General features: G+C 44.8%; 2 protein-coding genes across 3 annotated transcripts in view; both read left to right on the top strand.

Moving 5' to 3' along the window:
- LOC111962215 (sodium- and chloride-dependent GABA transporter 2-like) overlaps positions 1–10,845 on the top strand; it is a 22,823-nt gene extending 11,978 nt beyond the window's left edge. The window contains 9 exon segments of the mRNA XM_023985131.2: positions 447–581; positions 2,217–2,320; positions 3,712–3,836; positions 4,269–4,381; positions 4,609–4,746; positions 5,537–5,639; positions 8,263–8,363; positions 8,654–8,824; positions 9,034–10,845. Coding sequence (XP_023840899.1) covers positions 447–581; positions 2,217–2,320; positions 3,712–3,836; positions 4,269–4,381; positions 4,609–4,746; positions 5,537–5,639; positions 8,263–8,363; positions 8,654–8,824; positions 9,034–9,198 — 1,155 coding nt within the window. The 3' untranslated portion in view covers positions 9,199–10,845.
- Positions 10,846–17,261: 6,416 nt separating this feature from the next.
- On the top strand, positions 17,262–67,923 carry mon2 (MON2 homolog, regulator of endosome-to-Golgi trafficking). Of its 2 annotated transcripts, none has more exons than XM_070442976.1 (33): positions 17,262–17,752; positions 32,520–32,583; positions 32,803–32,930; positions 34,633–34,764; positions 35,136–35,265; positions 35,763–35,860; positions 37,003–37,128; positions 40,173–40,367; positions 41,085–41,209; positions 41,361–41,500; positions 41,745–41,892; positions 42,779–42,969; positions 43,255–43,336; positions 45,057–45,238; positions 49,311–49,423; positions 49,551–49,655; positions 49,896–49,976; positions 50,144–50,308; positions 51,301–51,396; positions 52,913–53,032; positions 53,330–53,505; positions 53,743–53,905; positions 54,535–54,828; positions 55,092–55,290; positions 55,777–56,432; positions 56,948–57,091; positions 61,032–61,160; positions 62,225–62,415; positions 63,018–63,078; positions 63,182–63,305; positions 63,567–63,774; positions 66,419–66,501; positions 67,147–67,923. In XM_070442976.1, the coding sequence occupies exons 1-33, from the start codon at positions 17,645–17,647 to the stop codon at positions 67,308–67,310; spliced, it is 5,121 nt and encodes a 1,706-aa protein (XP_070299077.1). In that variant the 5' UTR covers positions 17,262–17,644; the 3' UTR covers positions 67,311–67,923. The 2 variants fall into 2 exon arrangements, with proteins under 2 accessions (XP_070299077.1, XP_023840898.1); XM_023985130.2 differs by having other exon boundaries at positions 51,301–51,402; positions 52,922–53,032.
- Positions 67,924–72,089: the final 4,166 nt, after the last annotated feature.

Genomic DNA, 72,089 nt, shown 5'->3' with positions numbered 1-72,089 from the left:
AATGTTGCTTCACACCTTTGGACAGCCAAGTACTCTGGATATGTGGTCCTTTTGAATTCTGGCAGTTAACGTGATAGCTGAGATGACTAGAGACCATTCATTGACTCTTTTGCTTTTTGTTATTAATAGACCCTTGGTTAACCCATATGTGACCCTTGGTGCTGTATTGTCCTGTACTGTACATACTGTAGCAGCATGTAACCGGAAGGTTGCTGGATCGAATCCCCGAGCTGACAAGGTACAAATCCGTCATTCTGCCCCTGAGCAAGGCAGTTAACCACTGTTCCCCGGGCGCCGATGACGTGGATGTCGATTAAGGCAGCCCCCTGCACCTCTCTGAGTCAGAGGGGTTGGGTTAAATGCGGAAGACACATTTCAGTTGAATTCATTCAGMTGGACAACTGACTAGGTATCCCCCTTTCCCTTTCCCATTCCATCCCCCTCAGGTGGTATATTTCACAGCTACCTTCCCCTACATCATGCTGTCTATCCTGCTCATCAGAGGGGTCACCCTGCCTGGAGCCTTCATAGGAATCAAGTTCTACCTCTACCCAGACCTGAGCCGCCTGTCAGATCCACAGGTACATGTACTGTCCACACACACGCACGTGCAACACCCCACCACACACCACACAATGACTCACACACACACACACACACACACACACACACACACACACACACACACACACACACACACACACACACACAACACACACACACACACACACACCACACAGCCACACACACACACACACACACACACACACACACCATCACTGTGGGAAGTGGAAAACCCAACAGCTTGACACAATAACCCTATAGACTGACTTACCCAGTGTTCCTCTGACCTCTGCCTGTCAGCAATAAAACCCCTCTCACAGTCACACCTCTTGTCCCTAGTTTATGATGACAATATGTGTGGCCACATACAGTAGAACTTGAACACTTAATTATTCATTTCATTAGTTGAGCTGTTGAAGTGATTGTTATGCTGTGCTTAGCATTTTCAGAGAACTAACTCAATATCACCAATACTGTTATCAAGATTATCGAGATTGATCATTAACAAATGAAAACATGTCTGATCGTGAGAAGAACATGACATTGGAAAAACCAGGAGGACGTTGTCTCTCAAACTAATGCTGAGCCAGAGAATTACTGAATCTGTAAAGTTGGCAGTCCCTATGAATATTTGAKGAGTGGACGGGTGATAAATGCCTCATGAACACCGGCATGAGGAATGTGGTCAGCAAGCACAGCTCCTAGGCTAGTTCTCATCTGGTTATGAGAGAGAGAGAGGGAGAGAGAGAGTTTTACTGACCGTGATTTTTTTGTATTTTTCGACTGTTTGTTTGGATGATGTTGCTTAACCTATTTGTGTGTTATATACGTGTTGCGCTCACTCCCTGACGTTATTGTAAATAAGAATTTGTTCTTAATTAACTTACCTAGAGAGAGAGAGAGCGAGAGATAGATAGAGAGACATTTCACAACCACTCCCATTAACCAAAGGAGTGACCTCTTCAATCCACAGGGGTCTTCTATGGATGAATATAACCCTGTGTTGAAGGAAGAGACAAGCTGTCTGTATGATGGGAACGTCTGRCTTAGTGGCTGGGGCCTACGCTTGTGTCTTTGCACTGGACTAGCTTAATCAAAGGCTGTGTCCCAATGGCAACKCACACTCTATAAAGTGCAATACTTTTGACCAGAGCCCTATAGGCCCTGGTCAAAAGTAGTGCATTGCATGGGCAATAGGGTGCCATTTGGGACACAGWCAGAAGTATTCCTGGCTGCTAGGCAGCTGACTGAAACGTGCCCTCAGTGCTTGAGCACGACTTTGGTGAATAGGGAGAACAAAGGGCACCCTAATTCAAATTGGAACTGTGTTGTGTTGGTTGTTCACAGAGTCTGTGGTGGAAAAGTAGCACACTTGGCGCTGGGGAGCCACAGCGATGGAGAGCCAGCATACTGGGGGGTGGCCATGGTGGGTGGTCACATAAGTGACGAGAAATGGGGTGACAGGTTTTACCACAGAATGAGGAAGGTGTAGGTCATATGTACACACCAAATGTCTCACCGGAAGGGGTTTATAGCTGTCTTTGACTAAAGTGACGTGCTTCAGAGAAATAAAGGTATTAGCCAGGAGCAAGGCCATGGTTTCTGCCAGCAAATGAAAAGGCATTGGTATGGTTTATCCCTCTTCTTTCTAGGTATGGATGGATGCAGGGACTCAGATCTTCTTCTCCTATGCCATCTGTCTGGGGTGTCTGACTGCTCTTGGAAGCTACAACAAGTACAATAACAACTGCTACAGGTCAGGGCTCACCTCAGAACACATGCTTACACCTACACCTACTTACCCTAGTCAGAAATGACTGACAGCCAACAATAAGCAGATGTATCTCTATCTTAAACCCCCTAGAGTTGATTGACGCACCCATGCGTGAATCTAATTAATATAATAAAAAAATCCCCATAAAAATCTGTTTATTTAAGCTAGCGATATCAGCTGCGTCTCAATCCACCTCATCCACCTATGTCGGCTTTCCGAATCTTTGCTGGAAATTGACAGAGCTACAATGCTGTTTGTCAGACCAGGAGACATCCCGAAAATTGGTCTTCTCACGAAAACGTCTGTAGCGTCCAAACGGACACGATGGTGTTCTCCGTTTTGCTCTATGACCCCCACAAGCCCCATGGGACTCATCTGAAGTTGGTACAGTACACTATGTGCCAACTTCTGTCTGTAGCATCCAAACCGTTTGGGCTACAAACTAACATGACCCCACTAGACTCTCAGGAAAACAAACGTGTTTTGTTCTTGTTGTTCTACTACCCCCACAAGTGTCATGTGACTCGCCTGAAGGTAACTTGGTACCGGTTTTTAAAAAAATATGGAAGTACACTACCGGTCACAAGTTTTATGACACCTACTCATTCAAGGGTTTTTCTTTATTTGTACTATTTATTACATTGTAGAATAATAGTGAAGACATCAACACTATGAAATAACACATTTGGAATCATGTAGTAACTAAAAAAGTGTTAAACAAATCAATATATACTTTATATTTGAGATTCTTCTTCATATAGCCACGCTTTGCCTTGATGACAGCTTTGACCACTCTTMGCATTCTCTCAACCAGCTTCACCTGGAATGCTTTTCCAACAGTCTTGAAGGAGTTCCTGAAATAGTAAAAATAAAGAAAAACCCTTGATAGAGTAGGTGTTCTAAAACCTTTGACCAGTAGTGTATGTAAGTATATTTTTGCGTCCCGCCCCCACTTCAAAACCTTATTCCTTGTGATTWATTTTTTTACTYTACATTTTGCCATTTATAAATGTGCTATTCAATGCATTTCAATTAAATAAAAAAGGGTATCAAATAATTTGTAAAWAMTTTTGGGGCATACCTACAGGGATTCTAATATTCTAAATCAAATAGCTAAATGATCCATGGCATAACCATCTAAGACTGATACGTGATTTGTTCTGTTTTACACCCTAATAATAACCTAGTAAGGTAATAACAGGTGGTCAGAAGCATTTGTTCTGTATCTTTATCTYTATTTTGTACAGTATCTGTTTCACAATATGGTATTGATTTATCTTTGAAGTTGTTCATTCTTACTGTGACATGCATACAGTATATCTGTTATGGCTGGTATCTATGCCTGGCTGATGACTGCTTCTCTGGGGTTACAGAGATTGCTTGGCGCTATGCTTCCTGAACAGTGGGACCAGCTTTGTGGCAGGCTTTGCCATCTTCTCCATCCTGGGCTTCATGTCTTACGAGCAGAACGTGCCCATCTCAGAGGTGGCAGAATCTGGTTGGTAGTCATTTTTAACAGACACACAGACCTTTCTTGACAGTTCATCATTGGGGAAATGGTCATCATTTTTCATAATTCAACGTGTATTTTATTTGACGTACTTACGTACATTTGAGCAATACATTTTGGTATGTGAATTAGTAGAAACGCTTCACACCACTTAAGAAGCTATTGACTGTACAGTACATTTCGCACACTGTTCAAGAGAAAAACACTTTATGAACCTGTGCTGTAATGGCTTTTCCATGATAATGACATGTTCATCTTTAAAGTTAACTTTCAATGTTCAGAGAATCCAAAGATAACCTAGTAGTTTCACAATACAATCGGGTGAAAGACATTGTTGCAATGTGGATCCAAAGTCCTGCTCCCTTGATGACAATTCTGTAATGACCTGTTGTAAACCTGTATTAACCCTTTCTGTACCAGGTCCTGGTCTGGCCTTCATAGCCTACCCCCGTGCAGTGTCTATGATGCCCTTCTCTCCTCTCTGGGCCTGTTTCTTCTTCATCATGATCGTCTTTTTGGGTCTGGACAGCCAGGTGAGGCTAGAGTAGCACTCTGTCTCCTCTCTCTCTCTCTTGCTCACTCTCGTTTTCTCTTTCTCTCGTTCACTCACTCTCTCTTACTCTCTCTCTCTCTCTTACTCACTAACTCTCTTTCTGACACACACACACAATATGCTTGTAAACACTGCTCTAACAATGTCCACGGTGGTGTTTTTTAAATCAGTGACACAGCATCCCTTCTGTTCTCTCCACTGCTGTAGTTTGTGTGTGTGGAGAGTCTTGTGACGGCCATGGTGGACATGTACCCTAAAACTTTTCGRCGTAAGAACCGCAGAGAGCTCTTCATTCTGGCGGTGGCCATCTTCTCCTTCCTCATGGGTCTCATCATGCTGACAGAGGTAGGTCACAGCCTAAAATGCCACCCAGGACCCCGATTGGTTCATGGACGCTGGTAAAATGGCTGACCCTGGCTCTGACCCCAACTCTCCACGGGTGTCTCAGGAGGAGTTGGAATATGCAGCAAGAATGAAATCCCAAAGGTTTTCATTTAGGGATTTGTTTCTTGTAACATACGCCATTTAGCAGAATATTTTATCCAAAGTGACAGTCATTTGTGCATACATTTTACAWWTGGGTGGACGATGGGAATCTAACCCACTGCCTTGGCATTCCAAGTGCCATGCACTACCAACTGAGCTACAGATGGAGAATGTCACATTGTCACGTGAACTGAAAGTTGCTAAGAAAAAGAGCCACATACTCAAATTGGGAACCTTTATTCTATGCATGATGTTTAGCCTCTCTAACGCCTCAATCACACCAACAGTGTTGTTGCGCAAAATGGTARGCAGCAATCATCTGGATATGTGTGCAGCAAAAGTTCAACATTCACCTTCTGCMACCGTTTCTGTCAAGCCGTCCGTCTGCGCACACAGTTTGACGAGTACGTTTGATAAATCACACCYCAACTGCCTCTGCAATGCAAGGCTGCAAGGCAAKCGCAGCGATCCATTGGAAATGAATGTACTTCTGGTGGACCAAAACGCAACGACGCTGTCGSCGTGATCGAGGCGTAACACATAGTCTACATGTTGTTCTACATGTGGCCTTGGAGGTGGCATGGGACGATGAAATAGAAAAACGTGTCCCTAGCTGCCCTGCCGTAACGCAACACATTTCTCTCTCCAGGGAGGCATGTACGTCTTCCAACTCTTTGACTACTATGCTGCCAGCGGGACGTGCCTGCTCTTTGTGGCTGTCTTTGAGACTGTTTGCATTGCTTGGATTTATGGTGAGTGTTTAGCCAAGTTATGTGGGAATGCATTGAGGGGCACATTAACATGACAAAGGGGGTATTTTCATTGAGCCATCCTCTGCCCTCCAGCAGTAGTCTGCTGTTAATGGAAGTGAAAGGGCCTCTGGGAGAGGAACAACTGGCTGAATGTGATATTATTAGACCGCTTTGAATTATATATTTTTTTTATGAGATTGATACTACTTTTAGCGAACAGTTAGCTGTTACAAATTAGTATTGTGTACCGAAACGGTGCCTGAGGAAGGCCCGCAGCATCATCAAGGACACCACACACCCCAACCACGAGCTGTTCTGTCCCTTACCATCAGGCAGACGATATCGGAGCATGAGGTCTGATACCAACAGGCTCAGAGACACTTTCTATCTACTGTCCATCAAACTGCWGAACACTTGAACTGGACTGACCACCTGCTTTGATTCTCTGCACCTTAGCGCACACACTGTAAACCTTAATGTGCTGTCGTTACTCAAAACCTTGGAGGAAACCTGTTGCACTCCATATATCTCGGTACAGTTACTTAACGTGATTTTGTAGCCGTTACTCAAACCGATAGTCACTGTGACCCTGTAGGGGGTCAAGATTTGAGTTGTGCCAGTTTGAAAATGTTGAGCAGCGCCCCACCTAAGCCATACCTCCAATATCATTTCCCAGGGTGCATTGCCTTTTCGAGTGAATTGTACAGTTATCACCCATAACTGCATTTGTTAGTGACAGAGATATGGTTGCAGAATTAGTTTATTTTCAGACCGGTGGCCTCCACCAAGTGAGTTCCTAGGCAAATATTATCATTATAATTAAACTCTTTATCACAATACACCCAAACATACTAAACATTAAGAACACCTGCTTTTTGCAACTCAATACTAGGAAGGTGCTCCTAATGTTTGGTATACTCAGTGTACATTACATACAGTGTCTCATAAGGCCTTATATTTAGGTCTAGCTTTACCCTAATACAGTGGCCTGAAACTCATGGTTTACAGGCCACATCAGGCCTGCAAGTGGGGTTGCAAAATTTCAGTAACTTTTCCCAAAATTCCCAGATTTTCAAAAAAATCCTGGTTGAAGGATTTCCAYGAATCTTCCAACTGTAATTTCTGGATAATGTACCAGAATTTTGCAATCCACATTATGCTGACTTGCAAAATGATGTATAATTCCTATTGGAATCCAGACAGATTTAGGATATCCAACAGTTTTTATTTTTTTGTCACCCGCAATCTGCATTCATAATGACTGCCAGTGTTAGGAACAGTGGACGGAGACTACCTAGGCCAAAACTGGAACAACCATTTCAGTAAAAGGTACAAGACAATCTAGCTAAATGATTGGGTTACTTTAGAATTATTAGTTTAGAATCATTCAATGCACAAGCAAAAACACAGATATAAAAAAAATATATGTTTTAATTACCTGCAGCAGAGCATGCTGGGAAAAAAAGTACATTTGTTATCATAACTTTAAATTGAGTTGATGTGACTTATTTAGTTTTGAGTCAGTACCACATAAGCATTTTAAGTAATAATGACTTTTCATTTACTTGTGGTTCAACTTACTAGAAGTATTTGAGTAAAAAATGCCTTGGGGTTTACAGTGCATGCACTCACTCACTCACTCACTCACGCACACACCCACACAGACATACACACATCCACAAACATGCACACACACACACAAACATGCACACACACGCACGCACACACACACATATATATATAAATTAATTCTACACACATCACAACTGTTGCTACCAGACTTCTATTGTGATTACTGCACAATATAAACCCTTGCACCCAAATTCCCACTTCCCTAAAWCACGTGTAAATATTMGACTATAAATTGTGCCTACCTGTATTATACCATTTTTTAAAATTCGATTCTACTGAACCATTTCCTTTATGTTCGTATTCTTATCTTATTTCTTATTGCGATGTCGAAGGAACCTGCAAGTAAGCATTTCGTTGGATGTGTACACTGAGTATACAGAACATTAGGAACGCCTGCTCTTTCCATGACAGACTGACTAGGMYAATCCAGGTGAAAGCTATGATCCCTTATTTATGTCACTTGTTAAATCCACTTCAATCAGTGTAGATTAAAGAAGGATTTTTAAGCCTTGAGACAATTGAAACATGGATTGTGTTTGTTGGCCACTCAGAGGGTGAATGGGCGCAGACAACATATTTAATAAGTGCCTTTGAACGGGGTATGGTAGTATGTGCCAGGCGTATCGGTTTGTGTCAAGAACTGGAACGCTGCTGGGTTTTTCATGCTCAGCAYTTTCCTGTGTGCATCAAGAATGGACCACCACCCAAAGAACATCCAGCCAACTTGACACAACTGAGTTAACATGGACCAGCATCCCTGTGGAACGCTTTCAACACCTTGTAGAGTCCATGCCCTGACGAATTGAGGCTGTTCTGAYGGCAAAAGTGCGGGGGGTGCAACTCAATATTAGTAAGGTGTAATGTTTGGTATACTCAGTGTATACCATGTGTATCCCGTACATAAGACTAATAAAACTTGAAACTTTAATGAMTATCTGTCCGCTGCGGACTCCTGCCTCATTCTTCTTCTCTTTCCCCGCTGTTCCTGTAGGTGCTGACCGTTTCTATGACAACATTGAGGACATGATTGGCTACCGTCCCGGACCTATTATCAAATACTGCTGGATGTTCTTCACTCCTGCTACCTGCTTAGTGAGTCATTTTTTTCTGAACTAAACCCTGTTATGTCTTTTGACTGAGGGGTGCCCACTGGTGGTTACTATTGAAAACGCATCTGACATTGCACAGCTAGYCTAATCAAATTCACAGAGATTTTGTAGAAAGTGGGAAAGGTTCAAAYGGAGGATAAGACCCAAATGAAAGCAAGTCAGTATTGTTGTTTTTAAATCAACGCAAAAAAAAATGTTTTTGACTCAACCTAGGACGTAGCAACCAGTGACTGTCAAGGAGACACAACTGATTGCATTTATTTGCCTCTGCAGGGTACCTTTGCCTTCTCCCTGATCAAGTACACCCCTCTGAAGTACAACAATGAGTATGTGTACCCTTGGTGGGGCTACTGCCTGGGCTGGCTCCTGGCCCTGTCCTCCATGCTCTGTGTTCCCCTCTGGGTGGTCATCAAAATGTGTTCTGTGGAAGGCACCCTGAAAGAGGTAAGTCACACACACCACCCACTGTTTCACCCCTTAACCCCACTGACTTTCCCCTCTGTTTGCTATTGTCTCATGTCATGGCTTAAGCTACTGTAACTTAGAAATCAATASAAACCAATATAACAAACCAATCATGTCCTGCACCTTTCCGGTGTGTGACAATAAAGCATCTATAATAGTTGTTGTCTATTTCCTCTGTTGTTCTGTAGCGCTTTACAATCCTGACCACACCGTCCACTGACTTACCTAAAACCAAGAAGGAGCAGGAGAAGCTGCTGGCCATCTTTCCTGGCGATGGGGACAGCCTCCGTCAGAGACACCCTCCCACCAAGGAAGGCTACTTCCCCGTCAACGAGAAGGAGTCCAACTGCTAGAGCTGGGAACGTGGACCCAGACCTTCTGAGGTCCCATGTCCATTCCTTTGACATGGCCTCTGTCTCGGCCCCGTCCCAGACCTCTCCTCAACGATACCTCATAACTGCACAACTGCGGCCAAATGAGCACGGATGCAGTGACACTGGTGCTGCTGTGCCTTAGCTCTTTCTCTCCTGCAAGGTCTCTCAGAGACAGTACAGACTARTGCTTCAGATGCTGTCCTGTTGTTAAATCGTGTACACTCTCATGTTTACACACTCAATGCTACTGGCTCTCCGCCATCTACACTTCCATCCATGGGAGAGTCGGTCTCTCCACTTCTCTCTCCCACTGTTGCCTTATCAACCAGGAACTTTAGCTGTGTTTTGCTGATTTCTTTCACCAATGGCTAAAGTTGAYCAGACATTGAAATGGTGTGATTCAGTGATTTGTTATATGTCCATTGTGGTTGAGACTTGAGAATGTTTGTCTGATGATTACACCTGCTTTCTAAGGAAGCATCTTTTATTTTCCTTTATTCATGGACATCTCTCGGCATATGTGTACACAATTTGCTATGATTAAGTATTATTTTTTAGTGCATTATGTCGAACTCGCTGCAGTCATATGAGTTGAATGTAATACATCATTCTAATCAATATGTTTGTTAATTTACCTGAATGTGCTAAACCTTAACTGACAACATTTTTACAGGACAAATGGAGGAATCAGATAGGCATATGCCAACTAAAAGCCTCATGTCATTGTGGTTACAATAAGTAATACATCATTTAAATGCCCAGTGCAGTGAAAAACTAGATTCTCTGTGTTTTATATACATTTCCACACTATGAGGTTGGAATAATACTGTGAAATTGTGAAAATGCTTATAATGCCTTTTMAGTGTAAGAGCTGTTTGAAAGACCACCTAGAATTTCAGCCTGTTTTGTTGACATCGCCAGTCTAGTTAATAGACCAATATGAAAGAGTTCCAAACCACTCTGCCAATAACAGCTAGTTTTCAGTTTTCCTCTCCCCGCTCAGACCACTCCCAGACAGTCCAAGAAAAAGTATTGCTTGAAAAATTGCTCTTTGCTAAGAAGCTATTTTTGTTTCTTTTTGACCATCTTAATTGAAAACAATCATTGTATGGTACTTCATTGTTWCCTTGAAAGGACTTGATATTGTTATAAAAAGGACCTTTAACAATTTCTCATACGAACACTGTGACTTCAGATTCAAATATGTTATGTGCATGTGCTGAAATGTACACAACCTGTACAGTTTAATATCCAGATTTATGTCACAAAACTTGTGTCAAAAAGATATCTGAAGCCCACCTGAAGTGCAAGTGTCTGTTTCTATTGTAGTAACCTGTAGGAGACTGAATAGTAGGCTATGCTAGCCTGGGGTTGTCAGACTTACTGTAAATGCATTGCATTTGATTCAAAAGCTTACTTGGAGATATAATCATTGTGTATTAGCATTTTAATCATAGTCTTATGTCAGTTTTTATTCTGAAATGTAATACATTGATATTTGCATTGCTCTCATCGTTGGCTTGATTCTTCAAAAAAAAAAAAGGTTTAGAATCATATATATATTTTTAAGCTGTATACCATGTCCAATATGTGATAAAGCACATGATAAACATGGTTTAAAAACTAGTGAAGTATGGATTGTGTTCCCCCAAAAAATGTGTACAACATTTTGCATTGGAAATCATTGTGCCGTACAACAGTATACCGCCATAGTGAGCAGTTTAGAGGTGACAGACCAGAACTTGAGTTTCATACTTGAGTTTCATACCTTTTATGTTCACCCACACAATGCTAGATAGTCTTTATTTGCTTGTATTGTCTATTCATTAATTTATTTCATCATCTGCTTTTCCTTAGCGAACAATAACAACTTTGAACAGTATAAGCTCTTACACCTCCAGTATGTGTTTGTCAGTGTTGCTAAGGCCATGTCTAGTCAAGTGCAAAYCTGAACARCGTTCACATGCATRATTACAACTGACATTGTAAAATACAAATATTTGTATTAAAAGTTTTAAAATAAATATGTCATATCAAGTCATTTTTTTCCCCCAACAAGAGATATTTGAAAACTGTTCCAGCCAAAACCCAGCAAGAGAGAGGGAGAGAGGGAATGCATTCATGCATTCTAATGGCCAGAAAATGGTAACAGTATCAACATCAGAGTACATCAATAACCAACAGAAATCAATCTATTGAGGTATGTGTGTGCTGTATGCCTTTATTTTTTCCTCCCAAAAATCTCTAATGTAACATATTTAGTATATGTGTGTGTTTACTATTGAGCAAATACAGGTAACTGACAAAAAAAAGCTTTATTGACAAACACTGAGTGTACAAAACATTAGGGAACACCTTCCTAATATTGAATTGCACCCCCTTTTGCCCTCAGATCAGCCTCAATTTGTCAGGGCATGGACTCTACAAGGTTTCGAAAGCGTTCCACAGGGATGCTGACCCATGTTGACTCCAATGCTTCCCACAGTTGTGTTAAGTTTGCTGGATGTCCTTTGGGTGGTGGACCATTCTTAATATGCACAGGAAACTGTTGAGTGTGAAAAACCCAGGACACTCGAACCATTCAAAGGCACTTAAATATTTTGTCTCGCCCATTCACCCTCTGAATGGCACACACAATCCATGTRTCAACTATCTCAAGGCTTAAAAATCCTTCTTTAACCTGGTCATAAATGACCAGCATGGTCAAATAATAATAATCACAGTAGTTGTCGAGGGTGCAACAAGTCAGCACCTCAGGAGTAAATGTCAGTTGACTTTTCATAGCCGATCATTAAGAGTATCTCTACCGCTCCTGCTGTCTCTAGAGAGTTGAAAACAGCAGGTCTGGGACAGGTAGCACGTCCGGTGAACAGGTCAGGGTTCCATAGCCGCAGGCAGAACAGTTGAAACTGGAGCAGCAGCACGGCCAGGTGGACTGGGGACAACAAGGAGTCATCATGCCAGGTAGTCCTGAGGCATGGTCCTAGGGCTCAGGTCCTCCGAGAGTGAGAAAGAAAGAAAGAGAGAAAGAGAGAATTAGAGAGAGCATACTTAAATTCKCACAGGACACCGGATAAGACAGGAGAAGTACTCCAGATATAACAGACTGACCCTAGCCCCCGACACAAACTACTGCAGTATAAATACTGGAGGCTGACACAGGAGGGGTCAGGAGACACTGTGGCCCCATCCGATGATACCCCCAGACAGGGCCAAACAGGCAGGCTATAACCCCACCCACTTTGCCAAAGCACAGCCCCCGCACCAATAGAGGGATATCTTCAACCATCAACTTACCATTCCTGAGACAAGGCCGAGTATAGCCCACAAAGATCTCCGCCACGGCACAACCCAAGGAGGGGGGGGGGCACCAACCCAGACAGGAAGAGCACGTCAGCGACTCAACAGCGACTCAACCCACTCAAGTGATGCACCCCTCCTAGGGACGGCACCAGTAAGCCAGTGACTCAGCCCCTGTAATAGGGTTAGAGGCAGAGAATCCCAGTGGAGAGAGGGGAACCGGCCAGGCAGAGACAGGGCAGTTCGTTGCTCCAGAGCCTTTCCGTTCACCTTCACACTCCTGGGCCAGACTACACTCAATCATATGACCTACTGAAGAGATGAGTCTTCAATAAAGACTTAAAGGTTGAGACCGAGTCTGCATCTCTCACATGGGTAGGCAGACCATTCCATAAAAATTGAGCTCAATAGGAGAAAGCCCTGCCTCCAGCTGTTTGCTTAGAAATTCTAGGGACAATTAGGAGGCCTACATCTTGTGACCGTAGCGTACATGTAGGTATGTACGGCAGGACCAACTTGGAAAGATAGGTAAGAGCAAGCCCATGTAATGCTTTGTAGGTTAGCAGTAAAACCTTGAAATCAGCCCTTGCCTTAACAGGAAGCCAGTGTAGGGAGGCTAGCACTGGAGTAATATGATCACATTTTGGGGTTCTAGTCAGGATTCTAGCAGCCGTATTTAGCACTAACTGAAGTTTATTTAGTGCTTTATCCGGGTAGCCGGAAAGTAGAGCATTGCAGTAGTCTAACCCAGAAGTAACAAAAGCATGGATGAATTTTTCTGCATCATTTCTGGACAGAAAGTTAATGATTTTTGCAATGTTACGTAGATGGAAAYAAGCTGTCCTTGAAACAGTCTTGATATGTTCGTCAAAAGAGAGATCAGGGTCCAGAGTAACMCCGAGGTCCTTCACAGTTTTATTTGAGACGAATGTACAACCATCAAGATTAATTGTCAGATTCAACAGAAGATCTCTTTGTTTCTTGAGACCTAGAACAAGCATCTCTGTTTTGTCCGAGTTTAAAAGTAGAACGTTTGCAGCCATCCCTTCCTTATGTCTGAATCACAGGCTTCTAGCGAGGGCAATTTTGGGGCTTCACCATGTTTCATTGAAATGTACAGCTGTGTCATCCGCATAGCAGTGAAAGTTAACATTATGTTTTCGAATGACATCCCCAAGAGGTAAAATATATAGTGAAAACAATAGTGGTCCTAAAACGGAACCTTGAGGAACACCGAAATACAGTTGATTTGTCAGAGGACAAACCATTCACAGAGACAAATTGATATCTTTCCGACAGATAAGAACTAAACCAGGCCAGAACTTGTCCGTGTAGACCAATTTGGGTTTCCAATCTCTCCAAAAGAATGTGGTGATCAATGGTATCAAAAGCAGCACTAAGGTCTAGGAGCACAAGGACAGATGCAGAGCCTCGGTTTGACAGCCATTAAAAGGTAATTTACCACTTCACAAGTGCAGTCTCAGTGCTATGATGGGGTCTAAAACCAGACAAGCATTTTCGTATACATTGTTTGTCTTCAGGAAGGCAGTGAGTTGCTGCGCACAGCTTTTTCAAAAAAAATTGAGAGGAATGGAAGATTCGATATAGGCCGATAGTTTTTTATATTTTCTGGGTCAAGGTTTGGCTTTTTCAAGAGAGGCTTTATTACTGCCACTTCTAGTGAGTTTGGTACACATCCGGAGAGCCATTTATTATGTTCAACATAGGAGGGCCAAGCACAGGAAGCAGCTCTTTCAGTAGTTTAGTTGGAATGGAGTCCAGTATGCAGCTTGAAGGTTTAGAGGCCATGATTATTTTCATCATTGTGTCAGAGAGATAGATAAAAACACGAGTGTCTCCCTTGATCCTAGGTCCTGGCAGAGTTGTGCAGACTCAGGACATCTGAGCTTTGGAAGAATACGCAAATTTAAAGAGGAGTCCGTAATTTTGCTTTCTAATGATCATGATCTTTTCCTCAAAGAAGTTCATGATTTTATTACTGCTGAAGTGAAAGCCATCCTCTCTTGGGGAATGTTGCTTTTTTAGTTAGCTTTGGCGACAGTATCAATTTTTTTGGGGGGGATTGTTTTCTTATTTTCCTCAATTAAGTTGGAAAAATAGGATGATCGAGCAGCAGTGAGGGCTCTTCGATACTGCACGGTACTGTCTTTCCAAGCTAGTCGGAAGATTCCAGTTTGGTGTGGCGCCATTTCCGTTCCAATTTTCTGGAAGCTTGCTTCAGAGCTCGGGTATTTTCTGTATACCAGGGAGCTAGTTTCTTATGACAAATGTTTTTAGTTTTTAGGGGTGCAACTGCATCTAGGGTATTGCACAAGGTTAAATTGAGTTCCTCAGTTAGGTGGTTAACTGATTTTTGTCCTCTGACGCCCTTGGGTAGGCATCTGGAAGGGCATCGAGGAATCTTTGGGTTGTCTGAGAATTTATAGCACGACTTTGGATGCTCCTTGGTTGGGGTCTGAGCAGATTATGTGTTGCAATTGTAAACGTAATAAAATGGTGGTCCGATAGTCTAGGGTTATGAGGAAAAACATTAAGATCCACAACATTTATTCCATGGGACAAAACTAGGTCCAGAGTATGACTGTGGCAGTGAGTAGGTCCAGAGACATGTTGGACAAAACCCACTGAGTCGATGATGGCTCCGAAAGCCTTTCGGAGTGGGTCTGTGGACTTTTCCATGTGAATATTAAAGTCACCAAAAATGTGAATATTATCTGCTATGACTACAAGGTCCGATAGGAATTCAGGGAACTCGTTGAGGAACGCTGTATATGGCCCAGGAGGCCTGTAAACAGTAGCTATAAAAAGTGATTGAGTAGGCTGCATAGATTTCATGACTAGAAGCTCAAAAGACAAAAATTGAAAAATTTGTAAATTGAAATTTGCTATCGTAAAATTTGCTATCGTAAACGTTAGCAACACCTCCGCCTTCGCGGGATGCACGGGGGATATGGTCACTAGTGTAACCAGGAGGTGAGGCCTCATTTAACACAGTAAATTCATCAGGCTTAAGCCATGTTTCAGTCAGGCCAATCACATCAAGATTATGATCAGTGATTAGTTCATTGACTATAACTGCCTTTGAAGTGAGGGATCTAATATTAAGTATCCCTATTTTGAGATGTGAGATATCACGATCTCTTTCAATAATGMCAGGAATGGAGGAGGTCTTTATTCTAGTGAGATTGCTAAGGCGAACACCGCCATGTTTAGTTTTGCCCAACCTAGCTTTAGGCACTGACTGTGCTAGTGGCAGACTCCACTAAGCTGGCAGGCTGGCTAACAGCCTGCTGCCTGGCCTGCACCCTATTTCATTGTGGAGCTAGGAGAGTTAGAGCCCTGTCTATGTTCGTAGATAAGATGAGAGCACCCCTCCAGCTAGGATGGAGTCCGTCACTCCTCAACAGGCCATGCTTGGTCCTGTTTGTGGGTGAGTCCCAGAAAGAGGGCCAATTATCTACAAATTCTATCTTTTGGGAGGGACAGAAAACAGTTTAACCAGCGATTGAGTTGTGAGACTGCTGTAGAACTCATCACTCCCCCTAACTGGGAGGGGGCCAGAGACAATTAGTCGTTGCCGACACATCTTTCTAGCTGATTTACACGCTGAAGCTATGTTGCGCTTGGTGACCTCTGTTTCATCCTAACATCGTTGGTGCCGACGTGGATAACAATATCTCTATACTCACCAGTTTTAGCTTTAGCCAGCACAATCTTCAGATTCGCCTTAACGTCGGTAGCCCCACTCGGTATACACAAGATAGGTGCAATGAAATGTGTTGTTTTTACAGGGTCAACCATTGCATTATGGTACCCCTGGAGCAAATTAGGATTAAGTAGATTGCTCAAGGCACAGCAACAGATTTTATACCTTGTCTGCTCAAGTATTCAAACTAGCAACCATTCAGTTATTGGCCCAACACTCTAACCACTAGGCTAACTGCCAAATTAACAGAAACACCAACATAAACTGTCCTAATAGGGCATTGACCCACCACGAGCTAGAACAGCTTCAYTGCACCTTGGCATAGATTCTACAAGTGTCTGGAAGTCTACTGGAGGGATGTGACACCATTCTTCCACGAGAAATTCCATTATTTGGTGTTTTGTTGATGCTGATGGAAAATACCATCTCAGGCACCTCCCCAGAACATCACCTTAAGTGTTCAGTTGGTTTGAGATCCAATGACTGAGACAGCCATGGCATATGGTTTACCTAATTGTCATGCTCATCAAACCTTTCAGTGAGCACTCAGGCCATGCGGATAGGGGCGTTGTCATCGTATTGTGGCATAGCCATGGTAGCCAAAATAATGGCCAGACCAGCGTTTTTATACATGACCCTAAGTGTGATGGATGTTAATTGCTTAATTAACTAATGAACCACGCCTGTGTGGAAGCACCTGCTTTCAACATAATTTGTWTCCCTCATTTACTCAAGTGTTCCCATTATTTTGGCAGTTACCTGTACATTGCTCTACAGAAAGGTTAGTGCTCCCCGGYAWCCTTGGGACGTCCATATACCTAAACCCTAACCATAACCATAAAATGTACCTTAACATTAATCCTAACCTTACCATTTTACATTTAAACTTCAATGTGGTGACTTCAGAGTTGGACGTCCCATCAATTTGTTTACAATACTCCACTAGGGGACACTGTAATCATTTTGCTGGAAGCCGGTCATGTTTACGGAAGTACAAGTGACGTGTCAATGTCTACCAAAGCATTGTGGGATCGAAACGGTGCTTGCAATGGTGACGGCTGGAGCCGTGAAACCTAAGGCTGAAACGGAGACATATTAACCATATAAATGGCACTAGTAGCTAGAATTGTGCTAATGATGATAATCTATCACACTAACMTCTAGGCTTTTTGTTGAAGATAAARTTATGCCGTGTCATCGCTTCGATTATACATACAGACGGATAGGACAAGGCAGAACACTGGAATATTGTTCAATGGACGCTTGTGCGGAGGTCCACAGCGTTTTTATTTTTTCGAATGAGCTGAATAAGTAGGCCGGGGACCAGTATCATAGGACTGCATTTGCATTCCTTATTATTTAAAYCTTTTGATATTTAGATCGAATACATCATCCAAAATGTCGACCAGTACCCCCGAAGCGGTGAAGAAATTACTCGAGAACATGCAGACGGATCTGCGGTCCCTGTCCATGGAATGCAAGAAGAAATTCCCCCCAGTCAAAGAGGTAGATATATATGCCTGTCTAGCTAACTTTAGCTAGCAATCTCTCTATAGTTTTCACGCAGTTTCACTCTGTGTGTTATGTGGTGTTGTGATAATTTGCCACCTCACCACTGATGATACATTTTGATGCAATTGCTGATGTTGTCATCAAGTGCATCGAGTGATGCGACGTGACATGTATCAGATGAATTATATTCAGTTGTGACGGCTGCATGAATGTTGTGCCACGGTGTGACGTTAGGCTTGATCGGTAGCATGGCTATATTGTCAGTTGTCAAATAATGAGTTTACATTCAATAATGGGACGTGCATTGTTTTGTGTCTGTCAAGATCACATTTTTAAACATATWTTTAATGATTCACAAAATGAGGATGTTTATTTGCCACTGCATCCAAAACGTTGTGATTGATGGCAGAGTACTTCTCTTCCGGGTTTAACTACTGACATGAACGCTATTATGGTRCTCTACTTCATGTGGCAAATTATACTGAACAAAAATATAAACGCAACATGTAAAGTGATTCCATGTTTCATGAGCTGAAATAAAAGATCAAAGTTACATACACACAAAAAGCTTATTTTTATTTTCTGTGCAAATTTGTTTACATCCCTGTTGGTGAACACTTCTCCTTTGCCAAGATAATCCGTCCACCTGACAGGTGTTGCCTATCAAGAATCTGATTAAACAGCATGATCATTACACAGGTGCACCTTGTGCTGGAGACAATAAAAGGCCACTCAAAAATGTGCAGTTGTCACAACGTAATGCTACAGATATCTCAAGTTTTGAGGGAGCGTGCAATAGGCATGCTGACTGCAGGAATGTCCACCAGAGTTGTTACCAGAGAATTGAAGGTTCAATTCTCTACCATAAGCCATCGCKTCAAARGTTGTTTTAGAGAATTTGGCAGTGCATCTAACCGGCCTCACAACCACAAACCATGTGTAACCACGCCAGCTCAGGACCTCCACATCAGGCTTCTTCACCTGCGGGATCYTCTGAGACCAGCTACCCGGACAGCTGATGAAACTGGGCTTGCCCAACTGAAGATTTTCTGCACAAACTGTCAGAAACCGTCTCAGGGAAGCTCATCTACGTGCTCGTCATCTTCAACAGGGTCTTGACCTGACTGCAGTTCGGTGTCATAACTGACTTCAGTGGACAAATGCTTGCCTTCGATGGCCACTGGCATGCTGGAGAAGAGTGCTCTACACAGATGAAACCCGGTTTCAACTGTACCAGGCAGATGGCGTTGTGTGGGGGAGTGGTTTGCTGATGTCAACGTTGTGAAAAGAGTGCCCCATGGGTGGGGTTATGGTATAGGTAATATCCATTGAGCTGAGAGAGAATTTTGCAGTTAAGTTAATTTCCAGCAATTCTACACAGTTTGGTATGGAGCTGAGAGACAATTTTACATATTTAAAACTGATTTCCTGCACTTTTACGCATTTTGCCATGGCTAATTCTGTGTTCCACTGCTCAAATAGTATTACAAAATCAATGTGCATGTGCCCTGAATGCCCGGTTAAAAAAAAAWATATATATATTATTATCCCTGACTATCTAGCTTTTATTTGATTGTTAGTTCTCAGATGGTATTATAAAAAAAACTGCAATTTTTGCATGTTTTCTGTCTGGTTTTGTTCGTTTAAGTTGACACTGAAACTGTGTTTCCATTCTGAAAATTACACCTTAGAAGGTCAGTCTAATAATTTTCAATACAGAAATACCCTGCAATTAGCTCCAATGACTATAATTTTAGTTTGAGATTTTGACAATGAAGCCAATACTTCCCCAGAGTCGGATGAACAGGAACAGCTAGCATGCTAACTGTTCCTGTAGACTTCCAGTCATTGAGCTGACGCTAGTTAGCAATGGCTTATGAAACTACCTCTTAACTMTCTATATACTGGACACACATACTGGAGGCAGAGACATAAAAATGGTACTCACAATCGTATTCTGTTGCAGCTAGCGATATTCGTAAAAATATCCCAACAAAAATCGCGGACCTGCTGCAGACCCCAGTTTGAAGCCCTGGCCTATATGACAGGAATTGCATTCTCCTTTGAACTCAAATGTTTAGGTAAAAGGAGTGAGCCTAAAATAATCAAATTAACTTGTTAATGGCCAGTCTTCACTWGCTTTGGAGATTCTGATTGAGGGTCTGTAATATAATCTCTTTAGGACAACATGTTTTCATCTAGATATAAACAAGGCCTTGATTGTCATGTTTGTATTAGTCATCCCACTAGGAGTCCACAACACATTTATGATGTCATGCCAGTGTAGGCCTAGCTCTCAGAGAAGTAATGCTGTCTCCACATTTTAAATGACTGCTCCTTTATGTTGGCCTGTGGGCCTCCACTCTAGACTGAGGTGAGTCAGTCAGTGCTAGGCAGCAGGCTGCCAGGTGTAACTCTCCCTGGCTTTGTTTGTTTTTCTTCAGACCTTACCATGTGTAAGGGAGTGAAAGACTCGCTACTGCTCTTGGGGAAATACCTCTACAGTAACGGTAGCCTACTATTTCTGTCTTTTGTTTCCTGGCTAGAATCTGGTTATACTACATCTAACCTTTGCTGGGCTTTCTAAGTAGGCTTTCTTTTAAAATGTTGATCAATATATCTGAATTATCTTACCTTTCTATTGGAACTGAGKATGTCAGTTGTGCCCTTGACTCTAATCTTTTCACTCAGATAGCCAGGTACGAGACACCTCCTTGACCAGTCTCACACACCCCTATCCCATTCATTTACCGCTGACAAGCTGCAAGCAGCTGTTTTCTCTACAGTATTTCTGTGTTTTAAAAGGGCTGAGAAGAATCCCATAGATTTTTCTATATCACAGCTTCACGCTCAATTCCTTTCCTTCTAATCTCATGGGAGATTCTCTGTTTGTTGTGCTCTGATCACTTTAGTCTGACAACACACACAGCAGCTCCCTGATGCATTATGGGCGATTCCAGGGTTTTGGATGTTACATTTGCACGCAAAATCATAGCGTTAATGTCTCACAGAATGGATAAACAAAATATGCATTATGGTTGTTACATGAAATGCAAATGATTTTTGGGAGACTGAACATATTAGTGGAAGTCTGAGTTTGTAAGTCTTAGGTCAAAATATGGAGAGCCATTTTCATGCATGTTAACATTAGAAGCCTCCCCCCTATGTTTGTTTTATTCACTGCTTTAGCACACTCCGCCAACCCGGATGTCCTAGCCGTGTCTGAAACCTGGCTTAGGAAGGCCACCAAAAATCCTGAAATTTCCATCCCCAACTATAACATTTTCCGACAAGATAGAACTGCCAAAGTGGGCGGATTTAGCCTGCAGAGTTCTGTCATACTATCCAGGTCTGTGCCCAAACAATTCGTGCTTCTACTTTTAAAAATCCACCTTTCCAGAAACAAGTCTCACCGTTGCCGCTTGTTATAGACGCCTTTCAGCCCCCAGCTGTGCCCTGGACAACATATGTGAATGGATCGCCCCCCCCATCTATCTTCAGAGTTTGTACTGTCAGGTGACCTAAACTGGGACATGCTTAACACCCCGGCCGTCCTACAATCTAAGCTAGATGCCCTCAATCTCACACAAATTATCAAGGGACCTACCAGGTACAACCCTAAATCCGTAACCATGGGCACCCTCTTAGATATCCTGACCAGCTTGCCCTCTAAATACACCTCTGCTTCAACCAGGATCTCAGCGATCACTGCCTCATTGCCTGCGTGCGTAATGGTCCGCTGTCAAACGACCACCCCTCATCACTGTCAAACACTCCCTAAAACACTTCAGAGAGCTGGTCTTTCTAACCGACCTGGCCCGGGTATCCTGGCAGGATATTGACTTCATCTCGTCAGTAGAGGATGCCCGGTTGCTCTTCAAAAGTGCTTCCCTCTCCATCTTAAATAAGCATGCCCCATTCAAAAAATGTAGAACTAAGAACAGATATAGCCCTTGGTTCACCCCAGACTTGACTGCCCTTGACCAGCACAAAACCATCCTGTGGCGTTCTGCATTAGCATCGAATAGCCCCAGCAATATGTAACTCTTCAGGGAAGTCAGGAACCAATATACTCAGTCAGTTAGGAAAGCTAAGGCTAGCTATATTGCTTCCTGTAGCACTAATTCCAAAAGGTTTTGGGTAACTGTAAAGTCCATGGTGAATAAGAGCACCCCCTCCCAGCTGCCCACTGCACTGAGGATAGAAAACCACCGATAAATCTACAATAATCGATCATTTCAATAAGCATTTTTCCACAGCTGGCCATGCTTTCCACGTGGCTACCCCTACCCCGGCCAACACCTCAGCACCCCCTGCAGCAACTTGCCCAAACCCAATCAGCTGATGTTCTGAAAGAGCTGCAAAATCTGGATCACTACAAATCAGCTGGACCCTCTCTTTCTAAAAATGATCAGCCGAAATTGTTGCAACCCCTATTACTAGCCTATTCAACCTCTCTTTTGTGTCGTCTGAAATCCCCAAAGATTGGAAAGCTGCTGCGGTCATCCCCCTCTTCAAAGGGGGAGACACCTTAGACCCAAACTGTTAAAGACCTATATCCATCCTGCCCTGCCWTTCTAAYATCTTCAAAAGCCAAGTTAATTAACAGATCACGGAACATTTCGAATCCCACCACACCTTCTCCACTATGCAATCTAGTTTCCGAGCTGGTCACGGGTGCACCTCAGCCAGGCTCAAGGTCCTAAACGATATCCTAACSACCATCGATAAAAGAAAATACTGTGCAGCCATCTTCATCGACCTGGCCAAGGCTTTCGACTCTGTCAATCACCACATTGTTATCGGCAGACTCAATAGCCTTGGCTTCTCAAATGACTGCCTCACCTGGTTCACCAACTACTTCTCAGACAGAGTTCAGTGTGTGAAATCGGAGGGCTTGTTGTCCGGACCTCTGGCAGTCTCTATGGGGGTGCCACAGGGTTCAATTCTCGGGCCGACTATTTTCTCTGTGTATATTTTTTTATTTTTTTCACCTTTATTTAACCAGGTAGGCAAGTTGAGAACAAGTTCTCATTTACAATTGCGACCTGGCCAAGATAAAGCAAAGCAGTTCGACACATACAACAACACAGAGTTACTCATGGAGTAAAACAAACATACAATCAATAATATAGTAGAAAAAAAGTCTATATGAGGTGAGATAAGGGAGGTAAAGGCAAAAAAAAAGGCCATGGTGGCGAAGTAAATACAATATAGCAAGTAAAACACTGGAATGATAGATTTGCAGTGGAAGAATGTGCAAAGTAGAAATAAAAATAATGMGGTGCAAAGGAGCTAAATATATAAATGCATATCYATGATGTCGCTCTTGCTGCTGGTGATTCTCTGATCCACCTCTACTCAGACGGCACCATTCTGTATACATCTGGCCCTTCTTTGGACACTGTGCTAACAAACCTCCAAACGAGCTTCAACGCCATAACAACACTCCTTCCGTGGCCTCCAACTGCTCTTAAATGCAAGTAAAACTAAGTGCATGCTCTTCAACCGATTGCTACCCGCACCCTCCCGCCCGACTACATCACTAGTCTGGACAGTTCTGACCTAGAATATGTGGACAACTACAAATACAGGTGTCTGGTTAGACTGTAAACTCTTCCTTCCAGACTCACATTAAGCATCTCCAATCCAAAATAAATTCTAGAATCGGCTTCCTATTTTGCAAACAAAGCCTCCTTCACTCATGCTGCCAAACATACCCTCTTAAAACTGACTTATCTACCCGATCCTTGACTTCGGCGATGTCATTTACAAAATAGCCCCCAACACTCTACTTAGCCTACATAGTTGCTATCACAGTGCCATCCATTTTGTCACCAAAGCCCATATACTACCCACCACTGCGACCTCTATGTCTCGTTGGCTGGCCCTCACTACATATCTGTCGCCAAACCCACTGGCTCCAGGCCATCTGTAAGTCTTTGCTAGGTAAGCCCCGCCTTATCTCAGCTCACTGGTCACATAGCAGACCCAACCAGTAGCACCGCGCTCCAGCAGGTATATTGCACTGGTCATCCCCAATGCCAACACTTCCTTTGGCCGCCTTTCCTGCCAGTTCTCTGCAGCCAATGACTGGAATGAATTGCAAAAATCTCTGAAGCTGAAGTTTTATATCTCCCTCTCTAACTTTAAACATCAGCTGTCAGAGCAGCTTACCGATCACTGTACCTGTACASKGCCAATCTATAAATAGCACACCCAACTACCTCATCCCCATATTATTACTTAACCTCTTGCTCTTTTGCACCCCAGTATCTCTACTTGCACATCATCATCTGCACATATATCACTCCAGTATTAATGCTAAATTGTAATTATTTTCACCTCCATGGCCTATTTATTGCCTACCTRCCTACTCTTCTACATTTGCACACACTGTATATAGATCTTTCTATTTTTTGTTTATTTTGTGTTATTGACTGTACGTTTGTTTATGTGTAACTCTGTTGTTTTTGTCGCACTGCTGTGTTTTATCTTGGCCAGGTTACAGTTGTAAATGAGTTGTTCTCAACTGGCCTACCTGGGTAAATAAAGGTGGAATAAAAAGGAAAGGGTTGGCTGAACACAAAAACAATACATTTGAAAAGATAGTCATTTCCATTATTACTTTAGAGCGCAAAAATGGCAGTTATGGATGTTAGACATTCAAATCTTAAAGATGTCTTGATCCAAATCTATCATAACACATTTGTTGTCATTTGGAATTTGTTTTCATTTGGGATGCTACATTGCCTGTCCCAGTCACCGTCTACCTTTACAGGACTGTAGAACATGCAAACAAGAGTCAAGACACTTCAATTTGGTCTGTATTGCTTAACAAATCATTTTTTAAAGTTTCACGTATCATCTGTTATTAGTTGGATGTACGGGATACACATGGTATACACTGTCCAGTGAAATGCTTGCTTGCAGGTTCCTTCTCAATAATGCAACAACAATAAGAAAATATAAGAATACGAACAAAGTAAATGGCTCGATAGAATATAATAATCATTTTAGTATAATACAGGAAGGCACAATTTATAGTCCAATATTTCCGTGTTTTGTAGAAGGGGGGGATTAGGAGCAAGTGTTTAACTTGTGCAGTATTTAGCCATCATAATAGGAGTCTAGGTTCTGTGTGCTAAGGTTTGGCGAGGCAGTGGAGGTGGTCAGTCCAGTTGAAGTGTTCAGCAGTTTGATGGCTTGTAGATAGATCTGTGTCTATCGATTTGGTACGGGAGTGAACAGATTGTGGCTGGGGTGTGTGGCGTCCTTGATGATCCCGGGCCTTCCTCTGGCACAGTTTTGACTAGAGTCCTTAGTGTTCATATCTAACACTGGTGAACAGCTGTGAGTGGAAAACCAATCTCTGTGGGCCCTTTCTAAAAGCCATGAAATTGTCCGAAAAGCATTTTTTGAGTTTTGGCATCCTGCTCTYTAACTCCAACATATAACCTAGACAAGGGATAAGGAACTCCAGTCCTTGGGGGCCGGAGTGGTGTCACTTTTTCCCCATCCCTAGCAAACACAGCTSATTTAAACGAATTGCCTTCTAAATTGAAGATGATGATTAATGGATTATTGGATTCAGGTGTGTTAGTTGGGGCTGAMGCAAAAGTGTGTCACCAATCAGGCCCCCGAAGACTGGAGTTYCCCACCCCTGATATAGACCTTAAGGATAATTATAACAGGGTTKCATTCGTAAATGACGGACCTTATTAGTGGATGCTCAGGTTGACTTTCCCACGGAATTGCCCGTACACTGCAGTGTCTGGCGACTGTCTGTGAAACGTGGCATCTCCAGGAATAGCGCAGTATTAATGAAACGGATCATGCACCTCCTTTACACCCCGCCTGTATGGCTGAATTTGTCACGAAGATTTCATACAGTCTGACAAAATAACAAGCAGAAGAGTAGAAACTTAAAGATCCAATGCAGCCGTTTTCATCTCAATATCAAATAATTTCTGGGTTTTACTGTGATCGTAATCAATTAAAATAGTCAAAAAGAAACAAAAATAGCTTCTTAGCAAAGAGCAATTTCTCAAGCTACAATTTTGCTAGGACTGTCTGGGAGTGGTCTGAGTGGGGAAACTGAACTTGATGTTGTTTAGCATAGAAGTTTGTAATTTACTGTCTGGTGATGTCACCAGGCAGGCCAAAACTGGCTGAAATTTAAGGCAGTCTCTTCAAACAGCTCTTACACTAAAAGGGCATTATAATTTCACAGTATTATTCCAACCTTGTGGTGTAGAAATGTATATAAAACACACAATCTAGTTTTTGACTGCATTGGGACTTTAAGAAGAACTGACAAATGGTGAGACTATTGGATTCATTGAATTAGCCCCTTCAATGTAGGCTATACAGCAGCAGAACCAGTGCTAACATCTGCAGCGTGTTTCTCTCTCTGAGACCATCTATGAGCGGCTGAGCTAATGATGCGGCTCTTGGAGGGAAGTAGGGATGGGCATTTGAAATATTTCACTATTAAAATAGTTTATATTTAGGAACTGGCTTGTGGGCGCAGCCTACGTAACTTGGGAGAGAGGTGCCACTCTGCTTGCTTGCAGCAGTGCGGGGATGGGCATGGGCCGATGTGTTTAACATGGTAGAGAGAGAGAGTAGCCATACAGACTTGCGCTTGTTTGACAAACTTGTAGATGCCATAGGTTATCTATCATGCCATCTAGTTGTGCCAGTCTTGACTGCATCAAATCGATGTAAAGATGCRAAGATGGCTAGCTAGCTATCTTACCTAGGCTAATTGAGACTGTTTTGCTGCACTTCTCGTCCTTGTCTACAACTCCATTCAGATTAACCAATAGGGTTGTTCCATGTAATTTCAGCAAGCCATGACAGTTAACGTAAATTCAGCATTCTCTGAGAAATGAAGCTAATTGATTGCACTCTAATTGGCCATTTTAATTTATTCATATTATATTAAATATTAAATGCTTATATTCTTGATCTGAGTTCTAATCGCACCTGCCTCTTTGTGAACGAGTGGAATCATGAACAGTTGTTTGCTCATTATGTTCGCCTGCGCCCTCCGTATTTGCAGGACATTGACCGCTCTCTCAAACGGCTAACTGGCTAGCTTCCTGGCTAGAAGGATGACGTAAGAAGGTAGCGTTAAACGGAGCCTGACCTCAGCAGGAGCAAAAGAGTTCTCKTCATAAATGTGCTAACAGAGAGTACTTGTGAGACAGACAGTGGTGTGGCAGACTGGTGATGCTGAGGCAGACTGAAATACACTGCATAYAAAAGTATGTGGACAACCCTTCAAAGGAGTGGATTTGGRTATTTCAGCCACACCTGTTTCTGACAGGTGTATAAAATCAAGCACACAGCCACACAATCTCAGTGGACAAACATTGGCAGTAGAATGGCCTTACTGAAGAGCTCAGTGACTTTCAACGTGGAACCATCATACGATGCCACCTTTCCAACAAGTCAGTTCATCAAATTTCTGCTCTGCTAGAGATGCCCCGGGTCAACTGTAAGTGCTGTTATTGTGAAGTGGAAACGTCTAGAAGCAACAATGGCTCAGCCGCGAAGTGGTAGGCAACACAAGCTCACAGAACAGGACGGCCGTGTGCTGAAGCGTGTAAAAATTGTCTGTCCTCAGTTGCAAGCACTCGGTTCCAAACTGTCTCTGGAAGCAACTTCTGCACAATAACTGTTTGTCGGGAGCTTCATGAAATTGGTTTCCATGGCCGAGCAGCCGCACACAAGCCTWAGATCACCATGCGCAATGTCAAGCGTCGGCTGGAGTGGCYTAAAGCTCTCCGCCATTGGAATCTGGAGCAGTGGAAACGCGTTCTCTGGAGTGATGAATCACGCTTCACCATCTGGCAGTCCGACGGATGAATCTGGGTTTGTCGGATGCCAGGAGAAGTCCCCGCAGCAATGTTCCAATTTCTAGTGGAAAGCCTTCCCAGAAGAGTGGAGGCTGTTATAGCAGCAAAGGAGGGACCAACTCCGTGTTAATCCCCATGATTTTGGAATGAGATGGTCGACGAGCAGGTGTCCACATATTTTTGGTCCTGTAGTGTACATGTAGGAGGAAGCAAGCATGCTGCAATACACAGAGCGAGAGGAAGCAAGCAGAGAGAGGTTAGTACAATGTTTCCCCAACGTTCCCATGTGGGGTCCCCTGAGAGAATCTATACTAAACTTACCAAACAAACTAAGATATGTTTCAATATGAGCATCTCCATATGGCCTATCTTCCGTATAGACCTACATTAAAATGCAAACGATACATTATTAAAAATGTCATACTTTTTTTTGTTAAGACGAACAACCATCGATATAATCTTGATCGCCCACTGGAGTTTATAGTTTACCAATTTTTTTATATTTTTTTACTACTACATCACTGCTGATTAGAGATCTCCCACGTTGCTTGCTACCCYTGGTGCCATTTTGATTGGCCGACAATATCAACATTCACATGTAACCTGTGTAGGCTACGGTGGCTTTTTTATGGGGCGCARGTCATAAAAACTACATTCAAAAGTTTGTTGTTTTATTGAATTAAGAATTTCAAATGTCGCGGTGTAGCAATGTCACATCGACAATTTAATTTCGACAAAGCCTTTTCATTGTTGAAGTAGGCAAAAAAAATATATCAAATGGCAAAATGAATACTCTCGCAATTATTCAAATACTAACGTCTGTTCGGATATTCGAGTACTCAAATAACCGTGCCCATTCCTAGACGAATGTTATGAGTTTGCTTTCAGGCTGGTGCAAAACTTAATGAATAACACTAAAAACATTTAGTGAAGTTGGGCCTACCAGTGTGGCCTGGTCCTCCCACCATTTGCCCTCAAGCTGCTTAAACTGTGGATGGAACTTCACAGTGGCTGCATACGCCCTTCTTCACTGTGGTTTGCAGAAATAAGTTTGAAAATGTCAGCTTGTAGTTTTTGGGCTCAGTTGGGGGCAATTCCARGTAAACAGAATAGTGCTGAGACTAGTGCTCAAACCAAAGTCTAAACAAACCATAGAACTGAACAAATTCCCCAGAAAATCTTACAATTGAACTGTGCAGATGCTAAGTTACAAAATGGTAGATTTCTTTTTCAAAAGATTGCCATAGATTTTCTGTTAARTACCAAAATTACTGAAGATTACGGTCATTTTGGTCAATTACGGGTAACTTTGCAACCCTACTCTCTCCTTTGAAATCCCAGCAATCTGCTTCTGATTCAAGGCTCTCTGACTCGCTTAGTTATGTGACTGGTTGAAATCAGTGTGGTTCGATGCCCTTGATCTTCCTACAAGGTTTCAGCGGGAGGCAGTTCATTGTTTGCCTGGATTGCAGAACCCATAGCAAGTTTATTTTTAAACCAGGCATGTTATGCTATAACCTCATTGTCATAACTTTTTGTAATCGAGCATTGTCCCCTGCCAACAAGATAACAAGACTAACGTCATGATGAGGAAGTGTCAGCTCCGCAACCGCTGCTTATATATCTACCCCCCCCCATCAACAACACCTAGAATAAGAACCCGTTGGCCCTTTTTTCCCCCGACGCGACTTTATTGTCCTTTTGTGGAGGCCTAAGCATTTTTGTGGCAGAGTTAAATGTTCTCAACAAAGGAACTGTCACCTGCCTGCCTGCTTCCCATTTTGAATATGAGCCACAGCCATTGAATTGATTTTCATTCACATCGTAGCATCGGTATCTATATATCAGTTATGGCAAGCTTTAAAAGTGGCGTACACTAGAAGGATCGGAATGCATATTGGAGAAGTTCTGTGTTATTTTATTGCCCCGTTAAAGCCCTCAGCCTCGCTCCACAGAGAACAAAGGAGATGAGGGAGACTTTCATTTCTCCAGATTAACTTTATATGGTGTATGGGTGTGGCGTGTGGTGATGGACCTGTAGTTCTCCACAGTTCTGGCTAGTCCACCCTGCTAATATTAAGGCCCTGTTGCCTGGTAACCAAAAGTTTCAAAAGGTTGCGTCCTGTTGAATCCCATTCTTCTTCCGTGCGTCCTTGTGGCAGTTCAAATGAAATATCAAATCAAATCAAATCAAATTTTATTAGTCACATACACATGGTTAGCAGATTTAATGCGAGTGTAGCGAAATGCTTGTGCTTCTAGTTCCGACAATGCAGTAATAACCAACAAGTAATCTAACCTAACAATTCCACAACTACTACCTTATACACACACACAAGTGTAAAGGGATAAAGAATATGTACATAAGATATATGAATGAGTGGTGGTACAGAACGGCATGGCAAAGATGCAGTAGATGGTATAGAGTACGGTATATACATATGAGATGAGTACTGTAGGGTATGTAAACATAAAGTGGCATAGTTTAAACTGGCTAGTGGTACATGTATTACATAAGATGGCAAGATGCAGTAGATGATATAGAGTACAGTATATACATATGAGATGGGTAATGTAGGGTATGTAAACATTATATTAAGTGGCATTGTTTAAAGTGGCTAGTGGTACATTTTTACTAAATTTCCATCAATTCCCATTTTTAAAGTGGCTGGAGTTGAGTCAGTATGTTGGCAGCGGCCGCTAAATGTTAGTGGTGGCTGTTTAACAGTCTGATGGCCTTGAGATAGAAGCTGTTTTTCTAGTCTCTCGGTCCCTGCTTTGATGCACCTGTACTGACTCGCCTTCTGGATGATAGCGGGGTGAACAGGCAGTGGCTTGGGTGGTTGTTGTCCTTGATGATCTTTATGGCCTTCCTGTGACATCGGGTGTGTAGGTGTCCTGGAGGGCAGGTAGTTTGCCCCCGGTGTGCGTTCTGCAGACCTCACTACCCTCTGGAGAGCCTTACGGTTGTGGGCGGAGCAGTTGCCGTACCAGGCGGTGATACAGCCCGACAGGATGCTCTCGATTGTGCATCTGTAGAAGTTTGTGAGTGCTTTTGGTGACAAGCCGAATTTCTTCAGCCTCCTGAGGTTGAAGAGGCGCTGCTGCGCCTTCTTCACACACGCTGTCTGTGTGGGTGGACCAATTCAATTTGTCCGTGATGTGTACACCGAGGAACTTAAAACTTTCCACCTTCTCCAAAGGTGGGAAGTGATATTACTGTATAAAAGGTAGGAGAGGTCAAACACTGCAGCGTAGCACAGTACAGCAGCCACGTTCAGATAGTTTCTCACGCTCTGTTATCCTAAGTGGTTTAACGTCATATGAATGAGGTTGACTGGTTAGTGTCGTTATTCATATCAGATGAATGACATGCTGAGGCGTTGCACACTGTTCGCAAGCTAGGCCTTTTGTGGTCATGTTACCTGAACGAAACCCTTGCTTAAGCTTTGCATGTTTGAGTATGGAAGAAGAGCAGTACTATAACAGGATGTTTTGTCTTCACTTGGAACACCAATCCAATATATTTTTTAAATTTAACTTGGGACTAGAATTGTGAGCAGTTGCCAAGAAAACAATGTCAAAACTTTTTTTTCTGGCAAATGTGGCACTTGACGTCATTCAATTCTGATTATTAAATGTAGGGAGTTTAAGTATGTAATAGTTTTGGTTTATTCGTGTGTCTTTCTCAGAAAAGGGCATTTTCGTGGTGGGGTGCAACCTATGACATATTGGACACTGACGTATGTTTATGTAGGCTATAGGCCCAGTCCGTATCACGGTACATAGGCAATTGTTAATGATCTGCTTGCTGGTGTGGTTGGTTTAGCGATGGGAAAGAAAGAACAAGGCAAGAGAAGCACGGAAAAAGAGCGACGGAGAAAGGAGAACGAGGGGGCGACGTTGGAGAGGGAGAATATCTTGACAGCTGCGTTGCTGTAGAGAGATAAAGAGGCCTCTGTTGACTGCTGAAAGCACAGCATACATTCCCTCTCTCTCCTTCCCTCTCCTCTCTCTCTCTCCTTCTCTATTCTCTCTCCTCCCTTTCTCTCTCTCTCTCTCTCCTTTCCTCTCCTCTCTCTCTCCTCTCCTCCTTTCCTCTCTCTTCCTCTCTCCTCTCTCTCCTTTCCTCTCTCTCTCCTTTTCTCTCTCCCCTCTCTCTTCTTCTCTCTCTCTCTCTCTCTCCTCTCTCTCTCTCTCTCTCTCTTCTCTCTCTCTCTCTCTCTCTCTCTCCTCTCTCTCTCTCTCTCTCTCTCTCCTTCCTTCACTCCCCTTGCCTTTCTCCTTTCTCACTCCCTTCCCACAGTCGCTCTTCTTCCTCCCCGCCCTTTTTCCTCCCTTTTTCCGTCCTTCCCCCCCTCCATCTCTTCCCTATCTCACACCTTAGCGTCTCACTTTCGGGGCTCCGAGTGCGCAGCATCTGTGCTAGAGGCGTCGCTACAGACCCTGGTTCGATTTCAGGCTGTATCACAACCGGCTGAGATTGGGAGTCCCATAGGGCGGCGCTCAATTGGCCCAGCGCTGTTAGGGTTTGGCCGGTGTAGGCCGTCATTGTGAATAAGAATTTGTTCTTAACTGACTTGCTTCGTTAAATAAAATTAAAAAATATATAAAAAATGTCAGGCAGTACAGCTCCACAAAAGAGAAATCACTATGGTTCCCTCTGTCTCCTCTCAGGTAAAGGGACTTACTCAAGGTTAACTGCTTCCAGACATCAATGTTTCTGGCCACGCTTGTGTTCTCTGCCCTCTCCTCTGAGGATCATTAGTAAGGACTAGGAGATGTCTACCTCAGGTATAACAGTGGAGGTGGTAACGCATCGCCAGCGGTCTCATCATAAGGAACGTATAAGTAGATGTAATCTTAATGGGCCTCTTGTCTGTGCTTTCCTATAGGCTGCCGAGTCCGGGATCGTCAAGATCAAGACCATCGCCYCGAGGAACACCGACATCTTGGCGTGTAAGTGAAGGAGGAAGGGACACCCATAAATACCTTGTGTACGTTTGTGCGAGAGAGATGTTTTTGCTGAACCAGTTCTCCACGTACAGATTGYTGATTAGACCTAATTCAAACAAGCGAAGGATGCATTCCAAAAGAGTTGCCCTAGGTGTGGTTGTGTTCTACAACAGKCGCCTGATTTGATGTGTGAACTGTGCCCGTGTATCGTCTCCCCCTTAGCCCTGAAGGAGAACAGCTCGGAGGTGGTCCAGCCGTTCCTGATGGGCTGTGGCACCAAGGAGCCCAAGATCACCCAGCTGTGTCTGGCTGCTGTCCAGAGACTCATGACCCACGAGGTGGTGTCTGAGGTGAGGAACACAGGACCACTATGGGGCTAATCCTAACTTCCGATGTTTCACTTAGTCATGCATTGATGTCAGTGGGAGACTAAGGGGATGTTTTAGGCTCGCCCCTAACTCTTTTATAATCACTTTGATTAATAATCCATTAGAATTMCGTTATCAATGCGTGTAATGCATGTACTGTGGTGATTGAGAAGGCAGAAATGAATTATTTAGGAGGGAAATGGTCCTAGCTGATGTCAAACCTGCTGTGACTCATATATTTTTAAGGCCAGCGCAATGCACACTGTGCTAAACGCCGGGACCGTTGAAAGTGGTGGTGTGCTCTCTTGTTGCTGCATGGTCGCTGCTACACAAAAGACATCTACGTTTTCATTCTAAGCCCGTTGAACAGTGCGTTGGTCTGGATGAAGGCCTACATTTTGAAGTCAGGGCAGGGCGAACACATTATTCTGACCCTGGGCTTATACAACTTTAAATACCACCGACTCTAACTGAGAGGGTGGGTTTTCTGCTTTTTGCTTCACACTGCAGTGCAAAGCCTCATCTCTGTAAAAACACTACCTACACCTCAACATGGAACCGAGGCTATTGTGACTGGCCCTTCCCTCTCCGATTGAGGCCAATTTCCTTGACTTGCCTGGTGTTATCCGGGATACCTTGACCGACCAGCTAGCCGGCTAGGATAAGAATACCCTGACTGTCTGTGACTGACTGTGTTCACCATGCCTGTCTGGCTGTGTTTACATGCTATCAGCAGACTCCCTGCCTGGAGCCTTTCAAAAGAGGCTTTCTGCCACGCTCCAGCACCTCCCCTCTATATATCACTGTCTGTGTGTCTGTAAGCCCAGGGCTTAACTACTAGGACGCACTRTTAAATGGATAGTTGTTGGCTCCCAAGTCTATGGGAACAGCTAGCATTTACATTTACATTTTACATTTAAGTCATTTAGCTGACGCTCTTATCCAGAGCGACTTACAAATTGGAAAGTTCATACATATTCATCCTGGTCCCCCCGTGGGGAATGAACCCACAACCCTGGCGTTGCAAGCGCCATGCTCTACCAACTGAGCCACACGGGACCAGCATGTCATCGTGCTAACGCTAGTAGCACTGCACCCCTCTCCCCCTGTTAGTAGCAATGCATCCAAACCCCTCCCCCACCTGCATCCCCTGCCACCACGGACACGGGGAAGAGGAACGAAGCTCCTGCGGTATTGATTAAATGTCTTGGTTTTAGTGAGTGAACGTGTGTCAGTTTTGCCTTAGGAAGAAAATGACCTGTCATGGTTCCCGTTTGCTGCCACTTTTGAAGGACAGGTTATTTATTTTCTTCAACTGACTACTTCCCTCAGTTCCACTGGTTTTGTACGAGTTCTGTTGGTTTGTTCTGACCTCAGGATGTGACACAGGGAAAATGTGTGAGTCACTGCTCTGGAGTGCCACAGTTGCTGGGTTTGGTGTAATGAAGGCACGTGCCTCGCTGACCCTGYTGTATTCAGAGCTGGTCCGGTCGGCTGCTCCCCTGTGRGTCTGTGTCTAATTCTTTGTTGATCTGTGTGTACATGTCTGTGAGCTCTAGTGCTGCTGTCACTTGCTCTGTTCTGTCACATTCCAGTTGATTGTGACCGTGACTGTCACTGCCTCCTTGATGTACAAGTAGGCTACAAGTCTGTGTGTGTGTGTGCCTGTGTGTGTGTTCATCAGGCTGCAGCAGGGAACATCATTAACATGCTGTGGCAGTTGATGGAGAACGGGCTGGAGGAGCTGAAGCTGCTGCAGACTGTCCTAGTGCTGCTCACCACCAACACTGTAGTACATGACGAAATACTCTCCAAGGTACCCCAAACTGCACACTATATACAAACGCCAAATGTTGTCATGCGTGTACACAGTCACARATCATACAAACACGGGTATCTTGCCTCATGTTACGGAAGGTTAATATTTGCCCCCACATTGCAGACATTTCATATATTCCCATGCTTAGTCCCACACACGTCTCATATTTGCCCTTGGAGTCATGTACTGTTCTAGTTGGTTTCCACGTGCATGTGAATCCAGATGTGTGCCTTAGTCAATCTGTCTACGTTCAATTGCCCATACTAACATACCACTTAGAATGTATTCCCCAGTACAGGGCTTCATAGCCTGTGTTAGGCTGAATATTGTAACAGAGCCTGTGTCTCCTCTCCCCTCGTCCCTCCCAGGCCATCGTGCTGTGTTTCCGCCTGCACTTCACCAAGGACAACATCACCAACAACACGGCCGCCGCCACCGTGAGACAGGTCGTCACCGTGGTCTTTGAGAGGATGGTCGCCGAGGACGAGCGCTTCAAAGGTCAGGGTCGGGAGGGATCATTGGAAAATGAGTTATTCTAGGACTGAACCGTTTCTGTCCATCACTATTCTGCATCACACTTTCTCTCTCCTACCCTCCTCCTCTAACTTTGAACCTGTCACAGAGTAAGGGAAGGGAGTTAGTTTCTCCTTAGATTGCCTAAAGCTGCTTATCTGGTGATTTAAGCCTCAGTTCAATGAATACATCATGAGTTTTTGTTTGGCCCTGTCAGATTTCACACTGCTGTCTTCCCACTCTGCCACTTGGTTTAGTATGTGAGCTAGGATTGAGAATCACTATTTAATTAAGTGACTTTTCCCTCTTGTAGTAGGTGTTGGATCGGTCTTTTCTGAGTGTGTGTTATTTGATGGTATGTGGATTGTTTGTTTGCTTGTGAGCGATTGATCCCTCCAGGCTTGTATCCACAGCTGTGTCCAATGACTGTCTCTCACATGTGTTCTTTCCCCCCCTCCTCCTCACCTCCCTCTCTCTTCCAGGCATCGTGGAGCAGCCTKCTCCAGTCCAGGGTAACACGAACCGGAGGTCTGTCAGCACCCTGCGGCCCAGCGCTAAAGACGCCTACATGCTGTTCCAGGTATGTCCTCCAGGAGACAGTCCTCCATACCTCTCACTGTACCCCACCTGCACCCTCTCGCCCATCAGAAGAGGGGGTATAGATAGGGTTTACTCTATGAATGAGGACAGGAGAAGGGAGGGAACAACTTTGTGGAATGAAATACAGCCAGGTTGTCTTTATACACAAAAGTATGTGGGGACCCCATCAAATTACTGGCTTTGGCTATTTCAGCCACACCCGTTGCTGAGAGGTTTCTAAGATCAAACACACAGCCATGCAATCTCCGTAGACAAATATTGGCAGTAGAATGGCCTTACTGAAGAGCTCTGTCACTTTCAACGTGGCACCATCATAGGATAAAATGTCAAGCGTTTCGGCTGGAGTGGTGTTAAGGTCGCCGCCATTTGGACTCTGGAGCAGTGGAAACGCYTTCTCTGGAGTGATGAATCACGCTTCACCATCTTGTAGTCTAAAGGACGAATCTGGGTTTATCGGATGCCAGGAGAACGCTACCTGCCCGAATGCATAGTGCCAACTGAAGTTTGTGGAGGAGGAATAATGATCTGGGGCTGTTTTTCATGGTTTTGGCTYGGACAAATCTTAACGCTACAGCATACAATGACATTCTGGACGATTCTGTGCTGCAACTTTGTGGCAACAGTTTGGGGAAGGCCCTTTCCTGTTTCAGCATAACAATGCCCCCGTGCACAAAGCGAGTTCCATGCAGAAATGGGTTGTTGAGATTGGTGTGGAAGAACTTGATTGGCTAGCACAGAGCCCTGACCTCAACCCCATCGAACACCTTTGGGATGAATTGGAATACCCACTGCGAGCCAGGCCTAATCGCCCAACATCAGTGCRCGACCTCACTAATGCTCTTGTGGCTGAATGGAAGCAAGTCAGCAATGTTCCAAWATCTAATGGAAAGCCTTCCCAGAAGAGTGGAGTCTGCTATTGCAGCAAAGCGTGGACCAACTCCATATTAATGRCCATGAATTTGGAATGAGATGTTCGACGAGCAGGTGTCCACATACTTTTGGTCATGTAGTGTATGTACAGCCTAGATTTACAGACTGTATCACAGAGGCAATGCTAGTAGCTGTCTCCAGCTGTCCTATGTGCAAGTCTATATTCCTATGTGCGTGTGTGTGTCTATCCAGGACCTATGTCAGCTAGTGAATGCTGACGCCCCCTACTGGCTGGTGGGGATGACAGAAATGACCCGGACGTTTGGTCTGGAGCTCCTGGAGTCAGTCCTCAATGACTTCCCTGGGGTCTTCCTGCAGGTAAACACACAACATAATACACAGGATTTTTGCAATCGCAATTTTGTTATTGCAGAATCAACAATTCCGCAAGCGAGGGCTTGCAATTCTGACCAATCATTAGAAAAATAGGTTTCRGCATGGTCACGATACCAGAATTTTGACTTCAATTCCAGGTTTAGCATCACGATACTCTATACCGAAATGATACCGCAGCAAAGAGAAGAACATGTATTAGTTAAAGTCTAAATAACCACTGGGCTTTCTTTTCTTTGAGCAATATGTTGATAACTGGTAAAACAACAAGTAGAGTATCTTCTATTCAATATAACATGTACTTCAAAAATCAATCACCATATTAAGGGCGAAAGGTAGCCTAGCGTTTATAGTGTTGGGACAGTAACTGAGATGTCGCTGGTTTGAATACCCGAGCCGACAAGTTGAAAGATCTTTCAATGTGCCCTTGAGCAGGGCACTTATCCCTAATTTTCTCKATTTGGGCCGTACTACTATGGCTGACCCTGTAAAACAACACATTTCACTGCAACTATCCGGTGTATTTCTATTATTATTAAAAAAATGACTGAAGAATATCTTACATTTTGCTTATGCAAAACCCTATCTGAGACTCGGAGCATAACATTTAATTTGATACAGACGGATGCCAGCCAGACGGATGCCACTCATCAGTAAAAGGCACATGACAGCGCTTGTAGTTTGCCAAGAGGCACCTAAAGGACTCTCAGACCATGAGAAATAAGCTTCTCTGGTCTGATGAAACCAAGATTGAACTCTTTGGTCTGAATTRCAAGTGTCACGTCCGGAGGAAACCTGGCATCATCCCTACGGTGAAGCATGGTGGTGGCAGCATCATCCTGTGTGGATGATTTTCAGCGGCAGGGACTGGGAGACTCGTCAGGATTGAGGGAAAGATGAATGGAGCAAAGTACAGAGATTCTCAATAAAAACCTGCTCCAGAGCGCTCAGAACCTCAGARTGGGGCGAAGGTTCACCTTCCAACAGGACAACGYCCCTCAGCACACAGCCAGAGCCCGGAATTGAACCCGATCTAACATCTCTGGAGAAACCTGAAAATAGCTGTGCAGCGACGCTCCCCATCCGACCTGACAGAGCTTTAGAGGATCTGCAGAGAAGAATGGGAGAAACTCCTCAAATACAGGTGTGCTAAGCTTGTAACGTTATACTGAAAAAGACTTGATGCTATAATCACTGCCAAAGGTGCTTCAACAAAGTACTGAGTAAAGGGTCTGAATACTTATGTTAATGTCATATTTATTTATTTTTTATTTTGTAAAAAAAACCTGTTTGCTTCGTCGTTATGGGTTATTGATTGTAGATTTATGAAGGGGGGAAACAACTATTTAATGCATTTTAGAATGAGGCTGTAATGTAACAAAATGTGGAAAAAGTGAATGGGTCTGAATACGTTCCGAATCCACTGTAATTACTTATTTATTATTTAGTAATTGAAGTTGGAAGTTCAAACATTGCAGATTTGTAAAATAKATTTCCGATGCAACAGCACACTAATCAGCTACCAATGTGATAGCCTATACAGGACAGCTGTACTAATCAGCTATCTGAACCTGCATGACATGAGCCATCCACACGCTCTCCCTGCTTGGATAGAAAGTTGTGYGTAAAACTATTAATGCCAAATAATAGTCAGCTCACGCTCAAAACACTAGCTTCCTGGAAATGGTTTAGTTATGCGGTGTACTATCTATAGCTATATACCGTKTTTATCTGCTATTTATAAACCTTTTACAAAAAATTACATATTAAATAGCCTAAAATTGAGGGGGGAAAAGTAGTCGGTTTGAGGATGAATTCAGATACTTTATTGTTGAACTCAGCAGGTTTTGCTGGCTAAAAGCCTACACTAATGGTCTGCAGTATTCAAGGTAAATTAAATCAAATTCAATKCAACTTGAGCGACTACCTTGTTCTCCTGGAGTCCTCTTTCTTTTGTGTAAATGTTTTCACCACGGCCTGTAGGTCCAGGCTGCGGGCCCGACTGTTCTATACTGAGTGTTGCCAACCCATACAGTCTTTCCTGAGACATATTGTGCATTACATGTCCACTGTGCTGCACACAATTTTAAACGTAGTCTTGAATGATGCGTGCCAGGATATAAAAGAGATAAGGGACTGTTGATATTTGCAACACCACAACTCAAATGCCYGTTCACCAGTATGAAAGAAATCGCAAACGGCTTTTTTTGTTCAAGGCCTCAAGAACTGATTATCTGTTTGCATCTGGCAATTTATTGGCTGTCCTGTATCCAGACCATCTGTKCRCAGAGCRTCCTYTACAGTTAATCTCCTTCTGTAACATGTTGAGGCTGGCAATTAAGGAGAATGAGAGGCTCAATTAAAGACATTGCAGAASTGCTGTATTTGAAGCACCCCTTCCTTCTGTCCAGTTTCCCTGATGTTGCTACGGCAATCAAGCTGTTTTTACCATCCCTGTAACTGTCGCTMCCACGGAGAAATTGTTTTCTGATCTTAAATTCTACTAAGAACTACCTAAGAAGCTGTTCGGTCTGATATGCGTTTTTGAAATCCTGAGGAAGCTCCAGTCATTGCGCTGGCGRCGTTGTAGCCTTGACCACGGACATTTGTTCACCGATATCCCCTTATACTTTCAATCTGTTACTTTTTTTGTTGTTCAAGGCCTGAGGCACTTTTTCAGTGCCTAAAGAAAAACTCTGCTTCCCACTACATATGGGAATTYAAAAGGTTTAGGAATTACTTTTTGGAGGGTTACTGTCAAAAMGATTTATTAAATACATTTTAAAGACATTGATGACATGCACATGGGGCCCCCAGAGGTATGACAGTGAGAACGTAATACAATAGGATACAGTAAATTATAGTACAATATAATGCAATACAATTGAGTATTATATGCGTTGAAATAGAATACTATGTCATCTCACTGTAGGTGTGTGTCTTGTATTTGTACTGTGACCCCCCCACCTCCTGCTGACACCACCCGCTGCCCTCTGACCTTTAACCTCTGCCCTCTGACCCCTATATAGCACCAGGAGTTCAGCTTCCTGCTGAAGGAGCGTGTTTGTCCGCTGGTCATCAAGCTGTTCTCCCCCAACATCAAGTTCCGCCAGGGCAGCAGTGGCGCTGCCTCCCCTGCCCCTGTAGAAAAACCTTACTTCCCCATCTGCATGAGGCTCTCAGAGTGGTGTCTGTGCTCATCAAAACACTTCTACAGCCTACTGGTTGAGTTCCCGGGGGTTATCTAAACACTTATACAGCCTACTGGTGAGCCTCTCGAGGGTGATCAAACATCTTTACAGCCTACTGGTGAGTCCCGGGGTATCAAACACTTCAGCCTACTGGTGAGTCCTCTGGGGTTATCAACACCACGTCTACAGCCTATGGTGAGTCTCTGGGTCTTCTAAACACTTCTACAGCCTACTGGATGATCCCGAGGGTTATCAAACGTTACAGCTAATCGTGTGGACCAACGACAGCCCACGGCTGAGTCCCGAGGGTATAAACCGTCTACAGCCCAAGCGGTGAGTCTCTGGGCGTCATCAAACCACTCTACAGCCCGACGTGAGGCTCTCTGGGGCTTACAAACCCGTCTAAAGCCTACTGGGGTCTCTGGGTTATCAACACGTCTACAGCCTACCTGGTAGTCCCGAGGGGTTATCAAACACGTCTACAGCCCACTGGTGAAAGTCAGTTACAGTAGTTACTACCTAATACTGTGTTCTCTGTACCTAAATCATCAAACACAACTACAGTCTAGTGGTGTGAGCCAAGGCAGGAACTATAGTTTGGGTCAATTCCATTTGATTTCAGTCAATTCAGGAGGTTAACTGAAATTCAAATTTTCCACAAATCCTGMTMTCTTCTTATTGTAGAGACCTCCATATGTGGATAGTTGTCTTGGGGATCTGAGGATGGAGGTGTGTTTGTCTGTGTTGTAGGTGACGGAGTGTGAGATCTTTCTGTCCCTGCTGGTGAAGTTCCTGGATGGAGAGAAGCCTCAGTGGCTCAGAGCCGTGGCTGTGGAGTCCGTCCACAGGCTGTGTGTACAGCCACACCTGCTACGGTGAAGAGGAGGAGCACACACACATCACTGACCTCACCATACGCCTCTGACACTAACCTTACCGCACACACAAACACACACAACCTCAACAATCTCCATATTCTATATCTTTTAAGAAACCTTCGCTACACCCTCTCTCTCCCCCCTCCAGGTCTTTCTGCCAGTCCTATGACATGAAGCAGCACTCCACCAAGGTGTTCCGGGACATCGTTAACGCCCTGGGCTCCTTCATCCAGTCCCTCTTCATCGTCCCCAATACAGGCAACCCTGCTGCCACCAATGCCCCTGCTGGTGAGGACCACACTGAGCACACTGAGAAGGAGCTAATGTTGTCTTTACTGGTGTTACAGCTTGAGACTTTAGTTGGGAAGAAAGTAAAGAAGAGGAATATCTAGGATAGGATTAGGCAACTCATGAGTGTATGGAAGCTTCTGGTCTGCAGGGTGCGAAGGCTTTGGTTCCAGCTCAATACTGACAGCTTCCTTCCTTCCTTCCCTCCCCCCTTCCGTTCCTCAATCTCTCCCTCCCTCCCTAGGTGGGTCGGGGGCCCAGGCGGCTGCCCAGGGTGGTCCAGGAGCAGGAGGTCAGGGTGGGAGTCTGACCACTCAGGCTGCCTTCGAGTACCGCGGTACCTGGATCCCTCTCATGACCGTCAGTGTGCAGGGCAGCGCCAAGGCTACCTAGTGAGTAGTACTATATATATACACACACACACACACACACACACACACACACACACACACTAGACATCTAGCTATGTCTGTCTAGGTTTGAGTCATCCATCCAATTATCACACACAGGGACACAGTCTATTGGAGACAGATAGTTGAACCAGAGAGAAACGGTTTGATTTTAAACCACAGGGGACGGAATTACGGCCGTTATCAAAAACCTAGACACCCCGGAGGACAGTTGGCCTGTAAATATTGTCATTATTGGACTCTAACTAGCTGCTGTCTTTGAGTGAGGGAACGGAGACCGAGGCAGGAACAGAGAGAACACAAACACAGCAGATACCCCATGACACACGCTGTGCCTGTTAGAGGGAAGGAAGGAGTTGATTTAGCTGTGGATTAGTTGACCTGACTCTGCTCTCTCTGAGTCAGAGGGGTTGGGTTAAATGCGGAGGACGCATTTCCGTTGAATGCGTTCAGTTGTACAACTGACTAGGTATCCCCCTTTCCCTTTATGCATGGGTCGGGAGGAAGGGAATGTGATCTGTTGTCTGTAATTATGAGGAGATTGAGCAATGTTGGTGTTTTGATAGACTAGAGAATTAAACTGGCTGGTTTGTTTGTTGATGCAGGGCAGAGAGTTGTCAGTCAACATTGTCTTAACACAGCTGTCGTGTGTCTGTAATGAACACATGGCCAGGGAAAGCTGATCCTGCAGCAGTCCAGTGAGTGTGTTTGTTAGTGGGAGCTGAATGACTGTTTCTGTTTGCATGTAGCTCCTTGGGACATACACCCTATTTCTTACAACTGAGTAGGGTAGACACACACATACACAACAAACACACATACACAATGTGTCATATCATACGTTTCCCTTTCCTCTTCCCTGCCCCAGTCTGGAGATGTTGGACAAAGTGGAGCCCCCGTCCATCCCAGAGGGTTATGCCATGTCTGTGGCCTTCAGCGCCCTGCTGGACCTGGTCCGAGGCATCACCTCCATGATAGAGAGAGAACTGGCCAAGGAGGAGGAGGAGGTGGCTGTACGCAGGGAGGCCAACCCAGACCAGAACGCCCAAGCTGAGCCTGGTGAAGAGGGGGGAGGAGGATGAGGGAGGGTCGGGTGCTAGGACCGGGGCGCTTCTCTGGGACCGCACAAGGAGCCGAACCCTAGCTTGCAATTCTATTGACCTCTAGTGGGCAATCCAATACCTACAGTTCCTAAGGGCGTTAATATATGTAGGCTTACTGCAGTGGCGTACGTGTCATCATCCCTATTCAAAACCAGCATTCTGATGTAGCGTTTACATATAGATATCTGTAGAAATGTATATTTCTTGTCCACTCTGTTGCTAACTGCTGTTTCTCTGTCAGGGGCCCATCTGGTCTGGGAGGAGATGGTCAGTYCGTGTTGGTGTGGTCTACTGGCTGCCCTCTCACTCCTATTGGACGCCAGGTAACAACCCTTCTTATAGATCACCTCCAAGTCAATTTATTTACACTGAACAAAAATATAAACTTAACATTCAACAATTTCAAAGATTAGAGTTCATATAAGGAAATGAGTCAATTGAAATAATAAATTCATAAGGCCCTAATCTATGGATTTCACATGACTTGGAATACAGATATGCATCTGTTGGTCACAGATACTTTAAGAAGAAAGGTAGGGGTGTGGATCAGAACACCAGTCAGTATCTAGTGTGACCATTTGCCTCATGCAGCGCAACACATCTCCTTTTTATAGAGTTGATCAGGCTGTTGATTGTGGCCTGTGGAATGTTGTTCCACTCCTCTTCAATGGCTGTGCTAAGTTTCTGGATTTTGGCGGGAACTGGAACACGCTGTCGTACACGTTGATCCAGAGCATCCCAAACATGCTCAATGGTTGACATGTCTGGTGAGCATGCAGGACGTGGAAGAACTGGGACATTTTCAACTTCCCAGAATTGTGTACAGATCCTTGTGACATGGGGCCGTGCATTATCATGCTGAAACATGAGGTGATGGCGGCGGATGAATGGCACGACAATGGGCCTCAGGATCTGTCTTTGCTTTCAAATTGCCATCAATAAAATGCAATTGTGTTCAGTGTCCGTAGCTTACGCCTGCCCATACCATAACCCCATCGCCACCATAGGGCACTGTGTTCACAACATTGACATCAGCAAACCACACGCCCACAGGATGCCATACCCGCCGTCTGCTATCTGCCTGGTGCAGTTGAAACCAGGATTAATCCGTGAAGAGCACACTTCTCCAGRGTGTCAGTGGCCATCGAAAGTGAGCATTTGCCCACTGAAGTTGGTTAAGATGCCAAACTGCAGTCAGGTCAAGACCCTGATGAGTACGACAAGCACGCAGATGAGCTTCCCTGATGCGGTTTTTGACAGTTTGTGCAGACATTCTTTAGTTTTGCAAATCCACAGTTTCAACAGCTGTCCGGGTGACTGGTCTCAAACGATCCTGCAGGTGAAGAAGCCAGATGTGGAGGTCCTGGGCTGCCGTGGTTACACGTGGTCTGCAGTTGTGAGACCGGTTAACCGTACTGCCAAATTCTCTAAAACGATGTTTGAGGCAGCTTATGGTAGAGAAATTAACATTACATTCTCTGGCAACAGCTTTGGTGGACATTCCTGCAGTCWGCATGCCAATCGCACGCTCCCACAGACATCTGTGGCATTGTCTTGTGTGACAAAACTGCACATTTTAGAGTGGCCTTTTATTGACCCCAGCACAAGGTGCACCTGTGTAATGATCATGCCGTTTAATCAGCTTCTTGATATGACACACCTGTCAGGTGGATGGATTATCTTGGGAAAAGAGAAATACTCACTAACAGGGATGTAAACAAATTTGTGCACAACATTTTAGAGACATTATTTTTTTGTGCGTGTGGAACGTTTCTGGGATCTTTTATTTCAGCTCATGAAACATGGGACCAAACCATTACATGCTGAGTTTTATATTTTTGTTCAGTATAGTATCCCCTCAAAGTAACTTGAAAGTGTGACAGGTGATACTGAAGGTRAGTGTTAAGTTCAGCAGCAACCAAAGTTTTCCTTGAAGCTACAAGACCATAAGTTGTTGTGTAATATGTCCGTTGATGAAACGGTATTCTGAGAAAAAAAATTTTTACAAACCCATAACCCTCTGTGTGTCTCGTCCCCCTCCAGTACTGATGAGACGGCGACAGAGAGCATCCTGAAGGCGGAGCTGACCATGGCGTCTCTGTGTGGTCGTCTGGGCCTGGTCACACCCCGRGACGCCTTCATCACAGCCATCTGCAAGGCCTCATTGCCCCCACACTATGCCCTGACTGTCCTAAGCAGTAACGCAACCAACCTCAACAACAAGGGTCAGTACCCCGAGGATYTTTTGTGTGCGTTCATAGCTATCTTCTCTCATGGCTTTGCTACATATAGTAGGGTATCAGCTCTGTGATAATTAAACATATGTGCCTCCGAGGAACTTGATAAAACAGTAGGTAGTTGTTTATGTGTACACTTAATTAGCAAGTCTCTCTGTGTGTAAAGTGGCTTGCGAAAGTGTTCACTCCCCTTGGCATTTTTCCTATTTTGTTGCCTTACAACCTGGAATTAAAATATGTTTTTGGGGGGGTTTGCATCATTTGATTTACACAACATGCCTACCCCTTTGAAGACGCAAAATATTTTTTATTGTGAAACAAAGAAATAAGACAAAACACTGAACTTGAGTGTGCATAACTATTCACCCCCCCAAAGTCAATACTTTGTAGAGCCACCTTTTGCAGCAATTACAGCTGCAAGTCTCTTGGGGTATGTCTCTATAAGCTTGGCACATCATAGCCACTGGGATTTTTGCCCATTCTTCTTGGCAAAATTGCTCTAGCTCCTTCAAGTTGGATGGGTTCCGCTGGTGTACAGCAATCTTTAAGTCATACCACAGATTCTCAATTGGATTGATGTTTGGGCTTTGACTAGGCCATTCCAAGTCATTTAAATGTTTCCCCTTAAACCACTCAAGTGTTGTTTTAGCAGTATGCTTAGGGTCTTGTCCTGCTGGAAGGTGAACCTCCGTCCCAGTCTCAAATCTCNTTGTCCTGCTGGAAGGTGAACCTCCGTCCCAGTCTCAAATCTCCAGAAGATTGAAACAGGTTTCCCTCAAGAATTTCCCTGTATTTAGCGCCATCCATCATACCATCAATGCTGACCAGTTTCCCAGTCCCTGTCGATGAAAAGCATCCCCACAGCATGATGCTGCCACCACCATGCTTCATGGTGTTCTCGGGGTGATGAGAGGTGTTGGGTTTGCACCAGACTTAGCGTTTTCCTTGATGGACAAAAAGCTCAATTTTAGTCTCATCTGACCAGAGTACCTTCTTCCATAGGTTTGGGGAGTCTCCCACATGCCTTTTGGCAAACATCAAACAACTTATTTTTTTCTGACCACTCTTCCGTAAAGCCCCGCTCTGTGGGGTGTACGGCTTAAAGTGGTCCTATGGACAGATACCCCAATCTCAGCTGTGGAGCTTTGCAGCTCCTTCAGGGTTATCTTTGGTCTCTTTGTTGCCTCTCTGATTAATTCCCTCCTTGCCTGGTTTGTGAGTTTTGGTGGGCGGCCCTCTCTTGGCAGGTTTGTTGTGGTGCCATTTCTTTCTATTTTGTAATAATAGATTTAATGGTGCTCTGTAGGATGTTCAAAGTTTCTGATATTTTTGTATAACCCAACCCTGATCTGTACTTCTCCACAATTTTGTCCCTGACCTGTTTGGAGAGCTCCTTGGTCTTCATAGTGCTGCTTGCTTGGTGGTGTCCCTTGCTTAGTGGTGTTGCAGACTCTAGGGCCTTTCAGAACAGGTGTGTGTGTGTATATATATATATACTGAGATCATGTGACACTTAGATTGCATACAGGTGGACTTTCTTTAACTAATTATGTGACTTCTGGTTGCACCAATTGGTTGCACCAGATCTTATTTAGGTGCTTCATAGCAAAGGGGGTGAATACATATGCACGCACCACTTTTCCGTTTTTAATTTTTTTTATAATTTTTTGAAACAAGTTTATTTTTTTCACTTCACCAATTTGGACGATTTTGTGTATGTCCATTACATAAAATCCAAATAAAAATCTATTTAAACTACAGGTTGTAATGCAACAAAATAGGAAAAACACCAAGGGGGTGAATACTTTTGCAAAACACTGTATGTGTGAGTGTTAAGCTCAAGAGCAGGGATCATCAACTGGCTTCAGCCACGGCCCGGCGGCCGCCAGTTGGGGAACCCTGCTCTAGAGCCCTGACTGTGTGTGTGATCTCCATACTAACCACTGTGATACTCCACATACAGTGCCTTCGGAAAGTAATTCAGACCCCTTGACTTTTTCCARWTTTTMTTACGTTACAGCCTTATTCTAAAATTGATTTTWWWWAAKRYAWWAWWWTRKYSKAWRRWKKKKKKAWWKCKKKWWAWMYKKAAYSSYAAAKKYGMTTTTWYYAAWMMTTMSKAAWRRWWTWKKAKCCCKKKAAAAWAWTTACATAAGTATTTAAACCCTTTGCTATGAGTTTCGAAATGGGGCTCCGGTGCATCTTGTTTCCWTTGATCATCCTTGAGATGTTTCTACAACTTGGAGTCCACCTGTGGTAAGTTCAATTGATTGGACATGATTTGGAAAGGCACACACCTGTCTATATAAGGTCCCACAYTTGACAGTGCATGTCAGAGCAAAAACCAACCCATGGGGTTGAAGGAATTGTCTGTAGAGCTCCGAYACAGGATTGTGTTGAGGCATAGATCTGGGGAAGGGTACCAAAACATTTCTGCAGCATTGAAGGTCCCTAAGAACACAGTGGCCTCCATCATTCTTAAAGGGAAGAAGTTTAGAACCACCAAGACTCTTCCTAGAGGTGACCGCCCGGCCAAACTGCAATCGGGGGTGAAGGGCCTTGGTCAGGGAGGTGACCAAGAACTCAATGGTCACTCTGACACAGCTCCAGAGTTCCTCTGTGGAGATGGGAGAACCTTCTAGGACAACCAACTCTGCTGCACTACACCAATCAGGCCTTTATGGTAGAGTGGCCAGACGGAAGCCACTCCCCAGTAAAATGCACATGACAGCCCGCTTGGAGTTTGCCAAAAGGCACCTAAAGGACTTTCAGACCATTAGAAACAAGATTCTCTGGTCTGATGAAACCAAGATGGAACTCTTTGGCCAAGCGTCGCGTCTGGAGGAAACCTGGCACAATCCCTATGGTGAAGCATGGTGGTGAGGCAGCCTCATGCTGTGAGGATGTTTTTCAGCGGCAGGGACTGGAAAACTAGTCAGTATCGAGGCAAAGATGAAAGGAGCAAAGTACAGAGAGATCCTTGATGAAAACCTTKWMAYSYSRSKMSWSSTCKMKKMYSMGMGYWGYWMSWRCWRCRWKCAYSWSYACAACKKRKKMWASWKKYCKYKSAKYAKYKKMSAMMYGRMMCWMSYSYASWKMRRMKWMYWRSTRSWMMYGRMSKMCKYSKYKKSKSKSMWSWWSKKSKRSAWKKYWCWRRMSWGYYYKSWSKWYAWAYRWGRMSWGCAGCYSRSCRCKRCKWYCKWSKRYYKYSWMSWMYYGAMSWMCWGCYYKMAATAYMAGYAWKWKCRCKKKWAATACAGGTGTGCCAAGCTTGTAGCYWCATACCCAAGAAAACCGGAGGCTGTAATCGCTGCCAAAGGTGCTTAAACAAAGTACTGAGTAAAGGGTCTGAATACTTGTGTAAATTTGATATTTCAGTTTTAATTTTAATGCATTTGCAAAAATGCCTAAACCTGTTTTTGCTTTGTCYTGATGGGGTATTGATGAGGGGGAAAAAACTATTGKAKRKKTWTTKMAAWAMMYMTMCAATGTAACAAAATGTGGAAAAAGTCAATGGGTCTGAATACTTTCCGATGGCACTGTATATCATTCATCCTGGCTGTGCCTCAGCTGTTTCCCTGTTCCATCTGTGTAGTAGCACCAAGATGAATGTGTAGGGGGGGGGGGGGAATACACAGACAGTTACAAACACTCTCTCACACACAGTCACAAACATGCCCTTTCTCTCTCTCACACTTACACACACACACACATGCTTTCTCTCTCTCACACACACACATACTTTGCATATTTGCTGTTAGAGAACTCGCAAATTGGCTTCAGCAGGATGGGTGTTTGCCTTAGGTGTTAATTAATCAAGTCTAGCATGTAGCTGGCTTGTCTCAGTCACTCATTCTAGTATATGAATGGAAATGACTCATTGTGTTATTATCATCAGGGTGTCTGTCTGAGCTACATTGTGAGAAAAAAAAAAAACAAGACTCATTTCAACTAAGGAGTAAATATATTGATTGACCTCCAAACGATTTAGTCCTTGTGATCATTGCTTTCGTTGAATACTCAAAATGTGTGTGTGTGTGTGTGTGTGTGTTCTCCTCAGCCTACTCTATTCAGGGCCAGAGTGTGCAGATCATCAGTCCCTCCAGTGAGTCTCATCAGCAGGTGGTGGCTGTGGGACAGCCTCTCACTGTACAGCCCCAAGGCACTGTGGTGGTAAGGGACCTCTACACAACATTACTACAACAACACAACTAGAGGGCACATGTTAGACATTCACATAATACAGTAGTGGGATATAACTGTTTCTCTCTCTTTCTTTCTCTCCCTCTTTCTCACTCAGCTGACAGCTAAGAATATCCAGTGTATGCGGACCCTGTTGAACCTGGCCCACTGCCACGGGGCAGTACTGGGTACCTCCTGGCAGCTGGTGCTGGCCACGCTGCAGGTACACTACCACCATACTGTACCCACCACACAAACACACTGTAGAGCTGTGCCAGTGTGTGTTATAGGCATGCCTGGATTTCCTGGATTTTTCGGCTATTGACCAGCCTAAATATTTCAAGTTCTTTTTTTAATGGTATAGCGAAAGGTATAGCGATAGTGAATCACTCTCTCTTTGACTTTTCTCACCACCTTTTATGCCCTTCCTGTTCTCCARCTATCTCCCCCTCTCCTCTCCCAGCACCTGGTGTGGATCCTAGGCCTGAAGCCTGGGGTTGGAGGTGCTCTGAAGCCTGGTCGTGCAGTAGAGGGGCCCAGCACGGTAAGACTATCTCCCTGCCTTACGCAGTCACGCTGTAACGAGTCAAATTCTCTGCATCAATTAGCAACAACTCCCATAGGGTTTCATTGGCTATTCGCTACTGCTCTTCAGCCCACCAGCTTCACCGTTCAGCTCTCTGACTCCCCCGTGTTGTCTCTGTGTTACAGGTGCTGACCACGGCTGTGATGACAGATCTGCCTTTCATCTCCAACATCCTGTCGAGACTCTTTGAGAGCTCCCAGTACCTAGATGACGTGTCACTGCATCACCTGATCAACGCACTGTGCTCCCTCTCTCTGGAGGCTATGGAGATGGCCTATGGGACTAACAAGGTAATTACTTCACAGGTACTTCATTATTGTAGATGTAGCCAGAGCGACAACGTATGACCTCTCTGTCTTCTGCATGAGCCTTGRGTTACTTAATGTGTATTAGAAACCGGGTAGTTTGGGTCCTGGATTTTGATTGGCTGGAAGCTGTGGTATATTTAAGCAACAAGGCCCGAGGGGGTGTGGTATACGGCTACGGGCTGTTCTTAAGCYCGACGCAACAGGGAGTGCCTGGTTACAGCGCTTAGCCGTGGTGTATTGGCCGTATACCACTTTATAAACAGGGTGGTTCGAACCCTGAGTGCTGATTGGCTGACAGCCGTGGTATAACAGACCYTATACCACGGGTATGACTAAACATTTATTTTTACTGCTCTAATTACTTTGGTAACCTGTATATAATAGCAATAAGGCAGGGGTTTGTGGTATATTGCCAATATACCACGGCTAAGGGCTGTATCCATGCTCCATGCTGTATCCATCCTCTACAACATCCGTAGAGTATGACCCTACCTCACACAGGAAACGGCGCAGGTCCTAATCCAGGCACTTGGCATTTCCCGTCTGGACTACTGCAACTCGCTGTTGGCTGGGCTCCCTGCTTGTGCCTTCAAACCCCTGCAATTTATCCAGAACGCAACACCTGGTGTTCAAGCTTCCTAAGTTCTCCCATGTCACCCCGCTCCTCCACACACTCCACTCGCTTCCAGTCGAAGCTCGCATGCAGCCTTTTGTGAACTAACACTAACACTCACACTTGACCCCCCCCTCCCAGCTCTGCCTCTGCTGATAGCTACTTTACTGAGGATTTCAGTTACTATGCCTGTGATATGCGGTTGTCRCAGCTAGCCATCTTAAGATGATGACTAAAATGCCAAATGTATCCAGGCGGGTGGTATATTGGCCATATACCATACCTCCTTGGGCCTTATTGTTTTAATACTTATATSCACCAAACCGATCACCCCTGTGTTCTGTTGTCGTCCTGTGTCAAGGAGCCGTCTCTATTTGCGGTAGCCAAGCTGCTGGAGACAGGCCTGGTCAACATGGATCGTATAGAGATCCTGTGGAGGCCCCTCACTGGACATCTGCTGGAGGTACGTCGTACAGTAACCATTTAAAGACCACATTAGACCTTTGGAAGAAGAGGGTAGTGAAGTGGTAGACTGTGTGCAAGTCTGTTTCTGTTCTCTTGCCAACTCCTTCTGCAATTGTCATGCCTTGACAAAGAGCACAAACGGATCTAGGGCCAGGTTAGTGAAGTGTTTTTTTTGGGTAGGGCTATGCTGTAGCCTGTAGCTGTATGTCCTTCGGTACGTACTTTTCAAGCCCTCTCGTATGATGGTCGGGGCTCTTCCATTTCTAATGCTGTGAGTGGCATCTGTCCCCTATTTAGWTATAGCTTTACAGATGCGGTCCAATATATTGCCACCCTTACACGAGTCACTGTTTCTTCTAAAATAAGTTAAAATTGTGTATTTGTTTGATTTACTACCGCACAAGACCAAGAAGAACAATATATATAAACTGCAATTGTAATTTTTCAAAGTCAAAGGCCTGGACTAAATTATTCAAAATGTTTACTGTGTAATTTATCTCCTGTGGTAAGTTGCAGGTGTATACAGGGTGAAAATAGCCATTCAACCAGTTTTSAAAAGGGAAAACGGAGCATTCTGATTCGTTGTGCACTCCATTGTGGAGTGCAAGGGTGCCAATATATTTGACTGCATCTGTATCTGTGGCAGTTCTGTGTGTGTTTGTCTGAAACGAACGGTTCCTTTTTAAGTTGTCTTTTCTCTATCTCCCTCTCTTTTGCAACCCATGTCTGTTTTTGCAGAAGGTAAGCTCGGAAACCTCTCCTCCCAATCATTTGCTTTCTCTCTCTTTCTCTCTTTCATTCCCGTCTGTCTCTCCGCCTGGCGTCAAGGTGTTGGAGCTGAGAGTTTGCGATGTGCAGCTTGCGACAGATTTCTGTTTGCTTCGCTGTTAATGTTTGATCAAAATGGCCTCGCACACATGAGTTACATTTCTGGAACTCTGTTTTTGTTTGTATGCATACTATGCAGATACCTGCACATTTGAATGCATCTTACCTTATCATCGCTAATGATATGCCAGCCTTTCTAGGCCAGTCACACACTTGTTTGACGTTGGCCAACAAGTAGACAGCACAGACACTTGTGGGCTGTGAAGGGGGGGTGCTGATGTGGCATCTCATTCACTGTATCTAACAGCCCAGGGGAATAGTGAAATGTGCAGCAATGCAAGGCAACGAAAGCTGACTGATTTTTACCAGAGCTTTCATGATTACGTGTCTGTCAAATGGAATTACCTGATTTCACTGTTGTGCGAGTAGAAAATCACAGGCATACAGTCTGTTTTAACCACCTGCTGTGAGAAACGGGTGMGCATACTGTTTGAACTGCCCCTGACTCCGATCCCTTGCTCTCTCTATCAATATCGCTCTCTTTTCTCTCTCCCCCGCTTTCTCCCCCCTCTCCACTCGCATTCCCCCTCCTTCTGCAATGCTTGTGTGTGTACTGTGTCTGATCTCTCTCTCTCTCTCTCGTCCCGTGTGTGTGTGTGTGCCCTACCCAATGATGTTACCTGCTGCAGGTCTGCCAGCACCCRAACGCCAGGATGAGAGAGTGGGGGGCTGAGGCTGTTACCGCCCTCATCAAAGCTGGCCTGGCCTACAAGCACAACCCCCCTCTAGCACAGAACCAGGTACTGCTACTACCCCATCTCTCTCATCTTCACCCAGTCACATAGAACCCAAATACAGGGACTACTGTACACTATTCTATCTAAAGGTCGGGTGGCTGTTACAATGGAAGGTGATAAGATGACTTGCTATTAGTCAGCTTCACCATACCAACCCACCCACACATAGTRGACATTGTTTATCTTAAGGCAGTGGTTTGTATGCTTGTCGTTGTTTATGTATTATAACCACTCCCTACTCTCTCCRWCTGTCCCTTMTCTTTGTCTCTCTGTCTCTTTCTCTCACTGCCCCTCTGTCAGAGGCTGCAGCTCCTGCTGTTGAACCCTCTGAAGGAGCTGTCCAACGTGCTCCATGCAGACATCCGTCAGAAGCAGCTGGAGAGCGTGCTGCAGATCCTCCAGAGCCAAGGGGACAGTCTGGGGCCCGGCTGGCCCTTAGTGCTGGGCGTAATAGGGGCCATCCGCAACGACCAGGGGTGAGAGAGAGAAGGGAGAGGGGGGGGGGGTAGCATTGAAAAGGGAGAGGGCGAAAGACTGGGATGGATGATGCAGAGGGAAAAGCTCTGTGGTCCATATTTAAAAGCTGAGATGTAGCCCTTCTTAACACCTATTTCATCTTAACATGCTGTATCTTCTCTCTTGTTCAGCAGTTGGCTATTCACTCCGTTTTATGTCAGAGTCTGACAAGTGTCTGTCTGTCCCCTGTCGCCTAGAGAGTCGTTGATCCGAACAGCCTTCCAGTGCCTGCAGTTGGTGGTGACTGACTTCCTCCCCACCATGCCTTGCATGTGCCTCCAGATCGTAGTGGACGTAGCCGGCAGCTTCGGTCTCCAGAACCAGGAGCTCAACATCAGCCTCACCTCCATAGGACTCCTGGTGAGACTGAACACTCATTGAACTACACTAGCCCTAACTCAACATCAGCCTCACTCCATAGGACTCCTGGTGAGACTGAACACACCATGACTAAACACTAGCCATAACTCAACATCAGCCTCACCTCCATAGGACTCCTGGTGAGACTGAACACACATGACTAACACTACCCTAACTCAACATCAGCCTCCCCTCCATAGGACTCCTGGTGAGACTGAACACATCATGACTAACACTAGCCCTAACTCAACATCAGCCTCACCTCCATAGGACTCCTGGTGAGACTGAACACATCATGACTAACACTAGCCCTAAATCAACATCAGCCTCACCTCCATAGGACTCCTGGTGAGACTGAACACATCATGACTAACACTAGCCCTAATCAACATCAGCCTCACCTCATAGGACTCCTGTACACCGCAGCATTATGCTATATTTTGTTTTCTATTCTCTTATTGTATTGACTTTTTACTTCATTCTAGTTCATATTACTGCTGCGGTTATACAAAGCTTATAATTGCTGCTGCGTCTCCTCAAATAATTTCCTTTTTCTAGTATTTCAACATGATCTTTGAAAGTGACTAGTGATTTAATCAACCTCTCTCTCTCCCCGTTTTCCCCAACAGTGGAACATCTCCGACTACTTCTTCCAGAGGGGCGAGGCCATCACCCAGGATCTAGAGAGGGAGGAGACTGCGCTGCAGAAGCAGGCTCAGGAGAAGGGCGAYCCCCTGAACAGGCCCTTCCACCCGGCCCCTCCCTTCGACTGCCTTTGGCTGTGTCTGTACGCCAAGCTGGGCCAGCTGTGTGTGGACCCCCGGCCCGCCGTCAGGAAGAGCGCTGGTCAGACCATGTTCTCCACCATCGCTGCCCACGGCACCCTGCTGCAGCAGTCCACCTGGCACATCGTCGTCTGGAAGGTACTCAGTTCAGCCAGTCACAATGATCATAGACAAAGTCAGTCTTGAATGGTGCATGGCTGTAGACTCCTGTGGCGTACTAAAAGGTAGTCAAATGTTCAGTCACTGGCCCTCGTCTGTCATGGAATTGTACTTTTGGGATCTATCAGTTTAATGATCGTACGTGATCAAGTGCTGCAGTTAGTACTTTATACCCACCTTAATGGCCATCTGCCCTCTGGCGGTCCACATCAACTCCATTTTTTATGTCTGTGTAAAACCAGGTGCTGTTCCACCTGCTGGACTGTGTGAGGAAGTCTTCCACCACGGCCGACAAGGAGAAGATTGAGTCAGGCGGCGGGAACATCCTCATCCACCACTCACGGGACACGGCTGAGAAACAGTGGGCGGAGACCTGGGTGCTGACGCTGGCAGGGGTGGCTCGTATCTTCAACACCAGGAGATACCTGCTGCAGCAGCTAGGTATCGCGTTTAACTGTTCTTGMGGGGACATTTTGTTAGTSCCCACAAGGTCAAATGKTATTTCTAGGGGGGTTAAGGTTAGAATTAGTGTTATGTTTAGGAGCTAGGGTTAGTTGCTAGGGTTAGGATTAGGGTTAGGTTTTTGAGTTAGGGTTAGGATTAGGGGTTAGGGAAAATAGGATTTTGAATGGGACTGAGTTGTGTGTCCCCACTAGGTTAGATGTGTGTGTGCTGCCTGCATCAGTTGCCTGCTACTGTAGATAGATATGATCTCATAAAGTCATCAGTCAGTCTAGTCAGTTGACAAAGGTAAAGATCTTGTGCTCTACGGACGGTACTCCTACTCCTGTCAATACATTTATCCTGTCTCCACGCATCTTCAATACAATACCTTTAATACTATACAGTCAATACGGTACCTTTTTAATAAATTGAGCCCAACAATGACCTCTTCTTATCTGATTGTGTGTCCACTCCACTCCACAGGTGACTTCTTCAAGGCGTGGGAGGTGCTGCTGGACCACATCCAATCTGCTGCCCTCAGTAAGAACAACGAGGTCTCCCTGGCCGCACTCAAGTCCTTCCAAGAGATCCTCCAGATCGGCACGCCCGTGAAGGACTCCGCCATGTCCACCGAGGCCCTCGCCCTGGCCGTGATGGGCGTCCCCCCTGTCCTCATCGACCCCCTCAGCGCCTCGGGACCCGGCAGACACCTGCTGCGCTCCGACTCGATGCTCGAGAGGCTGACGCGCTACAATGGAGCRGAACTCCAGGCCCCTCCCCAGGGGGAGGAGTCAGCGCTGGAGGACGCAGCTCTGTGGTGGTCGGCGTGGAACACCTGGTACCGGACGGGCACGGACAGCACGAGGCCCCCTAGTGGCGGGACGGGGACAGACAGACCCTCCTTCGTCCCCAGCCAGCCCTTCCTGACAGCGTTAGTCCAGATCGTCCCTGCCCTCTACCAGCACATCGAGACTGGCTTCAGCATGGAGGACCTGAGGAAGCTGGGGGTGATCCTCCACGGGGCCGTGTCCATACCCATCAGCAGTGACGCCTCGCCCTTCATCCTGCCCTCCTACACCGAGGCTGTCCTCACCAGCCTGCAGGAGGCCGTGCTCACAGCACTCGACGTGCTGCAGAAGGTGGGTGGGCTACCACACCAGATACGTTATAACTTTTTTTTTTTTATAAAGGGTTGTTATATGGGTGGCAGGTAGCCTAGTGGTTAGTGTTGGGCCAGTAACTGAAAGGTTGCTGGATCGAATCCCCGAGCTGACAAGGTAAAWATCTGTTGTTGAACAAGGCAGTTAACCCACTGTTCCCTGGTAGGCCGTCATTGTAAGTACAAATGAACAATATGAACAGCCAAAGGCATTTTCCAGGTGCTGATTTAGCTAGTAGTTTGATCCACATACTGTTCAAAGTTCGAAGGCTCCCTTTTGAGTAGATGTTTCTTCTTTGTCTTTGTCCTCTGTGTTATAGAAACTAGCATGGTAATTTTTATTTTTATCCTACACTTGATATGTGCTATTGAGGCTGATATCCGAATGTGGGGATCATGTTAAACATGATCCCCTGATGGGAGTCAGTAGTGACTGAGGTGCCCTGGATCTAGTGAGGTCAGTAGTGAGTAAGGTTCCTGTCTCTCCCTCTGCAGGCCATCTGTGTGGGCCCAGAGAGCCTGCAAGTCATGTACCCGGCCATATTCGAACAGCTGCTCCTCTTCGTCGAGTTCTCCTGCAAGCCCCCCCAGTACGGCAAGCTGGAAACCAAACATGTGGCCAACGCTAAATACAACCAGGTAACAAATCACAATTTCTCTCTCTCTCTCTCTACTGTTGTCTTTCTCGATCGCTTTGTATGCATGTTTGTCTTCTGCTCTCTTTCAAGCGTTCTCTCTTTCTCCCTCGTTGTCTAGATATCTCGGATATTTTCATTTAATGGAATGTTGTTTAATATTTTTCGATGCCAGTCATCTGTTTCTCTCCAGATTTTCTGAGCATGGTCATTCCACCTCTGACGTTCATGAAGCACCTCCCGTTGCTTTTTTTCTGGTCCTCATGTGCCCTTCCCTTCCCTATTGTCCTAATCACATGACACATAGCTGGGTCTTTCAAACCGCATCTGCAGCCCTAAATCATCCCTCTTCTTTCTCTCTCATTCACGCGAGCCCTTCGGTCCGGCAGCGCAGCGCTCTAGCCCTTCGGTCCGGCAGCGCAGCGCTCTAGCCCTTCGGTCGGCAGCGCAGCGCTCTAGCCCTTCGTCCGGCAGCGCAGCGCTCTAGCCCTCGGTCCGGCAGCGCAGCGCTCTAGCCCCTTCGGTCCCGCACGCAGCGCTCTAGCCTTCGGTCCGGCAGCACGCCACGCTAGCCCTTCGGTCCGGCAGCGCAGCGCTCTAGCCTTCGGGCCGGCAGCAGCCACGCTAAGCCCTTCGGTCCGGCAGCGCAGCGCTCTAGCCTTCGGGCCGGCAGCATGCCACGCTAGCCCTTCGGGCCGGCAGCGCAGCGCTCTAGCCCTTCGGGCCGGCAGCATGCCACGCTAGCCCTTCGTTCCGGCAGCGCAGCGCTCTAGCCTTCGGGCCGGCAGCATGCCACGTAGCTTCGTCCGCAGCGCAGCGCTCTAGCCCTTCGGTCCGGCAGCGCAGCGCTCTAGCGCCTTCGGGCCGGCAGCATGCCACGCTAGCCTTCGGTCCGGCAGCGCAGCGCTCTAGCCCTTCGGGCCGGCAGCATGCCACGCTAGGCCCTTCGGTCCGGCAGCGCAGCGCTCTAGCCCTTCGGGCCGGCGCATGCCACCTAGCCCTTCGGCCGGCAGCGCAGCGCTCTAGCCCTTCGGCCGGCAGCATGCCACGCTAGCCCTTCGGTCCGGCAGCGCAGCGCTCTAGCCCTTCGGGCCGGCAGCGCAGCCTCTAGACCCTTCGGGCCGGCAGCATGCCACGCTAGCCCTTTGGTCCGGCAGCACGCCACGCTAGCCCTTTGGTCCGGCAGCACGCCACGCTAGCCCTTCGGTCCGGCAGCACGCTACGCTAGCCCTTCGGTCGCGGCAGCACGCTAGCCCTTCGGTCCGGCAGCACGCTAGCCTTCGTGCCGGCGCTCAGCACTTGCCGGCAGCCACTCTGGCCCATTTGGCCGGCAGCACTCTAGCCCTTTGGGCCGGCAGCCTCGGCCCGTGGGCCGGCAGCACTCTGGCCCTTTGGGCCGGCAGCACTCTGGCCTTTGGGCCGGCAGCACTCTGGCCCTTTGGGCCGGCAGCACTCTGGCCCTTTGGGCCGCAGCACTCTGGCCCTTTGGGCCGGCAGCACTCTGGCCCTTTGGGCCGGCAGCACGGCTGGCCCCTTTGGTGCGGCAGCACGCTGGCCCTTCGGGCCGGCAGCACGCTGGCCGCTAGGTTACTTTTTTCCGGTTTTCGGCAGGTCACAGACCAAGTTTATGATTCTTCCATTTTCTCAAAATGAAGGACAAATGAGACCCCATGAAGTCTACGTTTTATTGATTCACTTATCTCGTACAACCCCTGTTTTTTTGTAGGCTAGTTGGTGATGCCTTCTTTGTTCATACTAAGTTCAAAACAGAAGGGGATCTTTATAACAGGGTTAGGCAACTAGATTCATACTTCCTGTTTTTGATTAACACATTTTAAGCTGAATTCCTGTTGATTTTACAGTCTTTTTTTGACCAAGAACTAAAATCCTGAATACACAGTGCAAGGAAAATGTATTTGCCCTGTTTCTGATATTGCCAATTTTTTTGGGGGGGGGGTATTTTTGATAGTGAATGTTATCAGATCTTCAACCAAAACCAAATATTAGATTAAGGGAACCTGACTTTACAAATAGCAAAAAATGGCCTCACATTCTCCTTTAGAAATGTTCTGGTGCAGAGCAGAATTCATGGTTCCTTCTATTAAGGCAAGTTGTCCAGGTCCTGAGGCAGCAAAGCCTCCCCAAACCATCACATTCCCACAACCATGCTTTCCCGCTGGTATGAGGTGTTTGGTTTTTGCCAGGAATTTTCGTCCAAAAAGTTATACTCAAGTTTGCCTGGTTTGCCAAGTTTGCCATCAAGACTCTTGGAAGAATGTTCTATGGACAGATGATTCAAAATTATAACTTTTTGGATGACATGGGTCCCATTTATGCCTGGCAAAAACCAAACACTGCATTCCACAGTAACAACCTCATACCAACTGTCAAGCATGGTGGTGGTAGTGTGATGATTTGGGAAAGCTTTGCTGCCACAGGACCTGGACAAATTGCCTTAATAGAAGGAACCATGAATTCTGCTCTGTATCAGAGAATTCTACAGGAGAATGTCAGGCCAGCCCTTGAGCTGAAGCGTAGCTGTGTCATTCGGCAAGACAATGATCAAAAACACACAATCAAGTCTACARGAAAATGGCTAAAAAGCAACACATTTGACATTTTGGAATGGTCTGGTCAAAGTCCAGACCTATTCCCAATTGAGATGTTGTGGTAGGACTTGAAACGAGCAGTTCATGCCTGAAAACCCAAAGATGTCGCTGAGTTACAGCAGTTCTGCATGGAAGAGTGGGCCAAAATTCCACCACAGCAACGTGAGAGACTGATCAAGAACTACAGGAAGCGTTTGGTTGGAGTCATTGRATCTAAAAGTGGCACAACCAGTTATTGAGTGTAAGGGGGCAAATACCTTTTCACACAGGGGCATTGGGTTTGCATAACTTTGTTTATGAAATAAAGTATGTAATTGTTGTGATATTTGTCTGCTCAGGTTCCCTTTATCTAATATTACGTTTTGGTTGAATATCTGATAACATTCGCTTAGAAGGGGGGCAAATACTTTTTTCAAATACTTTTWMAAATTATTATTATTATAGATTTTTTTACAAAAAACTTTGGGGGTACAAAAAAAATACTCGCAGGCCGCCTGTTGCTGACCTATTCTTTAATAAAAAGCTAGGATCTTACTCAGTGGTTTTATAACTCACACTTACAAAGAAATACTGACTACAAAGAAATACTGTCAACTGGTGTACCAGTTCCTTTTTTATATTGATGAGTTTTGTTTTCATGGTGGTGGCTGAATCAGCTATGCTAATTAACGCTACGCTACGCACTCACTCGGAAGGAAAAGCTCAGAGTCTGTCAGTTAACCTGTCAGTCATTTATACTGTCACTTAGTCCGTCTGTTGTTCAATCAAACCATTAACAAACATGATTGCCACAGTGGCGACAAGTTGGTATAAGAACGCCAGGCACCAGCAAACAAGTTAATTCTCATCTTCTCATTGTTCTGTTTTTGTGTCGTACTATCCATCTGGATCAACCTTTAGATCCAACTGTTTGCWCCGGTGAGTTACCACCTCCCTTCTTCAGCCCCCTTTAGTACTCTTACTCAACTGTATTCAGCTGTGTACTACTGCTCAATGGTCCCATCGCTACTACAGTAGATGAGGTCTTACCATGCAGTGGGTGAAAAGCCTCATCTACATCACACACTCCATGTTACCTACCCMTCTTTGTTCTGTCTGCCACTAACAAGTGGTTATGTCTCCATCTGTCCCTACTACCTACCTGTCAATCTCATCCTTATATCACTTATCTTACTGACTGTGTTTGGGTGTCGTCCATTTTTGTAGATGTTTTTCTATTTCAAGTTTTATGGTGCTTTGGTCCTCTTAGTATTTACGTAGAGGGATGTTTTCAGCTTTAGTTAATCCCACTCTCTCTTTCTCGCTCTCTCGTTCCTTCTCTGTCTTTCTCTACAGGCGGAATGGGTTGCCTTAAACTACGTGCCCTTTGCCGAAAGGTCCTTGGAGGTGGTGGTGGACCAGTACCACAAAACAGCKTGTCACAAAGCTGTCATCAACGAGAAAGTCCTTCAGAACATCATCAAGGTACTGTCTCCAACATTACCATCAAGACGTATTACTTTGTTTATAAGTGTTCATGTAAAAGGAGTAGCTCGGAAACTGGAACTCCTAGTCGTGGTTGTGGAGCTACTCCCTAATGTGAAATGTCTACACCATTCTGAATATATTCTATATCTCCTATTGGAGTCCCATCATCATACTCCAGTCACTAGTGTTTCTGTCATAAACGAGCTGCTCTGTGTCGTGGGGAAACATCCCTTCACAAAGCTGTCAAGTGTTCCTCTGTTTCCTGTGGGTCAATGGCATACCAAGTTCTTTCTCATTGAGGCCTGATGCATGTGTGTGGGACCATCTGACCACTCTCTTCCAGTATCTTCTTATTAAAGCATTTCCCAAAACTGGAAGAGTACTCTGCCAAGAACTCATTAAGAGTTTCCCTATGGATATGTTCAAACCAACCCCCATCCTCCTCTCTCTCTCTCCTGAGAAAGGTCACAGCCATAAAACCTTGGGGAAGCCCATTGTGTATGGAAAAAGGGAGCCGTTTGTCACAAAGACGGTCTGTTTCTGTAGCGTTACTTATTTTTCCATGTAAAAAAAAAAAAAGAAAGAAAGAAAGAAAACATCAATGCCTCAACAGCTCCAGTTGTTTAGTTGCGTCTGTGATTGATGTTACACTCTAGGTCTCTGTGTCATTACTGAGTCACACACACAACACCATCAGGAATTGTCCCCCCCCGCAGTGTTCCTCTGAGTCTGTCAGTGTAATTGTTCAACTGCACTAGCAGATCTGCCACCAGTCATGTCCATATGTTGGAGACTCCCATTGTTACCATCGCCCCTCCCCCTCTTGTCATAGAGACTCTGAGATAATGTGTAGCATATTCAATCACACTGCATCTAAATATTAACCTTAGTGATCTTAATCCCCCCCCCTACCTGCTCTCTCCTTGGATCCTGAGGAAATAGCCTAGAAATCGAGGCTAGGTGTTGGCTAATGCACCAACAGACCTGGCAACCAGGCTAGTCCCTACATTGAAGACTCCCATTTGTGCTCTAACCCCGTCGTTTCTCTCCATCCTCCATAGACCCTGCGGATGCCCCTGGGCCTGAAGTATGCGTGTCCGTCAGAGAGCACGTGGAAGCTGGCCGTGTCATCCCTGCTCAAGGTGTTGTCCATCGGGCTGCCCGTGGCCCGCCAGCATGCCTCCTCTGGGATGTTTGAAACCATGTGGCCAGAGCTGGCCAACGCCTTCGAAGATTTCCTCTTCACCAAAAGGTAGGTACCCCCTTTTCTCYGGCAGTTCATATATGAGGCACTGCCTTTTACCTTTTAAAAAGCTTGTGTTGTGTATTGGTATTTTCTTATTCAAAGATTTTTTTTTAAAGGTCCAGTATGTAGCTTTCTGGGCAACCTGATCAAATTCACATAGAAATGAAAGTTATAGATCTGTTATTCTCATAGAACGAACCAGACTTGCTTTCAATGCTTCCCATTCTTAAGTTTRCGCTTCCGAGTCGTTTTAGTATTGGTGTTGTACACCAGCTTCAAACAGCTGAAGATACTATATTTTGGGATGTTGAAAATATATTTCACAGCGGTTTAGATTGTACAATGATACTCTACACTTGCTTGTTTTGTCACATAAACTGAAATTAGGCAAACGCTACATAATTTTAGCAACCAGGAAATGGTGGCGTGATTTCTCCATATTGCGCCTTTAAAGCAAGTCTGACAGACTGACATTTTGATGCACCTGCATCTTCCTCAGTCTGGGAAATGGTCATTGATTCAGTATAGACAATGCATGGAGGAATGGGGCTTGATTAGCAGTAAAGCAGTAGCTGATTCACTGCATTTCTGTTTCTGTTGTTTGACAGCACACCTCCAGACAATGTGTCCATCCAGGAGTTCCAGAAGAATGAAGCCATTGACGTTGAGGTGAAACCTGACTTCACTTCAAACAACCTTTCGAATTAGATGACTGCCTTTATTACCTGCCCGTCACGGAGGTCTGTTTGTGTCCTCTCTGTGTGTTCTGTAGGTGGTGCAGCTGATCAGCACAGAGATTTTACCGTTTGCCAACTTTATCCCCAAAGACTTTGTTGGTCAGATTATGACCATGCTCAATAAAGGATCCATTCACTCACAGTCCTCCTCATTCACAGGTAAGAAAACAACACTGGGTCAGAAACACCCACTCTTATTCCCAATACCTCGTGATTTTCCCACCGAAGATTACCTTTTTTTTCCTTTTTTTTCTCAAATGCCTTTTTATTCTGCTGGCAACAGGATCAGATTTTTCTTTAATTAATAACAATAGCAAATATCTAGCATCACCTAAAGAAAATAAGAAGATGAGCTCTACTGTGTAGCACTGATCTGTTCTACTACATCCCCTCTCAGCATGTCTTTCCTACCATCCACAGAGGCAGAGATAGACGTGCGGATGCGGGAGGAGTTCTCCAAGGTGTGTTTTGAGACGCTGCTCCAGTTCTCCTTCAGCAACAAGGTGTCCACGCCCCAGGAGGGCTACATCTCTCGCATGGCCCTCTCCGTGCTCCTCAAGAGGTCCCAGGACGTGTTGAGGCGCTACGTGGACGATGAGAGGCTGAGTGGACGCTGCCCACTGCCCAGGTGAGTCCACGAACACCACTAAAACAATAGCCCTAGAAGACCACCGTCACCTCTCTATGACCCCCCCCCCCCAGGACAGGGATGTAATAGAAGGTACTACAAGACCCCGCAGGACAGGGATGTAGTAGAGGGTAAACACACCAAAACTCAGCCCATTTTGATTTTGTGAAGAGTGTTTATGCACCTATTACACAGAATTAGCATTCAACTTCAACAAGAGAGAGGGTTTACGCTGGAACTTTAGCTGAGCACTGGCAGCAGTTTCTCCGTCCATGTTCCTCTGGGTTCTCCCTCATTCTTTCTCTTTCATTCTCTTGGTATTCATACGGGGTAGATTCAGGCAATTCCACGGTAACAGTGACTCTGAGACACAGATTTGTCACTTTAAAATGTATGTCAAACAAAAACCAATGATTGCAAAGGTAAACAAACTATACAACTACATGCACAATGACTACWTTTAACAATTTCCACAGAATATTGTACAAAAACACATTTACTTGAAGAACAGGGCAGATGCAAAGTTTGGTAACGGAATGACGGCACAAACAGCACAAGGCGTCATTCTGTTACCAAACTTTGCTTCTGCCCTGTTCAAGTAAATGTGTTTTTGTACAATTTTCTGTGGAAATTGTCAAAAGTAGTTCTTATGCATAAAGTTGTGTGGTTTGTTGTCCCCCACGATGAAATCTCCGCTCGTCCGTCCGTTCGTTAGTCACACACGATATCTCAGACAGCACTGGCCCAATTTTGAAGGAACTTGGGTGAATGATGCATCTTGCCATACAGATCCGGCATTTACAAAATTACACTGATTGGCCTAAGGCGGGAACTATAGTAATTAACTGAAATGTGTGCGTCAAACTAGAAAGGAAGCGAGAGGGATACAGTAACTGGGAACAAAATCTGTCTTCTCCAGCAGGTGGTGTTTTTTATTTTTTTTGCTCACTAACCGAGGAGTTTTTGTATGGAGGTCAATGAGTGTCGAATTTGGTTAACAAAAATTGTAATGCCTTATGTCCTACGTGTGGCTTATTTGATTGAATAGACGTTTCATAGTGCTTAGGTTGTTACGAGTGTACTGATAAATAGGACATGTGACAACCCGGCAACTTTGAGAAAAAAACACTTTATATTGGAGTTGTGCCTGTTGTTCAGTGGTGTAAAGTACTTAAGTACAAATACTTTCAAGTATTACTTAAGTAGTTATTTTTGGCTGTCTGTACTTCACTATTTATCTTTTTGACCATTTTTACTTCTACTTCACTACATTCCTAAAGAAAATATTGTACTTTGACACCCAAAAGTACTCGTTACATTTTGAATGCTTAGCAGGACAGAAAATAGTCCAGTTCGCACACTTATCAAGAGAACATCCATGATCATCCCTACTGCCTCTGATCTGGCAGACTCACTAAACACAAATGCTTTGTTTTTAAATTATGTCTGAGTGTTGGAGTGTGACCCTGGCTATCCGTAAATAAAATAAAAAAGAAGAGAATTGTACTGTCTGGTTTGCTTAATATAAGGAATTTTAAATTATTTGTACTTTTACTTTTGATACTTAGGTATATTTTAGCAACTACATTTACTTTTGATACTTAAGTATATTTAAAACCAAATACTTTTAGACTTAGTAGTATTTTACTGAGTGACTTTCACTTTTACTTGAGTCATTTTCTTTTAAGGTATCTTTTACTTTTACTCAAGTATAAGACTTTAGTACTTTTTCCACCACTGCTGTTTTCACACGTGTATCTGCCCTCTCTCTCATTGGCTAGAATGGTCCCACCTGATCTTGCCTCCTCCTGACTTCCTTCTAGTCTGAGTACCAGTCTCCTTAGCTAACATTCCACTCCTTGCCGCTCCTTATCATTGCCAAAAGGTATTTGGCAGACGACATGGAGTACAGGGAGTGGATTAGCTAAAGTGACCCAGACCCAGTACCCAGGCTAACTGCCTTCCATTTTTTGAGATATTTATTTTCATTACTAGAGCGGCCACTTGAGTATCAGGTCAATATAATGGATAATCTGTGGTCACACACAATAACTGGAAATATGTTAGTCACACGTGATATCTCAATTGGCCCAAAGGCTGCATCATTCGTGAGGGACGACATGTTTTACTGTTGCTTTGTGCAACTTTGGAATCATTGGTTTTTGTTTGATATACATTTTGAAAGTGAAAAATCTGAGTCTGTGTCACTCTGTTACTGTGGAATTGCCCATTTCCCTGGTTGATGCACTGTCATCCAAAAATGTATACTGTGTTGGTTTACCATTGCAGCGTAGTGTAACCATCTTTTCACAGTCTTCCGTAGTGGACAGAGGATGAAGCTTGATTGTCAACTTTTCAGGTTAATAGCATAATCAAATGTGCATCCTTCAGATACACATTTCTGTTTTCAAACTGCCGCCTGTCCCTTTTCTCTGTGGTCTTTCTCTGTTARTTAAGCAAATGCCACACTGACTGTAACAAATTACATATATTCAGGCCTCCTGCTGCAAATAGGGTTTTAATTGATGGGTGCTCATTGTATGTCCCCTTGTTTGGTTCTGAATGCAAGTTATTTTATTATTTTTAAATGCACAACATTAATATGTAAGTATAATTATTCCTATTCCTTATATTTTATTTCTAGGCAACAGGTGACCGAAATCATCTTTGTCTTAAAAGCTATCAGCACTTTGATGGACTCACTTAAAAAGACCCAGCCAGAAAATGGTGAGTAGAAATAAAGAACTTAGAAAACAGACACAGATATAATTATTTTACTAGAGGCATGCAAAAGTGCCCTTGAGGTTGTTTATATTGCAATTTATCCAGACAAAAAAACATTTACCTCTTAATTTCTAATGAAACCAATGATTTATTTAATTGCTTTCTCTTTCACATCGGTTTCTTTCCTTCCTCTCCTTTCCACTCTTCTGCCTCTTCGTCTCTGCTTTCCTCATCTGCCCTCCACTCCTCTGCCTTCCTCTCATCTCTTCTCCTCTTTTCTCTCTCCTCTTCCCTCCTCCCTTTCCTCTGCCCTCCTCCCTCTCCTCTCTCCTCTCTGCCCTCCTCCTGTCCACTCTCTCTCTCATCTGTCACCTCCCTCTCCTTTGTCCCACTCCTCTCCTGCGCCCTCTCCCTCTCTCTCTTGCCCTCCTCCCTTTCCTTTTGTCCTCACTCCCTCTCTATCTGTCCTCCTCCCTCTCCTTTGTCCCACTCCCTCTTCTCTGCCCTCCTCCCTCTCCTCTGCCCTCCTCCCTCTCCTTTGCCCTCCTCCCTTTCCTTTGTCCCTCTCCTCTTCCCTCTCCTTTCCTATCCCCACATCTCCTATCCATTGCACATATTCCCCATCCCATGGTGTGTGCCCCCCTACAGTGGATGGGACCACATGGGCCCAGGTGATTGCCCTGTACCCTACACTGGTGGAGTGCATCACCTGCTCCTCTTCTGAGGTCAGCTCAGCGCTGAAGGAGGCCTTGGGGCCCTTCAAAGACTTTATGCAGCCCCCCGTCTCCAGAGTTCAGAACGGAGAATCCTGACCAGACCAACCCCCTTTTTGTAATTAACAAATTCCTAATGAATGTGTCCTCCTGAGACCGAAACATACACTTCTTCATACAAGTGGACAGAGGGATAGAAGGACGGGCTCTTTTACACCATGTGAGCCCGTCTAACAGACAGTAACCCGTGGTAACTGAGCTCCCCCCGCGACAGCTCAGTCCACAATGACGACTCTGACCTGCTACACATGACATCATCAATGTATGCTTCTAAAACACTTTCGTTGATACCACCTCCCATTCTTATTCTGACTGGCTGGACTTGTGTATTAACTGCTACAGTAAAAAACAAATGTTTTCTTTGGGTTTTCTTTGTTTTCTTTGGATTTCCTGAAAGGAGAGTCGATGTACAGTGTGTGGTGACAGTGTTAATGATGTAATTAAGAAAAAACAAAGTACTTGGGCTATATGGATCTTTAAGAAGAGAAGGGGTGGGGGGTGGTGTATGAGATTACCTTTTGTGACATTTTCAACAGCCAGGATTTTATTAAAAATCTTACTGTAACATTCCATGTAATCTATTAGCCGGCGTGAGAAGGGATGTATTTGTCTGTATAAAATAAATGGGACAGTTCTACAATCAATTATTTGATTTCTGTGTGTGCCTCAGTGATGTCCTGTTTTTGACCCTGTATATGATTTTAATGTAGGCTCTGTGTCATTTTCTTAATCATGTGAGATTGTATTTCAGAGCTTGCTTAGTCTCAGAAATCCCAAACCTAGTTTACGCTGGAACATTGTTTACATTGTGGGAGTCTTGCTGGTATATTTTATGACTAAAATATAGAAAATACATTTCCCACAATCCTAAACAAGTAACCTCCTCACTGACATTTCCTGCAAAATTGTAATTAGAGTAATTCTGGTGAGGGTCATGGGATGTATTATGCCACATGCTAGTCGGGAACTAAACTCGGAAAAGGTTTCATGAGCTGAATTTAAAAATCACAAATGTTCCTGACACACAAAAAGCATATTTCTCTCAAATGTTGTCCACAAATTTGTTTACATCCATGTTAGGGGGAGTGCTGGGGAGTATCTCTGTAATAAAGAACTTTGTGGTGAAAAAACTCACTCAGGGCCTATGCCCCGCAAGGCCCAACCATGGCTGCACCCCTGCCTAGTCGTGTGAAATCCATTATTTAGAGCCTAATAAATGTTTCAATTGACTGATTTCCTTATGAACTGTAACTCAGTAACATCTTTATTGTTGCATGTTGCGTTGATATTTTGGTTCAGTATACAACCAGTTAGCAAGTCGGAAATGTCCGACTGGCACGTCAACGCGGCATTATATCCAATCTATATTGGGCAAGCGCAAGAACGTTCTATTTGGTTGCGACTATGTATCTTCTTCAAGGTAACAGTTCGCAAAAACGAGTGTCAAGTGTTTCGTTGTTGCGACAAACTGGAGTTTGTGTTAAATCAAATGAGGGAGAGGACAGAGTGTTATCTGGTGCACAGGGGAAAGGGGAGGAGTAGACTAGGGGATGTCTTGGGCGGGGTTTCCCTCAAATTTCAACTCTGCTCATGAGACGGCTGTCTGCTCAGGAGGTCGGATGAACATAACCCAGTCCCAGGCGCATGGAACCGTATGTATCAGATCGGAATTATGGATGCCAAATGTGTTCGTTATAATTTGCAATTTTGTCTTGTGAGTGCTGCTATTTCAGTGTGTTCTATCGGCATTTGACCATGTACTGGCTGAGGTAGTAGTTTGTGCTGTTGGTTGGGTTATGACATTGCCTGCTATGGAGATGACTGCGCAAACTACTGCCTTGCTAGTGCTGGTATTCGACTTCAAGCCGAGGAGTTTCCTGTTTATTCGTTTTGAAAGGTAAAACTAAATATATGTTAGTTGTAGCAGCTACGTTGTTACATTGTAACTGTGGAAGTACTGTATTGTCGCAACAATCCTTCCGTTTTGCCTTACAGCTCCAGAGGTGGTAGCAATTGGGATTTTTAACTCAAATAAAATTAATTTTCTCAAGGTGTAAAAAGCTGCTTGTGTCAATTTTTTTTGCATGTCACATTTCATTGATGAACTACAGCTTTTTGGAAATTAATTGCATATTATCTAGGCTATCATGTACGGTTTTACAGGGAAATGCATGCAAGTGCCTTTTTTTCGATTGGTTTGAGATACTAATTTTCAAAAAAAGTTTATTGTACACCACGGATAGAAATGTGGAGCAAAAGAAAGGTCATACATTTGTATAGATATTGGGTTTCACCCACAGGCAAAGTGGCTACTGTCTCTCCAATCTGGAAAGCATGTAGGTCATGCTTTTGCTATATGATCGGCGAGAGAGCTGTGACGTGGCGCCCCTACTGCCCACTGGTAAAACTGGAACTGGCCTGATACAGCCTGCAGGCAGGCTACATTTATGGCTAACCATAACGTCCTTTGTTGATGTTTAGCATACCATCGGTCACTGGAGGGAGAGAGCGCAACATTGCAACACTTATTGTAAGCAAACCATCTAGAGTAGAGGTTCTTAAACTCGGTCCTCGGGACCCCAAGGAGTGCACTAATCATTAAGCTTTGATCATTTGAATCAGCTGTGTAGTGTTAGGTCAAAAAAKCAAACGTGCACCCCTTGGGGTCCCAGGGCCAAGTTTGGGAAACGCTGGTCTAAGAGGCAGGTGGCCAATTTAACCAAGGCACGTTGATAGAAAATGTGCAGTTCCTTTGGCACCACTGACTGACCTCCCAATCTGACTCAGTTAAGTCATCATCAGACTGACTGACTGACGTGCCACAGGCAGACCACAGTTGCAGTATTTAGGCTACAGTACAAACTACAGAGAGCCTACACACATGAACCACGTGGCCAATGCAGCTCAGCACAGGGCTTTACCATTGTGTCTCTAAAAACAGAGTTGTGACTGGTTGCTGATATGGGTCATGCATTGTGAGTTACCCTCTTAAACCCTAGCTAGCTGCTGGCCAACTGCACCCAGTAGCATCTGCCTGTGCTGTGCTGAGCCCTGAATCAGTATGGCAGCCAAGTCTTGTGATGGAGGGGGGTGGGGACTGGAATGGGTAATGCGTTTTTGATAGGCTGCAGTAACAGGCTGCAAGCCCCAGTCTGTGAAACTGCAGGCTGAAGTCCTCTCGCAGGAGTTCAGATTTAGAGCTGCCAGCCTCAGCCTAGACAGAGCCTGTGTCTACAATGGCACCCTATATAGTGCACTACTTTTGACCAGAGCCCTATCGGCCATGGACAAAAGTAGTGCACTTTATAGGAAATAGAATGCAAGCGTCAGCCCACACAGAGGTACTGTGTTTTGCTCTCCTTTGTGAAGCTGCTGTTCTGACTGAAGATTGGGTCCTACTACACTTGACCTTCCTACATTGACACGCTGCAATATTTATGGGTTCACCATTTATCATACGTTACGGTGCTGGCAGATATATGTTCACATTTAGGGCACCATTTTCGCCAGAACCTTTTAGTAATAGAGCTTTGGAAGGATCGATAGTGTGTGGAGAATTCTGCAGGGCCAGGACTGCCTGCTTCCTTTTATTGCCAAGATGGTTGTCATCCATCGTCTTCAGAGAGAGCTTACGCATGGGTATCAACAATATTGAACACTGGTGAAGCTCATCTTTCCTTTACTGATTCAGTTGGCTGTGCCATGCCAGGAAACATAATCAGCAATAAAATCAGCACTAATATAACGTGGCAGAAGTGAGAAATAACCAACCAAAAGACATTGTGAAAGCAATCAAATACTTTCTGCCTTAGCTTTCCCAGTGATGGCAAACTAAAGTGAGTGAAGTAAAGATCAGTCAGAACGAGGCAGTGTGGGTAGCTATAGGGTACTGTAGGAGTTATGGAGGACAGCCTCTCCAGCTCAGCCTATCCAGCCCCAGTCATCCATCTTGTGTGGACGTTCACATTTGAGTCGGGCTGCAGATAAGTCAGCTTCATTCCGTTCAGACCCCAAGGCAATACATTAGAGCCCATTCCCTGTGGAAAATCAGCCTGCTCCCTCCTATGATTATCATCACATCTGCATCCTGGAACAGAACCGTCTACCGCTGCCTCCCCTGCTACACCTTCTGATGGACCGGACTGGAGGATCTGCCTCTTGGTGTGTAAACGAAACATTCTCTACATTCCCCACATGCCTTTGCATTGCTAACAACACTAACATTATAGTCAAAAGGAAATGTGTCCTGAAAGCACAGACAAAAGGACAGGACAGCTGGCACTACAAAACTCCAACAAAGACATGACTTCCACAAATGTTWAACTTTTTAGAGCTTTTCGCTTTTTCTGGCCCTGTACCCCAAAATATGGAAACCCTTATAGGTTTCAACATTGGTTTCAAGCATTAACTATAATATATCGCAACTTCAACAGTGGGACTGTAACACTTGCTGTAAAGGCCCGTTACAAATGTAGGAAATGTACACCTTTCCTACACTCACCTTTCCTACACACRTCTCAGTAGTTGGTGTTCAGATTTATAGAACTACTGTTCAACCCTTATCGTATTCAGCGCACACAAGGGAACCACGCCTTCAAAGCCCTTTACCCACCTGCATGAGGTAAGTCTGATTACCAACTACTGAGAAGTGCYTAGGAAAGGAGTGAATAGGAAAGACATACATTTACTTAGTCTGAATCGGGCCCATAGCGCACATGCCTCACGTGACTGTGCCCRCCTCCCTCACTCTGTTCCCATTTTCCTCTAGCTGGGGGACTCAAAATATCTATCCAGTACCCCTATACAGTCATTGATCCA

The sequence above is a fragment of the Salvelinus sp. IW2-2015 genome, linkage group LG4q.1:29, assembly GCF_002910315.2.
Source record: "Salvelinus sp. IW2-2015 linkage group LG4q.1:29, ASM291031v2, whole genome shotgun sequence".
In the NCBI taxonomy this organism is placed as follows: Eukaryota; Metazoa; Chordata; class Actinopteri; order Salmoniformes; family Salmonidae; genus Salvelinus; species Salvelinus sp. IW2-2015.
This window is presented reverse-complemented; position numbering and strand designations above follow the sequence as displayed.